Genomic DNA, 61502 nt, shown 5'->3' on the forward strand with positions numbered 1-61502 from the left:
TGCTCTACAATCTGTTAGAGTTTTGTTGTTCAACTATACAATTTCACATCCTGAACAAGGTGATTGTCAAAAATGTGAAATCTTTGGCAGAAGAAACAACTATCTGAAATATGGCACTTCATTATAATAGCATAGAAAAGAGATCTTTATTGTCCACTTATACATTCAAAACTATTGCAGTTACTGCGGTTTAGCACTGTTTGGGTATATAATTATACAGCATTGATTGCAGTTTTAGCTGTACATCTGCAAATGTCCACCTGATAGTTAAACTACAAATTGCTTGAAATTAACTGAATTCTCATCTAAACAATCATACACTTGGTTGTCAAATATAATTTGATGCTTACAATTGACAAGAGAAAAACACAAAAGGCTGTTTTTCTCAGTTTCGCATGTTTGTAGATACTGAGCTTGGGCAAAGTTGTTGAGGTCACTATTTGGATGAGGATATAGTAAACCCTCTGTATATTTCAAGAAAAGACCAAAGTCAACTACAAATTGATCCTACAAAGTATTATCTATGTGCCAAATCCTGATATAGTTTATTCTTCTCTACAGCTGTCCAGACTGCTTTTCATAGCTCAACATACGTACAGCTGGAAACAGTCCCTGAAAAAGTTAAATTTGTATTGTCAATGTTTTAGATTTACATCCTTATCGAGGACAAATTAACTTGGGACTGGGCACCAAAAACAGGGTTGGAATGCATTGTGCAATGGACTTTGTTTGGACATTGGTTTTCTCATAGACTTTTCTGATAAAAGAACCATGTACAATATATCCAGCCTAATCCTTTAATTTATCTGTCCACGTGCCAAAGTTGTTGTTAGTTCAGTTATGAAAGAAGTTACAGCATCCACAAAAAAATTAGGGAAAGATTACAATAACGTCTCCACTGTCTACCACCCATTGTCACCTTTCTGTTGTTGTTCTGCCGGCGTCCTTATCTGTCTGCATCCAAACAAACCTGCCGTACTGTCTCTCACCTTTCTGTGTGCATACCAGCCTGTCTGCTACTGTGTGCCTTTTTACCTCTCAGTCTGTTTGTCTGCCAGCTAGCAAAAGGTCAGTACTAAATTGGTTGAGTGTAAACAATGCCCTCGGTACGCAGGACAGGGACGGCCGGTGTCCCAAAGCGGACATCCCGCCACCACCGCATGTGATGTGTGGCCAGCCCTCCCTTTTCATCTTCACCTTCCACCTCTTCCTCCTCTCTGCACTTGCTTGCCTGGCTTTCTGTTTTTGTCGCCATTATCTACTCTTATCCTTCTTTTTTTTTGTTCTGCTCTTGGCCAGTCCTCACTTTCCTCTCCACCACTCTACTTTTTCCCTCCCGCCCTCTATTTACCTGTTCTTCCCTTCCTCTCCTCCCCTCCTCTCCCCATAAGTCCCCATCAGGAGGAACCCAATAGGAAATCAAAGTTTCTGGTGGAAGAATGGAGTAGGGCTTAGCGTTACCATCCCCTGGGTCCTCCCTGGTGAAAGAGGAGTGCAGAAAAGACTCTGTACTGGCACTGTGGAAGGGAAGGTTAATGCAGCAGATAGTCTCTCCGTTACTCTCTTTCCATGTCTCTTTGTATATTCTTTCTCTCTCAAAAATGCATCTATCTCTCTTTTTTCCATTGTTTTAGCTATTTTCCCTTCTTGCTGCCTTTCAGTCTTGCACCCCCACACATTCAGTGCACATGCTCTCTTTTTCTTTCTTCTCAAAAGATTGAATAGCAAAGCAGGTGAACTCCGCTGACCCTGGCCGGATGGTGTTTGGTGAGCACGTATTTGCAGCCCGCCACAGCACCATGCATCCTTTGGGATATGGCTGTGGAATGGATCTTATGTGTGTGTGCCACCCCCAACCCGGCAAGGCACACACCACTGCCCTTCAAAGCACTGCCTATGTGTAGCAATTGACTCCATGGCCCCTGTGAGCTCAGGTACTGCTGCCTTGTCGAGCCCCTGTGAGCTCAGGTACTGCTGCCTTGTCGAGCATGTCAAGAAACATTCACAAGGACTGTCACTGTGCATTTCATCATATGAAAGCCCATTTAAACAAATCAGATTATAGAATATAAATCATCACTACACAGACAAAGTATTGCATCTTTAAAAAGCAAATTGTTTTGCACAAATGAAAATTTAAGACATGTTTTCAAAACCCTTAATCCTAGATAATGAATGTTGAAAAAAAACTCATGGTCAGACTATAGAGTGTGTGATAGAATAAATACCTCTCCGGGAACCATCAGCTTATTGTGGTGGAGAGGTTTGTGTGTCCCTATAAACATGAGGGCTGTGTTGCTGGAACATAGTGCTCCTGGTATGGTGTCTCATGGCAAATTGTTCTCAGTCGAGGGGCAAAACTAAGAATGGTTCACAAAAACTCCATGGAACAACAAGGAAGCACAGGAAAGACCCTGCCCGGAGGAAACCCGGGTTGCAGGCCTGCAAATACCTAGTGGCCAGGTCTGCCACAGGGCCCAGCCGGGCTCAGCCCAAAAAAGCAATGTGGCACCCCTCCCCTCTCCATCCGATGGGCCCACCACTCATTTGAGGACCCGCTGGGGTCGAGTGCTATGCCAAACGAGTGGCAGTGAAGGTCATTGGCCTCGACTAACGAGACCCTGGCGGCAGAGCCTGGCTCTGGGGATGTATAACGTCACGTCTCTGTGGAGGAGGGAGCAGGAACTTGTGCAGGTGGATTGCTAATAATTAGATCTGGTGGGCCTTAATTCCATATACAGTCTTTGCTCTGGAACCGTACTCTCTATTCTTCTCTGTTTTTGCTCAAGGTGTTGGGTAGGTGTGGGGATACTCAATCTGTGATCGTATCATCTGATCTGTGGTTGCATTTTTTGGATACTCGGGTGAAGAGAAGGGTTGAAGTGTTAACTGATCACCATCTGGTGGGGAATTGGGTCCAAGGGTGGGGGAAGACTATAGATAGATCTGGTAAGCCCAAACGGGTAGTGAGGGTGAACTGGGAACGTCTGGAGGAGGCCCCTGTCTGAAAGATCTTTAACTCACACCTCCAGCAGAGCTTTTTTCGCATCCCTGGGAAGGTTGGGGGCATTGAACACAAGTAGTCTATGTTCAAAGCGTCCATTGCTGAAGCTGCGACGGGGAGCTGTGGACTCAGGGTCTTAGGTGCCTCAAGGAGCGGTAACCCTCGAACCACGGTGGTGGACACCGGTGATCAGGGACTGTTGAGGCGGACGGTTGCAAGACACCGACAGGCCTGAATGGTTGCAACATCTTACATGAAAGAGGCAAAGCAGCGGGTGTGGGAGAAGTCCGAAGGAACAATGGATGAAGACTTTCGGTCGGCACCAAAGTGTTTCTGGAAAACCGTTAAGCACCTCAGGTGGGGGAAACGGGCTATCTCACTTCTTGACCAGGTGCTGGAAAGGAGGGTTTAGCCGATAGTCGAACCTCAGTTTGAAGAGGGACAGTGCGGATGCAGTCCTTTCAGTTGGAAAAAAGGACCAGCTTCTCTCTCTTGGAGGATTCTGGAGGGGGCTTGGGAGTATGCCCATGCCCATTTACATGTGTTTTGTGGATCTGGAGAAGCGTGGGAGATACTGTGGGAAGTACTGGGGTAGTATGAGGTGAGGGGGTCCCATCTCAGGGCCATCCCATTTCTGTACGCTCAAAGTGTGACCTGTGTCCTGGTACTCGCTAAGTTGGACTCAGTTCCGGTGGGGGTTGGCCCACGCCATGGATGCGCTTCATCACCAGTCCTGTTTGTCATATTCATGGACAGGATACCGAGGCAAAGTCATGGTGTAGAGAGGTTGCAGTTTGGTTGGCTGAGGATCTCATCGCTGCTTTTTGCAGATGATGCTGTCCTGATGGCATCATCGGGCTGTAACCTTCAGCTCTCACTGGATCGGTTCGTAGCCAAATGTGAAGTGGCTAGGGTGAGGATCAGCACCTCTAAAACTGAGGTCATGGTTCTCAGCAGGAAACAATGGAGTGCCTACTCTGGCTGGGGAATGAGTCCTTATTCCAAGTGAAGGAGTTCAAGTACTTCTGGGTCTTCTTCTAGAGTGAGGGGACAATAGAGCCTTGCGGAATTGGAGCAGTTGGGGGCAGTATTGCACTCGCCCTGCCGCATCGTTGTGACGAAAAGAGAGTTGGGCCGGAATAAAAAGCTCTGGATCTACCGGTTAATCTTCGTTCCTACCCTCAACAATGGTTATGAAGGCTGGGTCATGACGTTATGAATTATCAACAAAGGGGCTGAAATGTTTTTTCTCAGGAGGGTTGCTGGTGTCTCCCTTTATAAATAGAAATGTGCGTAGAAAGGAGCCGGTTGAGGTGGTTTGGGCATTTGTTATAGATGCCCCTGTACACCACACTACCGAGGAGTTTCAGGCACATTTAGCTGGGAGGAGGCCTTGGGGAAGACCCAGACTAGATTAAATCTCCACACTGGCCTGGGAATGCCTGATCCCCCCAGTCAGCTGGTTGATGTGGCCCGGGAAAGGGAAGTTTGGGGTTCTGCTGCCCCCACAACCTGACCCTGGGTAAGTGGTTGAAGATGAGTGATGAGTGAGAATGTACACTGTAAGCAAATTAGTTGTGACATAATTTATATCTATCTTGAAAATACTAAAAAAAAATATTCTTCTTTTAGAAGAACTACAGTCAGCCAGGACCCATAACGTTTCAAATACAGTTTGTGGCATCTCTTTCTTCTTGGTTTACTATCATGTCTTTACTGTGACTGTACTGTATAATGGCATAAAATGGCCGAAACAATTAAATTAAATAGATAAATAAATACATTTGGGGAAGTTAACAAGACCAATGTTTTGGTCTTGAAGAAGGGGGTTTAAAATGTGTAGGTGCACACCTATGTGAAGAGTATGCTCTCTTATTGGTGTCTTTCATGCACATGCTCGTACATGTAAGGCATCAAACGTCTCAATAGACTGGCAGAAAGTGCCATGTAAAAGTGAGGGCTGAGCCTAGAATTAGTCCTGTATTAGCTGTCAGGCATCAGCCTAGCCAAGGCTGAGCAGTCCAGAGCCTGCTGTGTTAAGCTTCTTAAACACTCAGAGTTGGAAAAGATTAAACAGTGCGAATGCCCGGGGGCACAAGGGAGAGCAGGGAGTGCTGGACGAGAAGTTTGGTTGGGGCACAGCAGGTAGTGGCATAAGTTAAAACACATGATTAAGTACAGTCAGGATAGAAAACTATGAAGACAGAGAAAGACCACAAAAGCCACATTTGGTAGGACAGAAAGATGATGATGTAGCCGAATCCAGATTCCCAGGACTAAATTCCAACCTCCCAAAATGTGCTCCTGTCTGGTCCCTTTTTGAAACCTCCCCTCCACTACCTCTTCACCTCTCCTCCCCCACTTACGCCACACCACCCACCTGCCCTCTGTACTCCCCCACAGAAGAGTTCGGATTCTTGGAAGGTGTTGGGTGTCTACAGTGTCACAACTAAACAAAACCATTTGAAAACAAAGTGGGCCCGTGAATGCGCCAGCGCAATCCGACCCGTCGTCCTTTGTGGCCAAAGAGAAAAACTGCCTCTCAGAATCAAGGGGATGGAGGGTGGGCAGGGGAAGCACACCATTTCAATCCACGGGTTATCCACCCACCCGGACCTGCTTTTACCGCCTCCTCTCCACCCCACACACACCCAGACTTTTAAGTGCACCCTTCAAAGGTGAACATGCTATCTGAAACAGAGCTGTCCGTGTTACAGTACCTCCAAGAAAAAGATACTCCCTCTCTTTCCCTCTTATTGTTTCTTTCCACTCTCATTTGCACACATTTTTGAAAATGTCATTTTCTTGTAATAATGATGGCAACGGGTTATAGTCACATGAAACGTTGACCAAAATAGGAAATAAAAGAGACTTTATTGGACTTGTAATTTAAGAATGTACACGCCTTTTTAAAGGTGATTATACATAATAAATCATGAATGAGATATGAAATGTGACAGTTCTACATATAAATACCACAAGAATAAGTGGGATGAAAATGAATGCCTCCCAGAAAGATATGAGTAAGTGACCACATGTGACATTTGTGTAACAGGGTGATGAAGAGGTTTTGAGTCATTTAATTGCTTTCTATGAAATATGAGAACTTTTGAGAACAACAAAAAAGGCCTAACATGGAAGTGCTTACAGTCATATACCTAAACAATGCATGTACAGTATTGTTTGATTACACAAATGCATATGATGTTCTATGCTGGAGCCATATAGATGCTGGCAACAGCAAGATTAATATATAGTCTGACAATGCAGACATTCATCTACATCATTGTTATCCTACAATCATATTACTAGCTATATACTATTCTACCAAGTTAAGCAATTTTTTTAAACAGGGAAGTACACTGGTCATGAGTCTGATCTTCGCTGCTGACGATGGGAAAGTAATGCCCCCTGTTTGTGTGAGTGTATGTGTTTGTGTCAGTGTGATGAACTGTCTGTCAATCATAGTCAGAGTTAATTATTTCGTAACCCCACTGGGTGTGAGTGTGTGTCAGGAACTCTGACCCACAGACTTGGGGTTGGGTCACACACACACACACACACACACACACACACACACACACACACACACACACACACACACACACACACACACACACACACACACACACATTCTTCCCCCAGAGAGATCCTTCCATGGCTTTCCAGGACCGGTCCATTGGCCACCTGACTTACCACTTTGCTGACCAGGAACAGGCTTGGTGCATGCGTGTGTTTCGCATTTTATACCTTTATATTCTAACAGTTGTTTGTAGATGTTATTTGTATCCCTACACCGTATGTGTGTAAATGTTTAGCATTGATTAAAAGAGTAAACAGTAGCAACCTAACATTAATATATCCTGATATGTATTGAAAAAAGAAAATAAACTTAAATGTCCTATATTCATGGTTCTTTGTGCATTTGCGTGCATGTGTAGGTGTGCACATGTACTGTAGGTGTATGTGTGTGTGTGTGTGTGTGTGTGTGTGTGTGTGTGTGTGTGTGTGTGTGTGTGTGTGTGTGTGTGTGCATGTGTGTGTGTGTGTGTGTGTGTGTGTGTGTGTGTGTGTGTGTGTGTGTGTGTGTGTGTGTGTGTGTGTGTGTGTGTGTGTGTGTGCGCGCGCGCGCGTGTGTGTGTGTGCGTGTGCGTGTGTGTTGGATAGTCAGGAGTCGGAGAGGAGCAGCACCCCTGGGAGATCAAGTAATACTGCAGGCAGCACAATAGACACCCCTGGCTTGGGCCCGTTATGTCAGACCTTTGGAGGTAGGCGCAGAAAATAACACACTACCACGTATCAGTGGGTGTTTAAGTGTTTGTAACTTGTCTGGCTGAGTCTTTCTGACTTCCAGGATTGATTGCCATGGGAACTTTGAAGAATCAAGCAAACAAGATAAAGGATAGGTTTCCAAGTAAACACTTTAATTGCCTGTTCTGTTGTTCCAAACCAGTCCTGAATGTTTTTTTATTACTGTATTGTTCCTCAACTGTTATGTGTAAATGTATCATGAAGAAAAGTAAAGAAGATCACATGTTGAAAATTCCCTCCACCTACAGAGACCATATGCTCACAATGTCCAGGTGACACTCCTTGCCTGGTTAGCATTGTTTACATGCATCTTCTTATTGTAAATGATACATGTTATGCTTTGTTTTTTCTATAGTTGATAATAATATTCCTCACTGTGTTTATTGCTCTCTGTGTCTCGTTCCACCAGATACCAGAGTCCAATTATTTTTCCCACCACAACTGGTGGTTAGGTCTTTGCTTTCAGAAACTCATTTATTGAACACTGACCCTACTGACCGACATCAATTACCGAAGCCAAATAATCAGCACCAACCCGCCAGGCTTGAACAAATCTTACCACTATGATCCAATAGACACTGACTCTGTGAATAAACAATAAAAGATAGCTCCTATTTTAATCACATTCAAACCAAAAAGCCCTGCTCTTCATTTTCCCACAGGATAAAAATAAAAGCTTGTACAATAACCAGCACCTACATGTGTCTCGCTCCATAAGGCTCCACCTCATACTGTGAGCTAAATCGATGGAGAGTAACCCGAGAATGAGAATTAAAAGGCTGTCACCTTGTTTTAGCAGATGAAAAATGCCGAGTAGAGAAAAGTGTGTTGAGCTTTATTGGATTTGCAGCCGACACAATCGCATCGGTGAAGATTTGCCTCTGCGCTGTAAATGCGATTTTGGGCAATAACATGTCGATTAAGGGGCCATGGCTGGACTATTGTACAGGCTTTGTGTGAGTCTGTAAAGGAGGTGATTAGATTAGTGAGGGCCGGAGTCGGAAGCCTAAGCGAGTGGAATTGAATACTGATGTGAAGGTCCAGAAGTATCCACTGGGGAAAGTAACACGTTTTTTGAACATACTAACTTTGCACTAAATTGGTTTAGTTTTCACTTCTCTTCTTAAAAATCAGTAGGCACAATCTAGTGTTTTGTGTTGTTTGAGTTTTTTGTGTGTGGTCTGAATAAGAATGGACTTCTGTTTTTAGTTCATACTAGTTTGACTGTTTTCCTTTGGCATCTAGCGCCATACTGAAGAAGGTACAATTTTGGGAAGAGATCCCGATTGGTCTGAAATATTGCTTGAGACCTGCAGAAAGTTATATTACCAACGCTTTGGGAACTAAAACCACGCACATACATATTGTCTTTGGCGGGGTGAGTAATAATAATCTTTTGTTTTAACTATTTGACAAAGCAGACATCCTTCACAAGCTAACTGCTAGATCCTGGTCTGCAATTAGGTTACGACAGCGACAGCACATAGATGTGTAGAAACTGCACTGTTTGAAGTTAAGATTAAAAATCCAGATTTCCCATCCGATTTAAAATAAAAAAGAATGAATTGGATTTCTAGTATGCTGACACTTGCCCTGGTTGTAATGCATTGGTACCACTGTAGTGTGAGTATGGTGAGTAAGCTAGTTAGCTAAATGTTGCTGCTTCAATTAAAGCAGACAGACCCACTTTTAAATCCATTCCTTATGCGTTTGTCTTGTCTTTTTGTTTGAAAATAAAATAAAACTACTTACACAACCCTATTTCTGTACCTTAAACTTGCTAAAATATGGTTGCATTGATCAGTTTTCAGTAAAAAAGAAAAAAAGGCCTCAGGTGTTGGCATCAACATCTTTTTCATGGCAGTGATAAAAACATAAACATTTCTGTTCTACATGCCATACCTCTTCCTCACCTCATGTTACATCTTCCATGTATCCACCTCTCTCCATCTCTCCCAGACAGTCGAGAAAGGGCCTCTCTGATTTCCACCTGACAAATTGTCTTATCGGTCCGCGAGCCGATTGGGGCGAATGAAAACATGACCTTTCCCAGGCGGGGTCTCTGACAGAGGACTGTGGGGTACACTGATCAGGGCTGATAAAAAGCTTCAAGGAAGAGGATACTGCACACTCACACAGGGACGTATCTCCGGGTACACTGATCGGCAATGATAAAGCCGTAGTAGGATAAGAGAGAGCAGTGGAGTGGCAAACAAGCACCATTAGGGTTATTCTATTCATACCTAGAAAGAGACGGCATACAAAGACAGAGCAAGGTAGGCAGTTAAGTGGCTAACAAGACCCATTAGTACTATTCAGTCCCTTCGGAGTGATGGTTTGCAAGAAGACAGACTAGCTACTGACTGACTGACCTGCTGATTGACAGGGCTGGACGGGGCTATGGGGCATGCAAGGGAGGGGGAGAAAAAAAGGGAAATACTTGGAAATGGAGCAAGCGAGAATCATTTCACAACACCTAGTCAAATTTAATTAAGGTGTTAATACCCTTAAGACTTGTGTTGTCCTAATGGTAAAGAATGACAGAGAGCAGAGAAAACTATGAATCTTTTTCAACTTGAAATTTGATGACTCTTCTGAAAAAGTGATAACTCTCTATTGTTCAAATTTCCACGAGAGCTGTACAACACCTGCATGACCCTTAACATGACTGAAGTTCAGAGACAAAATAAACATATCTTGATATCTTTTCAAATGCTATGAATGTTTTGCAGGTGACAATAGTTGTCTCTTTGATTAGAAAGTTCACCTTTCACTCAGGATGACCAGGAAGACCCCAGGGCCCACAAGAAATGCAGTTGGCCATGCAAAAAAATACACACAAACATTCTACATGTCATATATTAAATGACACAACACAAAAATCATTCTGAATATGACACATTTTGAGGGTTTCCATAAATAAGTAGACCGGAAACCTGAAAAATTATGATAATATAATATTTTGACACAACGTTTGATCTGAACCTGAAAGAAAATCTTGGTAGGTTTCGTTTGTTAATGAATCTATGCCATAATCAAAATGCAATCATGATATGTAGATATCTCTCTTGCAAGCTCAAGTTGGCTACATTCCTCTTGTGCTGAAACTTAACATAACCTCTGACCAAAAAATAAGGAGAAATACCAAATGAAAAGGTTTAATGTACAAGAGTTGGATTAAGGAGTTGGGTGGTGAAGAACTGCAGGTGTAGGTAACGTTGGGAAGAAAGAGAAGGATCAATGGAGGGAGGAGAGCGCAAAGAGACACAGTGCAAGGGGCTGGCTAACCTTTCAGATACTGTATGTCCTATTGTCATTAAAAGCATGAAAATTCATTGTGAGGGCACGGCCACAACGTCTCTAAGCTAACAAGCCAACCGACCGCCAACACCCCCACCCTCCCAAAAAGACTGAGTAAGGAAGAAAGTAGAAAAAATTACGAGGATGTGACCAGAGCATAAATCGAGTGGAAACAAAAAGTTTGACGGGTAGAACGCGAGGAAAGAAGAGGGGGTTGAAGGTAAAACAAGTTGGGGTTTGCGCGCCCCTCCTCTTCACCTCACGCTTGGCTGCTCTCAGACGGAGGGAGAAGAAGAGGGAAAGAGGGGATGGTGGGGAAGAATAGAGGGCCACACTAGACAGTGGGGGCTTTGTGGGCACTTATCAGGGACTGATGGCAAAGCAGTGGACCCAGTCAGGAGACACTGTGAATAGAAAGGTGATGTAGGAGTGTGTGTGTGTGTGTGTGTGTGTGTGTGTGTGTGTGTGTGTGTGTGTGTGTGTGTGTGTGTGTGTGTGTGTGTGTGTGTGTGTGTGTGTGTGTGTGTGTGTGTGTGTGTGTGTGTGTGTGTGTGTGTGTGTGTGTGTAAAACTAGGGATGTGGAAGAGAATGAGGAATGAGAGAACAGAGGGATGGCGATGCAAACAGAGATGAGTCGAGAAACTATGAAGGGCAACAAAATTTGTTGAAAAAAGGTGTGAAAGAGAATTGTAAGGACAACAAGCAGCCTCATTGGCCCCTGTAGATGACTTTACCAACCCGAATGCACCTTCAGGAGAGACTGAGAAAGAGAGAGGGGGGTGGGGAGAGTGCAAAGGGACACCAACAAAGAGCGAGAAGGTCAAGGAGAGGTATATGATATGGAGGGAGAGAAAATGAAAGGTGGAGGTAGGAAAAGGAGATTGGGTTACAGAGCAGGAGAAGTTCAGTGTCCTTTCCATCACGGTGGTGTTTCGCAGAGAGTTATTCTGTGTTGTGAGTGTCAGAGAAATCAAGATTTGTGGTGAAAATGTAGGGGGGATGCCAAAAGAAAAGTGTATTTATTTTTCTTTTTGTTGCTCACGTTCGAACTCCATCTCTCTCCTTCACTTCCCCACTTACACTCACCACAGACACACAAACACACTCAGTCAGCGGCAGCTCCCAGCTCCCCGTGGTGCGCCCGCTGAGAGGGGTCATGTCAGACATCAACTCCCGTCGCGTCAGCCCTTTTTCTCCCACAATTCAACACAGCTGAGGCTGTCACCATGCTAACCTCCCTTCCCCCCTTCCCCCCAAAAAATAGGCCCAGACACTGGCCCCTAACATTCAAAGAGGCACACACATATTTATGATGTACCCACATAAGTCAAATTGCGCACACACTCATTCACACGCCTTATCAAATACACACATTTAGATGCAGCCGCAAACCACAGGGGACGGACCCCCAACTGGTGTCCACCAGCAGGGTTGCTGATCCTGTGCTGACATTCCCATCTCAGTCGTCTCAACCTCCCTGTCAGTTTACAGAATAGAGCAACCAGGACACACACAAACACACACACACACACACACACACACACACACACACACATACAGGCACACACATAGGCACACACAGTCACAGCAGTCCCAGCCAGTCTGCCAGCTACAAGAACAGCTTAACGAGTTTTTCATTCTCTTCCTGTCCAGCCTCTTTTGTCTTCATCTCCTCTGATGTGCTAACTTTATCAGTTAGTTCAACAGTGTGCTAAACGTCCTAGATGCATGTTTGGGTTTGTTTGGGGTTATTACACTAGATGTGAACTCTTTAAAAATGTGTTATCCATCATGATTGCAAAGTCTAATGATACGAACAGATTGATTTCAGATATCTTTTGCACTGGATTCCCAAAAGGAAAAGCTTTTGAAGTACGGTAGTGAAAGGGGAATAAGACAAACAGCCAAAAACACGGCAAACACCAAATGTTGCAAACGTTTACAGAAAAGCTGTGACATTTTGGAATTAGGTTTGGCTGGTCAGCTTGCACACACTGCACAGATCAAGGCCATTTTCTCCAACACTCAAAACTCAAATTGAGGTTTGATCAAGTCTGCTGGTGAAATTTAAAGTATCGATTGACTTCATGTCTGTCAGAGAAGGCCTTAAGGCCAATCTTAACTCAAATAAAAACAATTAAAAAAGGCTAAAGCAAGTGAAATGTGTTAGATATCTTATCCATATACATATTTTGAGCGTGATTAAGCTACACAAAACAATCTAGGTAGACATCCGCTGCTTGGCAATGTGAACAATTTTTTAGACCCAAACCACTTAAGTCCCTGACAAAGTAATATCATACGTCTAAATGACAGAGACATAATTTGCATCATTTGATTCAAACAATCGCAGACAGGAGGACAATGCAAGGACCTGCAGCGCCAACAAAGCTCCGTCTGAACGAGTTTCTGTAAGACAGCCTGGGGATCAGTCATTGTCCCCCTGTCTTTCTGCACGTCTCCTTCTGTTTAATTAAAACACTGTGATAATGTGACAGACCCAACCACATTGACTGCGGATTTCTGCTGCGATAGAAAAGATTGAAAAACAAAGGGCAGGCACTTAGTTATACCTCAACTGAGGCCAATGCAAACTTTGTTTTATGGTTCAGCTGTGATTGTAAATAATTTTAATGATACACAATCATAGCTAAGGATGCATTATAAAAACAAATGCAAAGTCTGCAGAATCAAAATATTAATACATGACACAAATGGATGGTGTCATGTTAATGATTCAAACCAAATTTTTATTGTTTGATTAAGGGGTGCACACCAGAGGACAATGCAGAGGAATGCAGTGCTAACAAAGCTCAGTTTGACTGATGTTCTGTAAAGCAGCCAAGAGGATCCGTCATTGTCTCTCTGTGATTGGTGGGTTGTCTCGGCTGCTCCGCAGCATCACCTCCAACATGGGAATTCTCCCCTGCTGCTGTTTCTCTTTGCCTGCAGAGAGTGCTTAGATGAGTGATGACTAAACAATAGCAGTACAAAAGGAGTCAAATGAGTGGCTGATAAGTTATCTGACAGCAGATATCCAAGAGGATTTGATTTTTTTTAAATATAAACATGCAAATGTACAAATTATGGAGTTTTCCAAAGGAAATGTTTCTATAAACTTTATGTACAGTATATCACTGTGTGCCCCAAAACTCTCAGTTAAACTGGAATACAGCAGTGGTTTATTCAGCAGAACAAAGACTCACTATACAATAAAAAAAAATGTCACACAGCTCCTGCAGAACTTCTCCGCTGTTCACCTGTATGCTCAGTATGTCCAAACTACCTACATTTGTGTTCATATGTGCTGCTTCTCTTTTTAGCAGCTACGTATGATCCAATGTAGTTGCAAGCAACACATGTACTCCCTGCTTTAATCTACTGGATCAAAACATAAGCAAAGCCTGCGGCGAGGCAGCAGAGGGTTGGCACTCTACACTCCTGGATCAACCAGCTCTTGCATTATTAAAGATAAACATACTACTTTGTTTGTCTTTTTGTTCTCTGTGCAGGTTCAGTGACAGACCAGACCTGAGCTGAGCTGCTCAACAAGCAGTGACTCTTCAGGCCAGATGAGGTCCAGCAGCATACAGCTTTTGAATAATGGTACTCCTCTACGCTGTCCTAGCTTGCTTCCATGTATTTTGAACTTTCAGTGTTCTATCTATCTATCTATCTATCTATCTATCTATCTATCTATCTATCTATCTATCTATCTATCTATCTATCTATCTATCTATCTATCTATCTATCTATCTATCTATCTATCTATCTGTCTATCTATCTATCTATCTATCTATCTATCTATCTATCTATCTATCTATCTATCTATCTATCTATCTATCTATCTATCTATCTATCTATCTATCTATCCATCTATCCATCTATCTCAGCCTTTCTCTCACGTCATACTCAGCCATGTCGGTCAGGGTCGATGGCTATTATTTTTAATATCAAATGTATACTGCTCTTAGAAATAGCCTTCTTTTGGGCATGGAGTGTACGCCTCTCTCTGTATTACTTGGGGGCAGGGGCGGGTTACATCCCAGACTTGTTACCACGGTGACAAGGTGCTCCCTGCCGCCGTCGGGTCTCGGCCAAGTTTGGCGCCATGGTGACTGGGTGGTGACAGACTTTGTGACGAGACCGCTGGGACACCGTGGTTGGGTCAACCTTTAAAACGCACACATACGCAGACACATGCACTTGACACCAATTTAAAAAAAAGTTGACGCATACAATAAAACACTTAAGTAGATGCAAGCTTTTTACATGTTGCATGCAAACATGTACACTGTGTAATCCCACTTACAGTATGCATTCTCAACTCCAACCTCCTGAAACAATGTATGTGCTTGTGTGTGTGTGTGTGTGCGTGTGTGTGTGTGCCTGAGTGTGGGTGTGCATACAGACATGTGCGCATGCATTTTGTGCGACTTTTGATAATGACTTGAACATTTGTTTTCAAAAACCAGTCGAACAACATATAAACTACTTCGCTATTGGAATGTGAACGACTCCATGCTTTTATCTCAAGAATAGCCTCTGGCCAAAAAATCCATTACAATTACAACTATTAAAGTCACCATTACAATCGTAACAGCCTAAATGTGTGTGTGTGTGTGTGTGTGTGTGTGTGTGTGTGTGTGTGTGTGTGTGTGTGTGTGTGTGTGTGTGTGTGTGTGCATGTGCGTGTGTGTGTGTGTGTGTGTGCGTGTGTGTGTGTGTGTGCATGTGTTGTGTTGTTAGTGGCCTGGTGATTAATGTTCCTGTGTTGTTGCATGTGTGCCTGCTTGTCTCTGTGTGTGGGTGTGTGCGTTTTCGCTACACAGACAAAATAATGGCACAAAAAAACATACAAATGTCTATCTTAATGCAGAAAAACCTTGACCAAGAAGACAGGAGAAGGCAAGGAGCCACAGTTTGAGTTTCATGCTGTGAGGGGTCATGACCCCTATCAGACTCTGTGTCAGTCTGCCTATTGTGCCTGTAGAGCACAAACACACACACACACACACACACACACACACACACGCATTAACTTACATGGTCTCCATGACGATGGCTGGGGCGACAGTAAGGCGGCAGGATGGCGCTGGTTTTCTGATGAGCGAACTCCGCCTAATCATCATAATATATTCACTGTATCTGAGCAAAATCTACAGGTGTTACGTTCATTAGTGGGGGGAGGGAGAAAAGTGGGTGAGGACAACATAGGGCACTCATGCATAGTAATAGTGTGATATTATGTAAATGATATACTGTAGGCCTATATATGTTGATTCTGTATTTTAGATCAGATGTAAATAAAGGCTTAAAAGTCAGTGACCAAAAGAAAAACGAAAAGACTAGTTTTATTGAATATTTTTCAAAATCTTGTGAAATGCTGATGAGACTGAAAGATAAATTCTTCAAGGCAGTCAAACTATGTGGCAGGGAAGAAAGGGGGAGTGTTTGCCAATGACTTTGACCGTCAGACAAAAAGCCTTTACTTTGCAATTGGGACACGAACCTAGCACACAAGTGTAATTCTAGAGCACATTATAAGTGTAATAGTGTAGGACACAGACGGATTTTAGCATTATAGTAATTAGCCTATTTATTTGTCTTCGATTGTCGTCAATGAGAACAAATAACCTACACACAGATAAAGAAGTTAGACAGGGAAAGTATTCGCAACCTGGCATTTAATACCTGCAGGTAGATCATCATCAACCCGAACACGCACTCAGATAAGCACCGAGACAATGTGTATGTGCTGCCCCCCATTGATCAGTAAATGTATAGGACAGTCTCTGTATGGTCAGACGGTCACTTCTCATCTGAGTGTAGCATCTAGTGGACAGCAAACAGAGATGCGTGAATTTGACCTAAATAACAAGGACGAGGAGGTCCAGAAGTTATTTAAATATATTTTAACTATAGGCTACTCATAAAACAGACGAGTGAAACTGAGGTAGAACTCGTTAATGGTTGCATTCTGTTCAGGTGTGGTATTGATGTTTAGGTTTCGACACACCTACATAGAATAGAGCCATTGTTGATGTTTTTAGTTACGCATTTGCCTTTTACAATTTTACAAGTCAATCTCTCGGGACAGCAGAGATAGATTTAGATACTTTTGTAAAAAAAAAAAAAAAAGGGTGACACTTAGCCTAAGTGTTGATATAAAATGGTATTACACTTTGATGTACATTTTTTCAGCTTCCGAGGACAAACTATAGGATGCAACTGACTTGTGTTCCCCTGACAAAACTAGCCAAGGCTGCCCACATACTTGTTTTCTTCCAGGAATGTGACTTTACAAAGGACAAATTCAGAAACCTTTACAACCCCAATCTATAACTTTTAAAAATTATGTGCATTCCTGTAGAACACCAATCTTCTTGTTGCTGACATTGGCTAAAATGTACACTATATGGTTGAAAAAATAAATAAAAAGGCCTACATAAAAAAACAACAGAATGATTCTCAACTCATTTTCAGCTAGTAAACACATTACATAATAAATTATGTTATTTACATAAGTTAACAAGTTTGCATTGTTAAAAAAGACCTAGGCCAAGGTCCTAGACATCTAGAAACAACATCCCAAAATGAGGCCCCACACCCTGAAAAGGGCATCTTACAGGAATCAATGTAGGGATAGAGTGTGGAAGATACCGTGTTATGTGAACCATAGACTGCATAACCAGTTCGATTTGGTATGTTTGGCTTATAGGCCTATCACAACATCAAAGATTTAATTAGCGGTGTTTGACAGACCGGCAGGATAGTTCTCCTCCTTGTATTATTTTCCCACAAGTGGAATTCAACTTTTATCTCAAAGTTACACCCTGAGACCATAACATTTATAAGTAAATCAGACAAACATTTGGGGAAACTGCAAGGAATTAGAAATCCGTCTGTAATACAGAATTTGAGCAAAAACGGAAGTAGTGCACAGCGTATTCTCTTGAACCGGCAGTGAGTTTCCGGCCTCTAACCAATGAGTGCAGCCGGCATCGATCCACCGGGGCCGCTGGAGTTCGCGGGAAAACAGCTGTAGTTAGGACTCTGCGAGCGAAATTGGGCTTGGAATTAAACAGCAATTATTGATGACGAATTCTGTTTTATTAACCAACCAGTTTTAAACTATTACGGGTACACTTGGAGCAGTGACATAGTTTAAATTCGCATTCTTTGACTGCTGACCTAGCTGCTCTGCTAACAGCCGGCGCTAGTTAGCTCGCTAGCCTGTCAAAGCAGCTACATGCGACAGGACCGTAGACTGTATATAACTGCCGACTAGAAAGAGACAAAGGGCTGCTGTTGTCAGTCACGAAACGGGCTTGTTAAAAAATGAGCCTGTTCAATTTGGACCGTTTTCGTTTTGACAAGAAAGCGCCGTCGACAACAAACAAAAGCCAGGAGAGCGGGTCTAATAGTCCCGAGTCTGAGAAGGAGAACAAGCCAGGTAACTAGCTGATGCTAGAGCTAGCTCACAATGCTGGTATGTGTGTAGTTAAGTAAGAGGGTTTTTACTACAAGTACTGTCTTTTGCTGAAGGTCGGCATTACGTCCAGTGAACCAAAACTGACAGTTCCAGGTTAAGACATTTTTTTTATTATAGTGAGGATATGTGCCTGTGTTGGTTTTATTGACCAGCTCATTCATCACGGTATTTTAAAGTCGCTGTGTCAGTAGCAATGATGTAAAGGTATTTTAGAAATTGCTGTTGGAGCTTTAAGACAATACATCCTTGTAAGTCCATTAAAAGAGTATTCTCATTGTACATAACATTAGTATGGTGGGATCTCACTTTTTATATACTATTTATGGATCTCACATGTCATTATGTCACCCAACCTTAGTCCAAGTATCTCCAAAAGAGAACTTATAATGTCGTTTTGTAATGTGGTAATTATGTCATTACTGTGGATGTGTATAGTCACTGACTTGTGTGGTCATGGCCTTTATTCTCAAGAGTAACTCTTCTGGCTGTTTTCACCCAAGCTGCAATGTAAACAGTCACATCACATCGAGATAATTGGGAAGCCTATAAGCCTGCCGTATCTGTATATTGAGATGGAAGCAAACCATTACACATGAACAAGACCAAAAACTTAACAAACTATTTTTATCAAGTGCATCTATTATTGCTTCGAGTGCGCCTATGGATGAATTTGTACCATGTTGCTTCCCAGCTAAGATGAAACCTGCCAAAGCCACATCAAAGTCCCACACCCGAGGAGTGGTTTTTGAGGAAGTCATTACTATTGACTTGGATGAGGATGAGGATGAACACCTCTCGGAAAAAAGGACCAAGGTATCGATTCCGAGGAAAAACAAGTAAGTGTAGTTCAAAATTGCCACATTTCATGTTCCCATTCTTTACAGATTCATGCTTTTCTTACAGCTGTGTGTTCTTTTTCCTTCATAGGAGTCCCACAAAGAAAACCTACATAAACGTGGAATCAGATCAAACAGATGACGAGGACACAGAAATGGAGGAGAAGCTGAACAAACTACTGGAGATGTTTCCTCAGCTGACAAGGACAGTTCTACTGGAGGTGAGGCAGAAGACTGATTTTTAATTGCAGTGTTACTCGCTGTCAAATATATAATGTTTGCTCTTACTGACTTAACTGTCAACCAACTTTTAGGCTGAATGTCTTTTCCAGATACAATATTAAATGTTAATTCTTCCAGCCAGCTAATTAGGAGACTGTTCTTAAGACACAATTACTTGAATATATTGATTGTTCCTTGTTCATAGAACGTTGTTCTGTTTTCGTTTTCAGGTCATTGGGAGCACAAGCACATTGGAAGGGGCTATAGCTGCATGCCTTTTACAGTATGGTGATAAAGGAGGTAAACACTGACTTTTTCAAAAGCACACTATAAAAGTCCATACAAATTATAAATAAAAAACATATCTGCCTAACTGCCAACTTTTTTCATTAGTACTTTTGAGACTGAACACCTTTTGGCTGTTTTACCTTCTCAGCCCTAGACCAAGGAAAGAAGAGAAAGCAGGATGGATCGGGCAGTTCTCAGGACAGTGCTGAGATTCAACCCAGCAAGAAGAGGAGGCAATCAGTGGTAAGATTACTAATACTAACATAACATGTACACTTACTTACGATGTCTGTCATTTTAACCTAAAGTATAACTGAAGCCATTTTTAATGTTTGTACTGCTGTGCAGCACAAATAGTACTGTTTTTCTGCTCTTAACTGTGTGCCCAAAAGGCTTGTTGAAAAATTATGATGTTCCACATCATATCAGTCATGTGTTGATGTAAACGATCTGTAAGAAGGTTTTGGCTTTCCCTTCACTGCCAAATACAGATCTCCAGTAGCATTTTCTTTTAATATAATTGAAGTTGTAAGCCCTCGCAGCTTTGAATTGACCTTTTCTTCTATTTAAACCAAAAGACTTCTGATGAAGAAGATGATGAAGGAAAAGAGCCCAGCTGGGAGAAGCAGGAGTCCATGGTCAAAAGGCTGCAGAAAAAGTTCCCTGACCAGGACAAAGAGGTGACCACACTTTGTCCCTGTCTTAAACATATTAAGGCATGTTTCATTGATGTAAATTATAGTCCATTATGATTCTACCCTCTCAAACTGTATATACTGTACATGGCCTGATTTATGTTCACCGTGTGTGACTGTGGGGTGGTGACAAAGAAATGTCCAGAGGAAAAGTAGGCTCTTTTTTACATTATTCCTGTAGCAGTTTAGTAGCAGTTCCCTTACATCTTTAAAAATTCTGAACGTTGAGTTATCTGTAGTTTTATGACAGCTTACACAGTGGTGTTCCATTTAATAGTGTAAGCAAGATGTATGACTCCAAATCTATGAAATGTCCGGAACATTTTTTGTAATGTAAAGGAAAACCAGTTTCCTAAATTCAACTGAATTGCCGTGAGGAGGAAAGTGAAAAGTGTTTAGTTGTGTGCCGTGTGTACATTGCCAATGTCGTTCTAACTGTTTTTCGAGGTGGATCTTGTGTTTTAGCTGCGACTCATTCTCATGTCTGTATTCTTGTAGGAGCTGCGGATGGTGCTGAAGGAGCACGAGTGGAATTTTGAGGATGCTCTTCAGGTTCTACAAATGTTCTCAGACCCAGGTGCGAACCCAACAGCTGTCGGCTAAAGCTAGCCCTCTTTTCACTGACCTCAAACCATATGTGTCCTTTTTAACCTTCACCTAAGTGATTCAAGCTCAAGTTGTTGTTGTTTTTTCTCTGCTGTCAGATAACAACGGCAACAGCTCGTCCGAGACAGACAAAAAGAAATCCAGTAAATCCAAGAGCAGAGACAAGTCGAGCGGGGAGCACAGAAAGCGCCATAAAGATCACGAAGAAAGCAAAAGCAGGCGGGATCGTAAGGACTCAAAAGATCACAGACATATTAGTAAGACCGCATACAGTGAAGATGACACAGACGTTACAAAGGACAGTGACGACGGATCACTCTCGGAAGACAGCGATGGCTCCAAAAACAGAAGTAGCACTTCCAATTTGTCTTCATGGCTTACAAAGGGTTCAAATTCAGTATCCTCCTCCTCTGTTAAGAAAACAACTACCTCTTCGTCACTGAAGCCGTCCTCCTCATCCTCCGCTGCTCAGATGCTTTCCAGGTTTACCAGTGGGACCAATATAGCCAAGAAGCAGGCAGCGGAGAGAAAGCAGAAGGCGCACGCACACAATGAATCCGTCAGTTCTGAGGGGGAAAATGACGATGATGAAGGCAGCGTTAGCTCTGAGTTTGAAGACTCTGATGTCGAGCTGGACTCTAAAGGTGGCATGACCGACCTGAAGAAAGAGATGTTCAACTTCTTTCAGGATGCGTCCATAGACGAGCTGTCGCTCATCAATGGCTGCTCGCTTAAGAAGGCCCAGAAGATCTTGGAACTGAGACCCTTTGATAGCTGGCAAAGCATGGTAAAGAACCGTGTGTGTGTATGCGTGTGTGTGTGTATTTCTGAACAAATGAGACGCGTAACTTTTAAAAAGACAAGCAGGTGATTCCTTAATGTCAAATAAAAGAGTTTGCACAAGTTATCATTTGGAAAACTCTTATTCAGTCAGTCTGAAGTCGTCTTACAGAACACCTGGAAAATGACTTTCACCCATTTCATTCACACAGTATTTACTTGATGAGCACACTACTCCAAAGTCTTCTGTGTTGTTGAGGCATGCCATTCCATACAACCTTTTGAAAAGCAGAACTCCTCACCCCCTCACAAATCCCCTGGTTCTCTTTGATCAGATTTTCAACTGTTTCTGGGTTTTTCTTTGTGTCAATTTCCATACATTTATCTGTCAACAGAGTACATATCAACAGGAATGGGGCACATATTTATAGATGGATGTCATGTTGCATACATATGGCAGTGACATATTTTATATCTTTGTAAAGACTGAACTTCATTTTGTTGGCACCTTTTTAATGCCTGTTTGCTAGATTTTTTTAAAGGTGTTCCTGAAAGGCATTTAGTGACACACTTCAGGTTCAGTTTGGCCTGAGCTTAGATATACCATCTCTGTACTTTTAAATGTAATGGCACCATTGAAGTAGTCCTGTTATTAACTGTGTCCGGTTATCTAATGATTTATACAAGTATTTGCTCATGTTGTGTAGTAGTAGTCCTCAGTCAATGGAACCTTTTTATATACTTGACAACATATTGTGTGAATTGTAATAGTATTCTCTTTCTTCAGACTGATGCCTTCCAATATCGCAATGGACTGTCAGAGGATGTACTGCAGGGCAGCAGAATGGTCCTCAAAGAGCGGAAGGTTGTCCAGGGGCTCATGTCCAAATGTGAGACCATTTCCTCTAAGATGGTCAAACGTGTCTCTGGGGTGATGGAGAAGGGTCCTGGGGCAATGAAACAACCCAGCATACTCAACAGCCAGTGAGTAAAATCATGATGATTATGTTGTAATGAATGAATGAATAGTATATCAAATGGTTCAGCCATTCCTTAGTTGCAAAACCTGGTTACCTGTTTTTTTTTTTTTGCTGGGACAGTAATATAGTGACATAATGGTGAAATATGATGTTGACAAACATGTTTACCTTTTCCCAGTTATGGAGGCTTTTCTGACATCTTTGTAATGCACAGAACAAACAAAAGCTTCATGAGAAACGGTAGCCTAGTAACTGAGCCTAGGGCGAAAAGATTTCAAACAGGAGAGGAGATGTCAATCCAAAAGTTATCCTCTCAGGTTACAGGTTGATAAGATATCCTTCAGGGCAGCCGCAGGCGTCTGCAAGAAGAAAACACCTCCAGCTCTTCCTGCAAACATGTCACCTAGTGATCCATGAGATAAAAGCTTCATTTAATGTGCTGATTCGTGCATGCTAACAGTACAGGCAGTTCTCCAAGTGATTAATGCCTAAAATAAGTTTCTGTGAGGGAGCGTCACTGCCTTAGATTGTCCACACACCAACACACACACATTCTCCATTCCACTATGCTGGTATTCAACTTACTAGTGGAGTAGATCATCAAGTCTGCCCATTTGGTTATTCTGACTCACTCTTACGTAAGCATTACTGTCGTATATTTTCCATCAGATTAGAAAGTGTAATGTTAAAAATGTGTACTTATTGTCATACCTGCAAACTCGTCGCTTTTCGGCGAAAATCGCCGTTTAGAATCAAAATATATGACCCACGTGAATCGTATAGATCCGAAGAGTTTTTGTTTTTGGGAGGGGGGGGGGGTAGCGGCAGCTGCCAGAGAAGTCAGCCAGCGCTTCCCAGACTGGACTGTGTGGGCGAGTTACCGTAGTGTGAGACAAGGGAATATCGTTATCTTGGCAATAAAACATCTTTGGTAGACGTCATGAGTATTGTCCAATCAGCGTTAAGATCGGGCACAGTAAAGCATCACTGCTGCCGCTGTGTGTTCAGACTTTAGAATTGGCTAAAAGTCTCGATCAAAGCCCTTTTGATAATAAAAAATTAGAGGCTTTGATTAAACACTGTCAATGCTTCAGAGGTTAATGTAACAGCCTACTGAAACAGAAACTATACGGAGGGACGCAGCTCACTGTATTTAGTCGCGCTGTCAGTTTGCCGACATGGCTCTCTGTTAGACTCGAGACATAGAAAAAGATCGCGGAAGCCGTTCCCGTAGACAAAGTTAACGGGCAGGATATCCCCGACTGATTTCATCCATCAAACCACAGAGTTTTTTCTGAGCGGCGTCTCACTCGCTCACTGGGTCTCCCGGGTCCCGGTGATTTTCACCGTCACAGCGATCGACTCGCTGCTTTGCTGGGGCGGAGACTTTGTGTGAAGGTGATTTAACATCACGGTCGTAGACGAATGTTATAACTTTATGCTGCATAGTTTGCACTGCACTGTTGACCCACACAGGACTCTTAAGTGAAGCTGACAGTTTAATGAGTGCACATTGCAGAAATGAAGTGTCTGCAGTGCGCTCACAATCAGAGCCGACCGACAGGCCCCCCCCCCCCCCCCCCCAATTTATTTTTATTTTTATTTTTTAGTTTGTGTGTTTGATATTAACATCATATTATTATATCATACAAAAAAATTAATACAATGTTTTGATCTAGATAGCCTAGTTAATAGCCCAATAATTTAATCAGTTCATCTGGGAGGTAATCCAAGTTTAACTGATCACGTCACGTTCACGTCCAGTGTGTTGAGTTTATTTAAAAACATTTGGAAATGGGGCTCAGATGCCCATGCACTGTATAATCTATTTCAGCCTCGTCTGTGGAAAAAAAGATAGCTGGACAACAGAGTTCTTCTGCTTCATTCCTCTCACTGCATTTAAATGTATTCATTATATTACAGAGAAATATGTCCCATAAAAGAAAAAGAGCACCAAGCCCAACCCAGAGGACCCTGCATAATATTTTATTTTAAATGAACATTTTAATGGAAAATCCAAGAAGCTTCTAATTCATCCGACCCAGTGTCTCCAAATTATTTGTTCACACAAAATTCCTCAGATTTAGCCTCTTAATTTCCCTCTCAAAGTGCTCCAGATTCATGCATTTCACTTTAAAAAGTTTTAAAAAAATCTCCCGGGGGGGCGTACCCCCGGACCCCCCTAGGAGGGTCAGGATCTCAGCTGGCTATTATTTTCACCCAGCTGGACATTGGAGGCAATAGTGGATAACTCTGGTTGTGTGAATGATATTTAACAATAGCCAATCGTTTGGACAGCGAAAAACACCCGACCCCCCTAGAAGGGACGGGTGTTTGTCACCTTTTTCACCTCCTATGAGTTTGCAGGTCTGTATTGTATATGCATACATTTTGTGTATTAGGAGAGCAATTAAATACACATATCATGTCGGTCTGTTATGTAATCAGTTAGCCTGATGGGAAAGGTGTTTTTAAAGGGTGAGGAGAACTTTGGGAAGCCATCACATTCATCGATATTATATCTGTGACTACGCCTGGTTTGACCCCTTTTTTATAGGGTCAATTTATAAACCACATTAAGGTTTTAATGTCACAAGGGCAACCATTTATACTTCTATTTCCATACATGATGCATTGGGACTTATGCCATGGCTTTATGTATGCATTGTTGTTAAATTGAGGGATTCAGTTCTTGTTCTAACTCTGTTATTGATTGTATTTCAGGATGCAGCTGAAACCCTACCAGCTGATTGGTCTAAAATGGCTGCTGCTTCTGCATGAGCACAAACTGAGTGGCATCCTTGCTGATGAAATGGTAAGACAACTCGCCTAGCACCTGTGAGACATATAGTCCAAAGTGAACATCCAAGCAGAACAGCAGACGCCTACATTTTGCTTAAGGTTACAACATGATGGGTGTAACTGTGTCCCTATCAAAGAGTGTTTTGCTTGGATATGCACCCACTGTGCAGGTGAATAAACAATCGAAAAGCGCAGGGCAGAAGAAACAGCTGAGAATGTGTTGTTTTAGCCGCAAGACGGTGAGAGAAGGGATAACTTTGATTTGTATAGTTTAGTAAAGCTGTAGTGTCAGCTGTTTAAGTCTGTCAGTTGCATTTTGCACTGATGGTGCGTCATCTTGAAAGCAGATGTTCAAATATTTTTTTCTGTCTGTCCACCTGGCTCTTTTTTTTTGTATCATTGTGATTGATGTTTGACTGACTCTGTATTTCTCCATTTTATCTTACCGTTTCACTCTCTACTTGACTTCTTCTCTCAGGGTTTGGGGAAAACCATCCAGGCTATAGCTTTTATGGCCCAGCTTTACCAGGAGGGAATTGAAGGTCCTCACCTTATCACTGTGCCATCCTCCACACTGGGTAATATTATGTTATTTTGCATTGCATAACAGCATGTAGACTCTTGCCTAAGGGTGTAGTTTCCGTAAAAGTAACCTGTCGTTCCTGGTGTATGTAAATTCAATTTAACATATGCTTAAATTTGGCATAGATTCTACGTTATGTTTTTGTCATTTCACATGGCAGCATTTAAGTTTGTTTATTTAACTTGTCAGAGCTTCTTCCCTTCTTTAGCTTTTATAAAATTTGCATTTGAAAAAACAATTGTAATTCATTGCGATGTCCTTATCTCTCTAGATAACTGGGTCAGAGAGTTCAAGCTGTGGTGTCCAAGACTCAAAATTCTAGTCTATTATGGTAAGACTCCTCTTTCATCTTATCACATTAATATCTACTATTAATAGTATTGTTTTATGTGAAACCTGCAATGCATCTGGCGACCTTAAGTGTTAAATGTGATCAAGCTTAGCTGAAAAGAACTCGCCGTCTTGTTTGTGTAGAACAATGTATATCAGGCTTTACTGCCAGATGTTTGCATTTGCACATTTTTCATTGTGGGATCCCTCTGATTCAATGAAATGATCTCTGAAGTGTGGCCTTATTCGGGGTCTTTTCACAGAGTGTACTCATATGTTCTATGCAGGTTCTATTGAGGACCGTCGCTACCTCAGACATGACATCCTCAATCAAGATGTTGAGTTCAATGTCATTGTGACCACGTAAGAAAACACACACTCATTGTATTATACACATTATAACACTTAAGTTGTACTGTGACAAAAGTAACTTGTCATTCACACCTTAAACCAAAGTGAATGAGAAATTGGTTTTGTTATGTTTTTTAAATTTTATTTGTGGCACAGGTATAACTTGGCCATAGGAAACGAAAACGACCGCAGCCTCTTCCGTAAACTGCATCTCAAGTATGCGGTGTTTGACGAAGGTCACATGCTGAAGAACATGAACAGCCTGCGCTACCGCCACCTTATGGCTATTAATGTAAGTTCACCCATCTTTTCTACTCCACCCTCCCCCTATTACCATTTTATGCCATTTTTATTGATTTTCAATGATACTTAGCATTAGCTCATACTGAGAGTGAAAGATACCTATATCTGTGGTCTCATCACATATGTCTCATTTGCCCTTCAATTCTTTACATCAAGAAATGTTGCATATAATGGCTTAGGATGTCTCTTTCTCCCTCCTTTCCCTGTAGGCTGACCATCGCTTGCTGCTAACAGGAACTCCTTTACAGAACAACCTCTTAGAGCTAATGTCTCTACTGAACTTCATCATGCCTTCTTACTTCTCCAGCTCCACTTCTCAGCTCTCCAAAATGTTTTCAATGGTCAGTGTATGAGTGTGTTGCACTGTAAGCTCTGTATGTTTGGACAGATAGTAGCTATGCCATTTAAAGCTGGATGGCACCAATTAACTGCATCCACACCGATTGTAATTTAGTTCTTTGTAATTTTTGGAACCCCTGTGAATGAAGTGTTTCTCTTGTGACTCAGAAATCCCATGAGGAGCAGAGTCGCTTTGAGAGGGATCGTATTTCTCAGGCCAAACTCATCATGAAACCTTTTATCCTCCGAAGAATCAAGAGCGAGGTGAGTTGATCGGGCAAGATTTTAAATTTGTATTGTGTAAATAGGGTTAGGGGTATGGATGTCAGTGTGAAGCGTCTTCTTTGGCATAAGAAGGATTTTCTCAGACTCCCAGTTTGACATTTCTAACACTTCCAGTTTTATATTTGTAGGGTATATTTCCTGCAGTGAAAATTTGAAGCAAAAGTATTGCTTATTGTGTGTGTGTGTGTGTGTGTGTGTGTGTGTGTGTGTGTGTGTGTGTGTGTGTGTGTGTGTGTGTGTTTTAATTGGTTCCCCTGCATTTAACTGTAAGAAATATGTGATGGTAAAAGAATAAGGGAGTCTTCATGAGCAACATAACATTTTCAGCATTAGGTACTTGTTTAAATATTCTGCCAAAGCCCACTTAGGTCGTCACCATTTGCAAAATACTGGTCATAAAGAGAGAAATCCTAGTTCAAAAACACTGTCTTTCCTTTTTCCAGGTCCTCAAGCAGCTGCCAGCAAAGGAAGAGAAGTTAGAGTTCTGTCCAATGAGTGAGAAACAGCAGGTCCTCTACCAGAACCTCTTTAAAACACTCAAGAAGGCTACCGTCGAGGGCGAGAGTAAGCCCGATTTACTGCTCAATGTAGTGCACAATGTGGTATTACTCATAACACATAACATAAATTAATGTGTGGTTAACAACCTCCCTCGTGCCTTTTTCTTTTTGCAGAGCGTGAGCTGAACAATGTGATGATGCAGTTGAGGAAGATGGCCAACCACCCTATGCTTCATAGACAGTATTACACCACAGAAAAACTGCAAGCCATGAGCAAACTCATGCTCAAGGTCAGTGGTACTCCCAGTCTTGCCTGTGGTTTGTCTTTTCTGCTGTTTTTTAAGTGGTTAGGTGCATTTATTAAAGCTATATTCCCCCTGCCTCCACAGGAGCCCACTCACTTTGATGCAGAAGCCGCTCTGATCCAGGAGGACATGGAAGTGATGTCAGACTTTGAGCTGCATCGTCTGTGCAAGCAGTACTCGTCCATCGGCTCCTACCAGCTTGAACAGAGTCTCCTGATTGACTCTGGGAAGTTCAACCACCTCACAGAGCTGCTGGCCTCATTTAAAAACAAGGTGAATACAACTTCTCAAACTATGTCTGTTGTACGTGCAAGATGATGTTCACATTTTTGCAAGAATAAGATAACTTTTCTTTGAATCCTTCAGGGAGACCGAGTGGTATTATTCAGTCAGTTCACCATGATGCTGGACATTTTGGAAGTGCTGATGAGACATCTCAAGCATCGCTACGTGCGGCTGGATGGATCCACGCCCATAGCCGACAGGTCAGATTTTGTATGGTGCATTTAAAGTCAGATCAGCTGTTGCCAACAAGGACGAGTCATTGAGCATTTAATCTTATTTCTCTACTGGAAGCAGTATTGTTTTATCTATTAGACTGCCACCTTTGCACCTAAAACTATATATCGTTTGTTCTTCAACTAATTCAATGATTGTAGCGCATCTGTTTCTCTAACTAGTTATATCAGATTCAAACATTATCTCGACTTGAGGGAAAAAAATATATGTTTGTGATTTTACTTTGTCAACATACTATACATGTATACTGTGTCACATGTTAATTGTTAAATTTGTTTTTTTGTGTTTTTTAATTATTTGCACAATTTAAATTGTACAGAATGACAAAGATAGTAAACAAATACAGTAGAGGGAGAGGCAAAAAATAAACGGTAGGCTTTTTTGAAGCCTCCACTTAAATAATTGTATCCAATTTCCTAACCTTAAATTATTTCTTTGTCCTACAGGATTGTGTTGATTGATGAGTACAACACGGATACTGACATATTTGTGTTCCTGTTGTCAACACGGGCTGGTGGCCTGGGCATCAACCTCACCTCAGCTAACGTTGTCATCCTACATGACATCGACTGCAATCCCTACAACGACAAACAGGCGGAGGACAGGTGTCACCGTGTAGGCCAGACCAAGTAAGATGGAATCTCTAAATAATACTCCATTCTTACAAGATGACTTTTATACAATGATGTCTTGTGATGGGCATTCCCTCTTACTATGTCAGAAAGTGGACGGATAACAATTCTAATTTCATTGAAAAATCTAGGTATTAATGAAATACAAGTGAAAATGAACTATGCTGAATGTATTGATCTATTGTAACATCTGACGTAACTCTGTGTGTGTCAGGACTGTACAGGTGTTTAAGCTGATCAGTAAGGACACAATAGAGGACTCCATGCTGCAGGTGGGCCAGAGGAAACTAAAGCTGGAGCAGGACATGACGTCTACTGAACAGGGTAAGGAGATGTGTACACGTGCATGCGCTATGATATTGACAAAGCAGTCTAAATACTTAAAATAACAACACCAAATAGCAATTACTTCTATATTTAGCACTAGCAATTTATACCCAGGCCAATATAGGCCAATAATATGAGGACTACACAAATAATGTCAGGAAGAGCCAGAATGGAATACACAGAAATAAAGATTGTAAATTATAGTGTGGAGAAACTATATACGCTATTAAGAAAGAAAATGTACAGATATACAGTATATTAAGAGTAAGTCGTATCGTATGGGCAGCCAGTTAGTTGGCTATTTCGGGGCACACAATGTTTGAAACGGTTGCCCTGTGTTAATTTTATTATAATAAAGATAGAAAGAAATTAAAATAAAGCATAATTTGTTCTTTAGGTGAAGAGGGAACCATTCCTGAAGATATGGCATCTTTGCTCAAAGCCTCACTGGGACTGTGATGCGCCAACACTTACTTTTATGGGATTCCTTTGTTTCTGGGTAGACTTGAGTGTTTTGACACGTTTTGTGTCTATACTAGAAAACTACTGAGAACCATAAGCTGCCAAAAACCTGATGCTGAGATCTGGTTGACTGTGTAGCATGGTAGAACACCTTTTTTTACACGCACAGAGCATTTGCTCCTACTACATGACCAGTACATGAAGGCAAAGCAAACATTTTACCGTTTTAGTGCTGTGCACATGTAACACAGGGGTCTCAAGCTGTATACACTTGAAAGAACATGGTGAGACTAAACTGCTGGTAATGCAGCATGTTTAAACTTCTTTGACTGAACAAAAGTGTCATAATATAGGTTCACATAACCCATGCAGTCTTACGTTGTTTGCATTCGGATAAAGGTACTCATAACAGACAGTATGGTATATTGGCTGTTCTACCTGCCAGTTCTTATAAAACTGTTTTTACAACAAAACACTTTTTCTGCTGTGACCCACAATAACATTTAAGTGGAATTAGAACAACTCTTGTGGTTTCTTCAGAAAGTCAGTGAAGTATCCGGAAAAGTATATTCTCCGTTACTAAGTGTAACATGTTGAGTTCCATCCTGATGTCATATTCAAAAACGGTGTTACAGAAAAGGTAGAGTCAGACTGATTAACCTTTTTTGACTAAAGGATACATGGTTTTGTGGGTGTAGTCGATGCATTTAGTACACAATAATTCTAGTTTTTCTGGTTTGTAAAACTAGAAAAACTAGAACCAAAGTATAAAATACGATGTCTTTCATAAATATGGTGCTTGAATTTGTATCTTCTACTCCATTAAATATCTTAAGCCAAGTGATAGAAAATAACGATTTTAGGGGGCAGCTGCGGCCTTCATCTCTTATATTAGTGTGTTGTAACTGTATAAGTGTGACTGTAAAAGCTTTTATGAGGTCATTTGTATGTTTTTATGGTTCTTGTTGGAAGTTAATAAAAAATAAATAAATATTTGTGTGGTCATGTCTACAATGATTCAGCAGCAGTATGCTGTCAAATAAATTATCTTTTAAACATTTTACAAGTTATTTGCATCCTCTGAATTATTCAAAGGACCAAAACACTGACAACATCTGATTTAAGACAACTGAAGGTGAAATACACCTGAAAACATCCTTAATTAAAATAACTTTTGTTATGTACAGTGGATGCACAAGGACTTTCCCTTGGTGAGTTGATAAGTGTAAGTTACTAGATATTAACATGGAAGACAGATGACAACATTGTATGTGAGACTAGGATTTTTTTAAAGGTGTTTTGTGGTCTATTTTCACCTTTTTTATTGGATAATGGGAAAGTTGAGGGGAACACAGGAAACATGGGAAGAGGGTGGAGCACATGCAACAAATGTTGCCAGTTTGAATCGAAACTGTAATTTTGCCATTACGTGGCTAGTATGATAACAACTTACTAATTAAATGGAAACAAACAAGCTCTAAAAACCAACTAGCTCTTGTTGTATAAGCTGAAAGTTTACCATTATGTTTCGAAAAAATGCTAAAATCAAAACATTGTCATCCAATAATTACTATGCATTGGGAGAGTATCGTCCACATCTGAAGCCTGTCAAGTGAGCATCACATTTAATGGTGTAGGTGAAATAGAGAACTCCTTTCTTCAGCTGACAGCTTAGCGAACGAGTCCCTCGCTCAGGGAAGACGAGACATCTGCCCACTACGTCATTGTAAAGCACATCTCTATCCCAGACTTCAAACCTCAACTCCTGACCCAGTTCCACTGATCCAAAGTCATAGGTAGCATTCCACACTGGGTCGTTGTTGTCCATCACCGTCTCGGTCTCCTCGTACACGCCGTTGTAGAAGATCTTGATGAAGGCATCCGTCTTGGTGAAGGTGTCTGCCCTCAGACCGGCAGCTCTGTGGATCTCCAGTCTGAGAGATCCTCTGCCAGCCCGTAGAGGACAGCAGTTATGGTCCAGGTTAGAGGTCGGGGAGCAGTTCTTGAGACCGGGCTGGTCCTCCTTTAGCTGGTTCTCTTCAATATACTCCGTGACGATGTGTTTTAGATTAGCACTGGTCTGTGAGTCCTCCACCAGCTGATGTAGAGGGAAGATGGCGTAGGAAATCACATCGGGGTTGTTGTGCAGGCTGTTCATCCAGCTTTGATATGCTTCAGATGGATCCTGCTGGTAGAGGATCTCTGGGAAGTACCTTTCCCCTCCGATGACCTCGATCTTGTGGGTCATGAAGCCTTGGTAGAAGCCCATGCTCATGTTGCCCTTCAGCAGGTGGTCACACTTGTTGGAGAAGGATACGTTTCCAGGGACAAAGCCAAGAGCCATTCGGAGTTCAACAGACAGGCAGGTTTTGATGTCTGTCTCGGAGAAGCCCTTCAGGGTAGCCAGGCAAGTCCTGAAGGCAGTGATACGCCTCACCTTACCACCAAGCTGGATCTAATGTGACATGAACAAACGATTAAATGAAGCCCATCACTATCTCCAGCATTATTTTGAACGTGTTACACAGAAACTGCATTGGATGAGGCCCCCTGACCTGGTGTATGTAGTGTGTTCCATAGGTGTCTATCAGCCGTCTATACAGGGCTCTTTCCTGGCTTGTATTCATGCTCTGTGGGAGTCTCTTCAGATGCTTTGTGAACTCTGCACTCAGCTGGGGATGATCGGACAGCCTGTAGCTAAAATTAGCAAAAGGCATGTAGAGTTGAACCATAACACATTGAGAACATATTTGTGACTCTTATGTGGCAACTGGCAAACAATAAATGGTCAAGTTCATCGTCAAGTCACCTTCATGTTTATTGTGTATTTATTACCAGTTGAATTTCAAACCTTTTTTGTAAATGGCAATTTTTTTTTAAAGTCTGTCGCATACAACCTAGATTAGTACCTGCCAAGCTACCCCCTTGAGTTATCTTTGAAATTATAAAATATGTTTAGGTGTGACTTATATATGTCAGGAAAAAAATAAGACCTGATATAACAAAATCTCCCTCCTCCACATTTGTATTTTGAACCTATCATGGTGGTTCTCTGCCTGAACATTCTACAAAAACAATGAATGTTTCCATGGAGATCATGTGACCCACACAGTCCTGTCAAACTGTTTTTGGACAGTGAAAAAACCTATTTTGACTAAGATTTATATTATTTCTGAACATTGATTTTCAAATTGATATTGTAAAAGCTTATTAAGAAACCCAACTTTGATATCATGTATTGGTTTTTACTATTTTAGACCGGGTTTCCAGAGGCTTTAATATGACTAATATAACCTCAATATTATCCTAACATCTATATAATTATCCAATTAATCTAACATGTTGTAAACCAAACCAGTATTTCTTTGTATACAGGTGAAACAATGTTTCATGGCTAAATCATTACAGCATACTTTGTCTAATTGAATAATTGCAGGTACACTACATCAGTCAGCAAATTACAAATAATACAAATCATCATCTTCACCAGCCCCACTCCTCTTTACCTGTAATAGGTGCACTTTATCTCGTGGGTGGCAAAAGTGGCCTTGTCCACACTGTGCTGCGAACGAGCAAACTTTGCCAAGTCTGAGCGGCTTCCTCCCAGCACTGCCTTGCCAATATTGTCCAAACTCAAACCAAGGCCCCAGTTGTTGTTAACTATGGAGTTGGAGCTGCGCAAAAGGGAGTCTACTGAGTGGTGAAGGGCACTAGAAAGCTGCTTACTGCAACGGCTAAAGGGACGCCAGTCTATAACCGCTGCTGGGAGCTTCTGAATCTGAGGAGCAGAGAAAAGGCAGGAAGAATGAAAATAGTTAAATAAAGAGCAGAACAGTACAGAAATAGGAAAAACACAAGGCAGGAGGAGCAAAAAAAAAGTGGTTTGAATAGAATTTGTGAAGACTGATTTGAAAACACTGTTTTACAGTCTTCACCTGTCCTTGTTGGAAGCGGTTTGGACACAGTGTACAGGTGTGGTTGTCAGCAGGATGACCTTTGACATTGATGACATATGCCCCAGTCCGAAGCATCCGGACCACATCAAAACCCTCCCCTGCCAGGTTGTGGCCCGGGACAAAAGGGGCTTTCTCACACTCTGACCCTGAGCCAGTCCGACAGCCCTGGACCCTGCACACCTCCAACTTGACCAGTAAAGCCAATAGGAACAGAACAAAGTGTCCCTGTCGGTTTCCTCCAGCTTCCATGGTTACCTATATGTAAGAACATTCGGGAGGTGAGGAAATAGTGTGTTCTGTGTTTTAATGATAATGTTTTGGGATGAAATACTCCTTTCACATGAAATTGTATGCAATCATTGCACCAGAAACCTTATTTGCCTTATAGATTAACACATTTCCACGGGTTTACCAGTAAAAAAAACTATCTAATCTAAATGACTGAAAATGAACTGTTACACAGTAAATGTAGATGAGCTTCTAATCCTCTCTGCTTCATAAACAAGTAATCCTGTCACAGATGTTCTGTCAACTCAAAAACATGAACAACAGGCAGATGCATTACAATAGGACATGCACTCTTACCTTGGACTGTATGTTGTTTATGGTCCTTTAAATTGTGTCTTTGCCCCTTTGCCTTCCTTCTAAAATTCCTCTGCAGACTTTAACCGCCAAGAAGAATACATCTGCTGTGCCTTCCTCTCTATGCTAACCCCATCGATGGCACAGCTCACTGTAAACGTTGAGCTGCTGGAAATATCATCCCGGTTGAGAGAGCTTCGGCTTTACTGGCAGGCTGTGTTGAGAGCCTGCTGGGTGCACTCTTTTGTCTGTCCTCCGCCTTTTGCAAAAAAACAAGCAGGGAGTTCCCTCGCTTCATGGCTATGAATCTGTCCCTCTCTCTCTTCTTCTCTTTCTTTTTCTCTGTCTCTCTCTCCCCCTCCCTCTCTCCTTCCCCTTAGGCCTTATTTCCTCAGCATGAGTGGGTTTGTTTTCATCTACATGACCCAGCTGCATGAATCCCTCACATCTGTGTGTGCGTACACGTGCATGTGTGGGGGAGGGCGATTTAGTTTTTACTCATGAGCCCTCTTTATGGGAAATGTGTGTGTGTGTGTGTGTGTGTGTGTTTAAGAGCATGTGAGTGCACAGTGTGTGTGTGTCGGAGTGGCTGTGTGTTATTGTCTATACAGTATAATGTCTGAGCCAGCCTGTCTGTGCTGATAACCGTACCAAAACCATGAGGTCAGCTTTGCCATTGTCTATTAATGGATGTGGTTTGAATGTTGGTGGTTTTCTCAGAATGTTCAGGGAGGATAAAAGTGCTCTGCGCAAGAGTTTTTATTAAACATCAGACTTAAACCAGGCTGGTTTATTTAGAGAACCAGCCTGCACTGTGTTACCAGGTTTACAGACGTATACATGCTTACCCACAAGTTCAGTTCAACAGTGACTTCTCATGTTTCCACTATCCTCAGCACACTACGGTATAAATATAATATCTTTCATGGAAAGTGAAAAACTAAATTGGTTTGGGTAGAGCACAAAGGTTAAATTCCATTTGGTTTTAAAGATAAAAATAAAAATCATACACATCACATAGACCTGCTACAAGGCCAATTACGTTAACTGACAAAAGTATTTTTGGAGGATTAAGGGCATTTCCAAAGTCTTGCATGAACAGACGCATACCATGCACAAGTACAATCAAAATGAAGACATTATTTTATTCAGTTGTCAAGCGCAGTGTGGAAAAGTTAAATTGACATACACGTATAAATCCTGTCAATTTCTGTTGCATGATACAAAAAGCAAAGTACAAGAAATATAAATCCTTAATCTAATGCTTCTTTTATTCAAATATTTAAAAAGGGTTGGTTCACAAAATGTGTAAAAAAAAAATATATATAAAAAATATTTACAAAAAAAATCAATTAATGGCACATTTCAACAGTTATTAAACTGGACATAACATTTCCTATATAGTTTATGCAGTTGTTCATCTTGGCCTTATAGGGGCAGTATTGGTTCATTATGGCCTTTTGAAAATCAGTTCTGCTTTTTGCGGTGTGCTATTTGGAGATTTTAAAATCGGATTGTTTCCAAGTTCCAACATAATATGATATAATAAGTGCAAAATACAGTTTACCTATGCTGCATAACAACTTAATGTCCACACCATGTTACCAGAAAAAAAATCACCCTTTAAATGTATTGTTTAAACAATGAAATATACTTTGTGCGATTTACTGATTGGTTTCATTGACATTTCAATACGATAATAATTCATGCATTTCTTACACATGGGAATATTGGGAATTTCCCATTCCTGTAAAAAGCATGACACTGATTTCTGAGCTGATAATCAACAAGGAAGTGTAAAAGAAAATCTGTCAGACCAGATAAACACATCTGGTGCCAAGCCTCTCAGCAGTGTGTTGTATTAAGCCTCATCTGGCTGTGTTTCCCTGTCTGCTTCACGGTCAACCTCTCCACGTATTTCCTCATAGCCTCTGGTTGTCCTAAACCCAGACATCCCCCTCCTCCTCCCTCGTCTCACCAGGACTACTGCAACTACCACCAGTACCATCATGCCCATCACCCCGAATGCTACCCCTGCCTTTTCTCCACTAGACATCTGATACAATTGTGGATTAAGCTCACGTAGCATTTCCTTGATTTCCTCTGGTTTGGCCAGTTTCCACGCCTTGGTCTGCCCCACTCTGACCCAGCTCTTATCTCCTTCAGTCATCACCATTACCGTGTTTGTGGCCTGCATGCTTACAAGTGGAGGTTTGGTGAAAGGAGGGAGATGGATTGGAAGCAGCTGCCCACCTGTGAAAAGTCCTGACTGAACACAATACAGAATTTCACAGCCGTCGCTCACTGCGGCCAGGTGCTGACTGAACTTGGGAGGGCAGCGACGTTGGGACCCTGCCAGGGGGTTGCCTGACTGACAGCTAAAGAGGCCTCCAAATGGGACAGAGTATCTTGTGGCAGTTTCATAGTCGTTACTCACACAGATCACTTGGTGATCCGAAAGAAATGTAAGCGGAATGAAGTTTGGGGGGCAGCTTTTGGAATTAGTGAGGGGGTTCAGGAAAGAGGGGCTGTACATTCCACCAAACAGATACCCTGAGTTATCTGGGGCCTTTCCGTTTACAAAACACCAGTAGGTGTTGATGCGAGCAGAGCGAACATGGTAGTTGTCCTGACACACTTGACGATGGCAATGAGAAAGGCCTAAAAACCCACAACGATATCTCTCGTCATGGCAGTCGTAAGAAGTGTAACCCTGCTGTCTCTCTTCTGATCGCAATAAAGTGCTGGAGTAAGGTGAACGACACGTAAAGTCACCCGTGTCTGGGTTTCTCTGGGACAGGGTGGCACACAGTGGACCTGCATCTGAGCTGAGTTGAATACACTCCTGGTAGACTCCACCAAAACTGAGGTTGGTAGCGGGCCCCTCACAGGATGCGTCATCGAGGTTGGCTTGGAAGTTAAAGTTCTTGGAGTCTACGTCGACACACCCTGGCCGTGTGTTGACCTTGTAGTATCGCTCTATAGCCTGACTCACTGCAAGAGCCACTTTGCCCACTGTCGGCTGTGGCAGATCGGGGAAGGTGTTGATGTTTATGAAACTGTACAGGGGAAATCCAGACCGATCAATGGCAACCAGGTTATTCTTGGTACTTTCCTGCCACTTCTGCAGAGTAATGCCAGGATAGAACGGTGTGCCACCACCATGGCTATGGATGACAGAGTAGGTCATATTGGACTGATATGTTTTAAGGGACGAGCTCTGTTGGGTGCTTTGACTGCTAATGTCAAACTTGAGTTTGTCAAAGAAGTTGAAGCCTGCCTGTGCTTTGACCGTGGAACTATCTGACACCTTGTCCGACACGTAGGAAGAACGGAGGTAGTCTTCCTGCACCAAAGTGGCCCCGGCATCGACGCTGGAGATAACATGGGTTCCATAGTCCAGCACCATCTTCTCTGAGAGGTAGTCAGCGTTCCTTGTTTGGTTGTTTTCGATTGCGTCTGCTATGTCTTTGACTTGCTGAGCAAAGCGTGCGTCAAGATTGAAGTCTGGATAAGCCTTAACTGTGTAGATGAAGTTACGAACCTTTGAGGAAAAAAATGATATGTCATTATTTAAAATTGTATCTGCTTTCTAAATTTGCATCTGTAACACCAGGAACTACTTATGAAGAAATGATCTTCATGCTCACACTGGCATATTTACAGCAAGGTTGTTTAACTGACACAAATAGACACATACATACATCAAACATTTAAGGGCAGTAAACATTAACCAGATTGATAAGGAATACTTTTCTCATACATTAGCATACACATGGGCAGGTTATTTGATCCATAATTGCTACCTAAACTATTCATGCTTTTAAATGTATTTACCCAACCTATGGACAAAAAAGAAACGTACTTGCACTCTGGCTGTAGTTGAAGAGTCTTTGACCTGGTGGGTTTTCATTCTCTGGTTCTCTGTAGAAAATTTTCCATTTAGCACTTTGAGGAACGATACATCCGCATTTATGGAGTGAGATGTGGAACTTGTCTGCTCCAGCCAGGAGCTGATTATCTCGGCTGTTGTCTCCACACCTGTCTCCTTGTGGGGGATGACAAACACCTCATCCGGGATGAGGTAGATCCCGTCCTCAGTGGTCTGGCACGTGAAGTAGCTGAGGTTCATGACGCGACCCATGTCAATGTTCCGGAGGTTATCCCACCCGCCGCCTGGCAGCACCTCCAGCGCTGTAATGGACGTGTTGGTGGACGCCCGACATTGTCTCAGCCAGTTGGTGGGCCGGCTGACAGGGACTGAAGAGCAGACATGAAGGAGAGAGAGAGCCACCAGGGTCACTGCTGCCTTCATGATGGCTGTGCAGAAGAGGGCTAATATGACTGATTATAATGTTACTTTCTTTTATGCAGTTCATCACATGACAAACAACTGGTGGGAGTGGATATGGTTTTGCTTTCCTTGTTAGTCTGCATTTTTGTTTAGCCCAAAGTAAATATGCTTCTGGCTACTTTTTAACAGGAACTCAATAATCCTCTTCCGCATTTATCTTCCTTTCCATCACAGATAACTTCACAGTATAATGATACCACAAAAGAAAGTAGCATGATTAAAAAGTGTTGTAAAAAGCAATATGCAGAAGTCCTGAGAACCTGCCCAAACATGTACAGTTGAAAAGTAAATGAGAAACCATACAGTCTGATAAACATACACCTGGAAGGGTTAGGGCACTTGCCTGTCGTCCACATGTTACCCAACACGCAAACTGCAATACTTTGAAAGTAAGGTGATGGAGAAATAAAAGACTCGACAAAGATGGAACGAGAGAGGGAGTGCAGACAGGAGGAGGGTTGAGAAATGGGGTTAATAAAACTTAATCTTAACATAAAGCCATCAGTCCACAGCTTTAACACTGCTTCAGTTGACAAATTCTGTATTTCTACTTTTAAAGATGAAGGTCAAATTGTTAACTGACATCCTCTTTTCAAAGGGAACCGAAAGCAGATAGTAGCTCTGTTCTTCAAATCTTGGTGAACTGTCACATGAGTGTGCGTCACTGGGAAAGTCCTGGACATTTTCTGACTGGGTCCATACCCAACAATCATGTCTAGCGTAAATGTTTGGCATACAACAAAAGATGAGTAAAACAATAGGCTACATGTTGGAATATACTTTAGAATTAGAATACATGCAATATAAAGTTAAAGCATACAAGGGACAATGTCAATCCTTTTTCTTTTCTTCAAACGTATGGCGGATTTAACTTTTTTTAAACGTTTACTTTGGATGATTTTATGCTTAAACAATTACATTACACGTCATTACATAATTCAACGTATCCGAGAATAGTTTAATTGAATAAGCCAAATTAAATCGGGGTTATAAACAAAACATTTGTTTTACAAACGCAACCACTCCGCGGCTGCTAAAACAAGTTGAACCTCTCCTGCCAACTTTCATTTCTGATCAGCTGCTTCTCTGGGGAAATTAATTGAAACTAAACTAAACTAAGTCCGGCCAGCAGGTGGCAACATGAAACCGTACTGCTGATTAAATTATCGCGCTATGGGAGTTACGTTCAAATTGCCTTCACTTCACGGATTCAATACCTCACTTCCGCATACAGTACCCACACCACACGCTCTCAAAGATGTGTGGATTAAAGCTTTTCCCATGCATTTTCTCTGAGTAAACTCATTAGGCTACTTCCCACCTTTACACTCGTGTCATTCCAATCAAGCTCAAAGAAACCACTATTTTATCGGCTGTCTAAATTCCATCATGATCTTTGGATGAGGATGGTATGCCCTCATCGGCCCGGCATGACCCGCGCTGAACCCTCTCATGTGTTTTATGTTCTGCTGCAGATAAGAGGAACCCCAACGAACACTGCTCGCCCCTGAAGCCTCACTGTTGCCAGTGATGATTAGCTCCGTTTCGCAAACAGCTGGCAAGTGTCACCAACAGCTGTTTTATGTCACACCCATCATCCCACCAAATTGGCGCAAACAAAACAGACTAAAAGCCTGCTTAACAAACCGTGGCAAAGGTTTTCAAATCCAGGTTTATTTTCAACAACATTCTACCTGTCAGCAACATGTGTTTGTCAGATATGTAGCCGTTTCTATAGATTAGGCTTCTTATATGAAGTCAGGAGCTTATAGAAACGACTTTTTCAGACTAATTTGTGACCACAATAGCCGTGTGTGTCCGCCATTTTACAACAAATACTGTGTTATGTTGAAATGCGTGTGAATGGACGCCTTGGGCCCCGTGCGTAAAAGTGCGTAAAAGCGCAACTCCAAAACGTTCCGCGCACTGTCGAGCGCTCTCCTGCCTCACTGTGAAAAAAGAAAGAAAGAAAAGACTCTTAGAAATCATATTTCTGCATCATCACTGGCAGAAAAGAGAAAAGGCGGTAATTTCCACGTCTATAAAATCTATACCTATTGTAGGGTTATTATTGGCACAAATAGCGAAGTGGGCACTATTTTTGTGCCATTGAAGAATGTATGAGGGCACTGTATAAAGTATTATATTCATGTACTGAGAATTCAGACACGCGAGTAAAATGGGTTACAGTGTAGCTACAAAATACGCACACTTTTTGTGAGTAACGAACATTTTGTCCGTTCAGAGATACATTTAATGAAGCTGAATGACTAGCTAGAATATTAGAACAATAAAATAATCATAGAACCGCCCCCACCACAAAAAAAAAACAGAAATCACTCGACATGCTGAATAAATTAAAAAAAGCTTTATTATTTCCAACAATCGCAATTCAGGTCTTAACAGACCATGGCAGATGGTGGCAGGGAAAGGGGTGTAAGGAAACAGCAGGTTCAGTATTTTCAATTATAGAAAAACTTTAAAATTGCTCAAGCAAACTCAAGTTCTTGGAATAAATACAAAAGTTTAGTCCATCATTCATGAGTTAAGCACCACCAAAAAAAAAGGACGTCAGCAGTCAGTGTCCATTGGAATAGTTTTCACTTTTTTGCAGCAGCCCTGGTACTGATCCTGGTAGTAGACTTGGAGACCCTGCGTTTGGCCTTCTTAGGACTCTTTGCCTTCTTGGTCTTCTTGGCTGCAGCGGGCCTTTTTGCTTTCTTGGGACTCTTGGCCTTGCTCTTCCTCTTCTTCTTCGGTGACTTCTTTGCTGCAGGACTGGCGCCTCCGGCGGCTTTCTTGACGCTGGTCCGCTTGACCCTTTTCGCCTTTGGCTTCTTCTTTTTCACCACCTTCTTCTTCTTGGGTGTGGGGGGCTTCTTGTTCAGCTTGAAGGAACCAGAGGCCCCGGTGCCCTTGGTTTGGACTAGAGACTTTTTAAGCACCAAGCGTTTAACGGCGGTAAGGATTCTGGTTTTGTTCTTCACCACATCGTATCCTCCGGCCTTCAAAGCTTTCTTCAGGGCAGCCAAGGACACGCTCCCGCGCTCGTTGGATATGGCCTTAATAATCAGATCAGACACCGTGAGACCCGGCTTCTTCCCCGCAGACCTAGCTCTCTTCTTTTTGGGAGATTTGGCCGGAGCCACCGAGGGCACAGCCGTCACAGCAGAAGACATTGTAATAATAGCGACAATGCCAGGATCAAGTGAGTGAGATTGACAGGGAAGGACAGTGCAATAACCCTGCTTGCCCTCTTGACCAGTTGAGGCTTTATAACGCCCCGATGAGAACCGTGTAGAGTGAGCCTCGCCTCCACAGTGCGCCTCTTTTCTCCCTCTCAAACTTGATACTGTTTGTGTTTTCTTCAGCAGCATTATTCTGTAATATTCCTGCGTAAAATGTTTATAACCCACATGACAAGCACACCATAAGAATCGGCACAACCTAAACTTTCAAGACATGTGGTTTTTATTTAGGAATGTAATTACATATAGTAAAGTTTGTGGTGTAATAACAAGCAATTAGTTGTTACATGTCATTTTTGATGAGAGTTTTGAACATTTCAACTAAGTTTCACTCTCCTTACCATTAACTACAGACTATTCTTATTAATAGGGATTAAATAGTAATGTTGCAAATACACTTGGCCCAAAACCTAGTCTTATTTAAGCCGTTTTGACCTATTAAAATCATTTAGACATGACCAAACAAACACAGTCTCCTTGCAGACCCACCATAAAGCGACCTCAACATACAGTATATTTGAATTCTTACAACATATAATCTGGACGGTTTTAGTTGAAGTGCTAAGTGGAAAAAAAAACAGACATTGAAGTTGTATGTCATCATATGTTCATATGAAAAGTATTATTGTATTCAACAGTATGTCTACTCTGTGTGGAGGGAGATGGAACTCGGCCAGAATAAAGCGTTATCAGCCTGTAAGGAGGGGCGGCCAGAGAAACGAATTTTAAGATTAATTTCCCGGTCATTTTTTGTGAAATTACAAGTGAAGGATTCATTCACATCAATTTAGATATATTCAAAACCAAATTCTCTTAAAGCGCCATACTATGGTTTGAAATAAAACACTTTTATAATTTTACAAGGACATGCCATACAAAACACTTTATATTTCTGTTATGAGCTTGTTACTCTGCTTATAAGCAGATAAATCAATGAAGCAATTGCATCATAGTGCACTTAATATTAGGTTTTTCAGGCTGTATAGCTTTTGGTAAATTAACAACACAAAATACTTAATGTACAGTGTTGTAGGTTAGAAAACAATTTGGTTTAAAAAAATAAATAGTATTTAACTGATATTGTGTTCTTTCTTCTGTTTGTGCACAATCAGTAACTTTATTTGACCAAATTAACGGTATTCACTTAATGAAAATAATCCTCTCCTTTTTCACATTGTACTCATTGCAGATGGATCTTTTTTCTGATGTGTTTACTGACAGTATTGAGGAGGACACATCTTGAATAACAGTACTACTCACAGTATTAAATGTCATTAAACGTGTTAGTCGTCCTCAAATGTCCACAGATGTGCCTTTTAAGACCACTGAATTGCATGTCATGGAACATTAAACTCGAGAAAAATTAACTTAAAACATATTGGAATTAAACAGTGACCCAGCATCTATACCCTTTGACACCTCTTGTTGTAAACTGGAGATGATGAGTGGTCATACGGATTGAAATATCAATCTTAATATAGCCTATGCTCCTTCAAAAATGTCTCAGACCATAGATGATTTATTTGTCTCCCTTTTGCACTTTCTCCCTCAATTTTCTTCTTTTGATTAGCATGAGATAAAGTATGTGGGTAAGTTTGGCAAATTAAGTCCTGCCTTCTGCAGTGCACTGATAGCGCCTCCTCCTGTTCCACACTATACAAACAAACACTGTAGGCCTGCGTATGACATCAGAGTGAGTAAAGTGGTGGGCCTGTCAGTGACATTTCTGTGCTCTATTGCAGTAATTATATAATTCTTTATTTCAGACCCAGGGGGATCCATATCAACACAAACAACATAAACAAATACACAAACACAGAGTAAAAAATACACAGCCTTTCACAATATTCAGTGCCAAGCATACAGACATGATCGCCAATGGTTCCACAGTCTGGAAGAAAATCTGACCGAACTGCATAGAGGGTTGGCCAAAACTGCAATTAAGTTATTTTCAGACTCAGATGCCCTACACATAAATCCATGCATCAGGCCACGTAACACAGCAGAGCAGGTAGGGACCCCAACACTTACAAACATTTGGCTTGCACTGGAGCTTCTTGGAGCTCTCAGCAGTAGCCTCATGCTATCATTATAGGCCACTGTAAGCTTTCTAATGCTGCCTTGTTTATAACGACACCACAGGTGGGCAGTATACAGCGGCGTACAATACGCTCTAAAGAGTGAGATTTTGACAGGTACAGAGCACATACTAAACTTACGGCAGAGCATGTTCGCTTGTGCATACAGCTTCCGACGCTGCCAGTAAGTTGGCTTAGTTGTCATAGTGTCCACTGACGATGAAAGACATGCATATTTGACATGTTTTCGCCGTAGATGAGGAGTGTATTAACCTTTAGATCCAACCTTACATCATGTTTTTTTTTTACTTTTTTTAACACTACACTCTGTAAATATAGGCCAACATCATTGATTACATTTTGTTAATGTGACTGATGTGTGTCTTCCCCATAACTAAACCGAAACTTTAACTTCCTTAATGGAAGAGTTACTGAATCTGTTTTAAGAGGGTTTCTCCGTTTGTCTTCTCGTCTACTGGGACTTTTAATGAAGACGTAAGGAATTCATTAGGCTACTCATGAGTGGCTCCTTTTAAGTTGTTTAATACTGTTTTTCTCTCTTGATCTGTCATGGTCTGAAGAACAGCTGTTGCTTCATGTCCGGCTCCCTCAAACAAACTTTCATAGTGGACAACTTAAACTAAATCCCCAATGTTCAGCCTGTAGGCTTGCACACCAGCAGATGACCAGCCTCCACCGCTGAAGCAGTGTTAATAAAGCCATTGTTTTGCTGCAGCAAATACTGTCATTACTGTCAGTGCTATTAACTATCGAGCAGGGACTATTATGGTCATCTAATCAATTACTTTTTTATGGACTGATTCATGACAGCTTCACAATTCCCTGCAAAGGTAATGACCAATGCCAATTCCTGTCTCAATCATGTATGGTACGATTGCAATGCCATTAACAACTTCAAGAAACTAAATGATCATTATATATATATGTGTGTGTATATATATATATATATGTGTGTGTGTGTGTGTGTGTGTGTGTGTGTGTGTGTGTGTGTGTGTGTGTGTGTGTGTGTGTGTGTGTGTGTGTGTGTGTGTGTGTGTGTGTGTGTGTGTGTGTGTGTGTGTGTGTGTGTGTGTGTGTGTGTGTGTGTGTGTGTGTGTGTGTGTGTGTGTGTATATATATTATACTTTGTTTTATTTTGTCTTAACTGGCAAAATAAATGTATTTTCAAACCAAATGTACGTTTACTCTAAGGCATAAATCAAGATACAACTTTCGTTGGATTTGTTGTCAAAGGTTGTTGTGTCCTTTTGGAAAAGTAAAATGAAAATAAATAAAAAAATATATAGGGGAGAATGGGGTAATCTGAGCCACTTTTTACATTTGCTCCCCTCTAAGCGAGCTAAACTGATTTATCACTCAAATTTACACATTTCCCATTAATTCAGGATGTTTCCTAGAAATGGGCATTAGCAGAATTTTTTCAAGACAAAGGACAGTGAAAATATGATTGCTTTAAAAAAAGTTGTCATGTGGCTCACTTTACCCCAGCTGTGAGGTAAACTGATCCACTTACTTTTTCCACTCTGAAACAACCATAACAACACATATTGTAACAGTAAGAATCCTGAAAGCTAGCCACACATTCCAGAACTAATGTCGGACTAGTAAAAGAATGATGGGGTTTGGTCAATTAAGCAAAGCACATTTTCTAAATACTTGAAAGTAACTCTGAACAAAATCAAATGCAAAATATTATAATTCAAAAGGTTTTAATAGGATTAAAATGAAAGATAGAACCAGTTAGATTAGAACACAGTCTGGGGGTCAGAACACAGGACCCTTAGAGCCAGCTAGTGTCTGGGGGTCAAAGCATAGGAAAATCAGAACCAGCGAGAACAGCCTGGGACTCAGAACACAGGAGAAGACCCAACTGGATTATAACATCAGCCTGTCATACTATGCCTAGGAAAGATGAGAAGGTGCTCTTTCTGTGTGGTTGCCCCAAGTCGTCTTCCTGGTGTATTTCCTTGGCATGATGGCTTTTCTACAATGTGTATGACATTAAAATAAAACATATGTCATGTAATATTACATTAAAATATGTTTAAGACTAAACTTAACTTGTGCCTCATGGTGGGGGAAAGTGAGACAGTGGCTCACTTTCCCCCACAGCATTTGGCTCACTTTCCCCCACCACCACAATTTGAGAAAAAACTACCTCTCTTAGCATTTCAGGCTAATCTTCAGTTATCAGCATCACATGGTTTCATATGTTGGTAGTTCATCAACACGTATGATAGAAGTTTTTCTACGTGAATACATTTGCTTTGGCACAACAGTTGATTAAGTTGACAGCAAGAAAATTTACTTTTACATGCAAAATACCTATTTTGGTGAACAAAACATGCTTACGACAGCACCATGAGGTCCTCTCTTTCAGGGCCATGGGGAAATGAGAGGGGCTTGAAAACATATATCTCACATGACCACAAATGTTTTCCGTTGCCTAGATACAGGGGGTGGCTCACATTACCCGATGCCTCAGATTCCCCCGTTCTCCCCTATATTTGTAGGCTTTTTAATTTAAAAAAACTACAAACATTTTACTTAACTAACATTAACAAACAATAAAATTAAAAAAGTTAAATTTCCTTTTAAAGTGCTCAAAACAGAATTAAATATCTGAAGAATGGCATTCTTTAAATTGAAATCGTTTGTATTGTCTTTTATGTTCCCCTCTCTCTCTGTCTCCTCTGAGGTAGAAATCTGCAACCCTGTCTCTGATATGATTTGAAATGAAGTGGCTTCCACTAGAGGGGGTGAGGTGAGCTGGAGGGCTGTTCTGTAAACACACACACACACACTCACACACACACACACACGCACGCACGCACGCACGCACGCACGCACACACACACACACACACACACACACACACACACACACACACACACACACACACACACACACACACACACACACACACACACACACACACACACACACACACACACACACACACACACACACACACACACACACACACACACACACACACACCGACCGCTCTCCTCCCCAAAGCATGTGACTGTGAGATCACAGCCGCTGCAGCCAGACACGGTGAGGAGGAAAACTTGTGACCGGAGCGAGAGGCAGCTAGCGGCAGGCAGCATCACGAACAAGCGGCTCGGCGCTCTGAGACATTAAAAACCTGGAAAGACCACTAGTCCTCACTCGGGCTCTTCACCTCCGTGAGACAACATGGATTGCGGAATTTTCACGTCCAAAACCATCCTCCTCTTCCTCAGCTTGGTATTTTGGGTAAGTCGCGGTGTTGTTTTTCTACCTGCAGAGATTTGAATTCATACTGACGTTTTTATTTGTTAATTCCCATCGCTATTTTTTGAGTATTTTGTCAATCCTTTTGTAGTCCTGTGTGTGCTTACATTATGTGAAATAAGTTATCCTGGTATAGCTTGAGCCCTGTTTTCTGGCCAGCACAGTCGTCATCATTCTACACTTCCTTATTTATTTTTTCCACTGTACTTTAATACACCTCAAAATCTGTATAGTTCTTATTTCTTTTTCCTTTTTTTATGTTTCGCGTGAGAAAGTCTATGAGCCTACATTTGTCAATAATGTGACTTCAGTCTAACAGCACAGAGGAGTTAGTAATGTTGTTAGTCAGCCAGCCAGTTTGAGCTTTGACTCAATCAAAGTTGGACCGCGGTTCTTATCTGGCTTGGTTAAAGTAAACTTTGGACATTAGCCAATGCACCTTATCTCTGGCCTGCTATCAACTGATGTCTGTGTAATCTGATTACTGTACCAAAACACAGGCACGATTTTTCTCCTTTAATTCCACTGTTTACTTCCTGTTGCTCCACCTTGTTCCCTAAACATTTTGTCTTTCTCTTTGTTTTACATTTCTCATTTCTAACCGGTGTATGAGTTTGATTGATAAGTCTAACCTGAATGAGTTTGAGTCTGTTTTGGGTCAATTTTGCATTACACACAACATATCCTTGTCATACTGCCATCTGTCACATCCATATCCTTATCTAGGTGCAAATGAGGGAAAATACAATCACATTCTGATTTGTGAAAAAAGAACATAAAGATATAGGCTATCTTTCCTACCTGGATTCGCCCTCTCAACGTTTTTTTATTATTCTCTGATTGGTCAAGGTCGTAACAAATCATGCAGATAAATAATGTGCAGCTAACAACAATAAGTTAATTTAAGAGGACAAACTGTTTTGAAATGTTTATTACATTATCCTCTTAACAATTACAAATGTTTCTATTGGATGTCACAGTGGTTAACAAACAAGGCATCTTTGTATTATACAAATTAATCTGTGAAGGGATCTGGCTGTCTGTCTGAAATGGCCTTTTTTTTCCCCGAAAACAAAGGGGATTAAAGGGGGAAAATCAAAAGTTTAAAAGGTTAATGTGTTCTGAATGTTTGGAAGCACATGAGCAGAAACAGTCATGGGTGCCCTCTCTCTCCCGGTCTGCAACACGTAGACCGTGCTAGTACATTTTGCCGTGCAGGGACTAAAGTCATCCCCACAGATAAAAAAAGAAAAGAAACATAGCCTCAGAGGTCTCTCACATTCCAGAGAGGTGGCGACGCGCAGGGGCACTATATGTTTTGTAAGCCTCTTTGTGCTGCTTCTTAGGCACAAGATCAGAATTTCTGGAAAGATTACGTGTGGGGGGGTAGAATACCTACCCCACAGGGAATCTCGTGACTATGGGGTGATTAAGCGAAGTGAGTCATGAGGCTGAAGTGGAGGATCAATGAGATGTTGGGCCAGTGAAAATATGTGAAACCCACACTCACACACACACACGCACACACACACTAACTCACCTCAATACAGGGGAAGTTATACTGAAAATGGCACAGAAACACAAAGGGGGATTTCTGGGTTTTTTTCTTGTCATGAACAGAGGCAACGTCATTTTGCCACACATTCTCAATATATCATGAAAAGAGAAATTAAGCTGATCACGTCTTCTTTCATTTTAATATTCCCAGTTGTACCACCGGCATACGAATAAAAGCAGATACACAACAAACAGCTATATTTGAGTTTATAATCTTGTTTACAGATTAAATTATGCAATGTTATTCATGCCGCTTCCAGCACTCACTCACACAAACACATACCCTATTGGGCTTCTTTGATCAAAGACCAGAGTTTAAATCAATTATGTGACTAAGTTTGAAATGGCAAAGGGAATGAAATAGTGCAATTGATTACTTAGATATTATATTGATATATTGTAACAGTATATGCTCCCAAAGTTTCTAAAGATTTGATCCACTAAACCTTTAGACCAGAGTGTGTATACAATGTGAAAGAACAACGCTTAATACAGTCACTGGGATTCCAATATGTACCTTGTGGGCACAGCATTGTCCCTCAAGCAGGCAGTCTTGTGATTGATGAGCTCATCACTCCTGAAGCATGACTGGTAGAGAAGTCATGATGATGGTGTAAATAATAAAAAGCCTAATCCACCGGGAAGGACCCCCCTGTGATAATCACATGAGATCACAGCAGAAAATAAAAAGGAGAACCAATGTCTTTGTGCTTTATGTAAGAGTTCTTGGGATGATACTCGTGACTTCTACCTTAGGATACCATCGCCCCTATATTTTGTTGCCTACGTGTTGTAGTTATGTCATGTTGACATAACAAGACCAAACGGACTGACTCGGATCTTATTTCAGTATGTGTGAATTGTGGTTGAAATCGAAAACAGTTCTTTGCTCTCCGTTTTTGGCTATTCGGTGTCATAGAATATGATTATGACGCTTTCAACTACAGCTCAGAGAGAAAAAAATACAATAGATCAGGTGACAAGTCCCTTGTATTGTATGTGTTCTTGTTTCTACAGACAGAACCTTGCTATGACAGATGCTAAGTCTATATGCTGAGGTTTTAAAAGCCTTTCCGTCCATGATTTAGCTCTCTGCTCTTTACAATTGGCTTGGTCTAGTAAGTTCTGTTATAAAAACATTTTGGAAAATTAAATAAAAATATTTCTGCAGGATACTTATTTCACTTGTAGTTTTTACCATGGATCTATTATAAGAAGGTTTTTGCACGCCACTACTGATTACACAGAATGATGGCTTTCTGATCTGTGTGCAGACACGTCAAATGTGTTATCGTTGCATAACCATGTAGCTAATTTGTCCATTTGTGTATGCCTGCTTTGGTGTGTAACATACTCATACTGTACTTTATTGTTTGTTTGTTTTCTCCCTCCTGCAGGCTGCCGGAGCGGCATTAGCCTACGTGGGCGCCTACTTGATCAGGAGCTATGACAACTTTGACAACTTCATTCAGGACAAGTACACCTTGATCCCAGCAGCCATCATCATCGGCATCGCCGTGGTGATGTTCATTTTCGGTCTGGTGGGATGCTGCGCCACAATCCGGGAGTCCAAAATCGGCCTTAGCTTTGTAAGTGTGTGTGTGTTTGCTTTCCCCCCTAGCTTTTCTTTATGATTTGACTATATTTAACTCATTTTTTTCGCACACTCAATTCATTCACAAACTCTCTAACTTCCCCCCTTCCCCCTTATCCAGTTCTTTCTGATCATCATGGGGATCTTCGCAGCTGAAGTGGCAGCTCTGGTATTTAGCTTCATCTACCAAGGCAAGGTGAGTGACCGATGAGTGTCCCCTGTCACACAGTGTTTGCTGCTGAAAAGTAAACTGCATTAGCAATTTCAATCTCAATCATTTAACATCTGCTATGGCACATTTCTGTAATATTTAAGCTAATTAGTAAAGCACATTGTGATGTTTTTCCTCTGTGTGTCCGTGCAGATAAGCGGAGACCTGGAGCGCTCCATGAATGATGTCTACAACAAGTATGATGGAGAGGATGCAGAGACCAAAGCTGTGGACTACCTGCAGACTCAGGTGGATGTTATGTTCAGCTGTATAGAAATAGTTTGGTTTCCTCACTGCTTTGTTCCTCTTTAACCTCTTCTGCTTTGCCTATTCTCTCTCGCTTGCCTACTTTCATTTCCCTCTCTAGATCTTTAAAATATAATCTTCAGTCTGTCTCTCTCTCTCTCTCTCTCTCTCTCTCTCTCTCTCTCTCTCTCTCTCTCTCTCTCTCTCTCTCTCTCTCACCTGCCTTTAGTAGATACATCTATGACACAGCATGCTGTATCATTTGTTGGTTATGATGTATTTTCATAATCCATGATGATGACCATCATAGGATACTGAATAAAGCAGATATAATTCATATCATTGTGATTTTAAGTACATGTGTGTGCCATTAGCCTTTCATTTGTTAAAATAAGACTTTGTCATTTGTTAAAATATGACTTACGTTGTTTTTGTATAACACATGTATTTCTGTTGAATGCTTAAATTGTTTTGTTAAATATATTTTACATCAATGGCAAGGTACATTGTCAAAATAATATAATTTCATGCAGAGCTGGCTATTTGAACTACTTGAAGCACAACAAAAGTTAACTATGTTGCCCCACCTTCACACCTCTGAGTCTGTCTAAAGTAATTCTTGGAATGCAGGCAATTGCTCACCTAAGCAGGTTAATGGAGGATTTGCAAATCAAAACCTAAACAAGACTGTACACATCCCTTTGACCTCTGCACTGTGACTCATGATTGAGATAAGAAGGTCCATTTTCCAACGCAGCTCCTTCACATGTAGTGTCACTCTTTCCTTTTCTCTCTTCCACTAGTGTATATATATATTTATCATATCTCTTGGTCACTGTCATGTATGTTTCTGGGCTCTTCTTGATTTCCATTATTATTATTAACTCTAGTATCTTGTCTCTTTGCCTCTGTGCAGTTGCAGTGCTGTGGTGTCAGAAATTACACCAGCTGGTCCAACACTACCTGGTACGCCAGCCACAACAACTCAGTTCCTCTGTCCTGCTGTAAAAACACCACTGACATACAGTGCACTGGCCGGATGGACCAGCCAGACCTGCTTAACGTTGAGGTAAATGACACAGATGTACACATTCCGCTATCGACTTTAACACTGCATTTGTGTAGGAGTGGTTCCCTGTGTGTATGTCAGTGTTTTTCTTGGGATTGTAAGCTGTTCATGTTGCTTTATAAGGGTGTTTAACTGCTTCTAAAACTGTAAGGAAACTTTTATCTCACACTGAATTCTTTTTAATGACATGTAATCCTTGTATAATGAAGAACACATTTCAGGCAGGCAGTTTGTTGATGAGCATGGGAACTCACTGTGCTTGTTTTCTGTACCTTAGGGCTGTGAGGCCAAGCTGGAGCGCCTCCTTCAGGATGTGTTGGGTTATGCCATGCTGGTCATCCTGGGCTTTGCCATCGTCAAGGTAACGACGGGCGCATACAGTTTGTTCGGCAGCTTTAGGAGTCAGCATACATTGTACATTTCGCTCTCTAGTGTAACAATGCAATAGTAGTCAGCCATGAATTATACTCCCCTCTGTGCCATGTTGTACCAAATACATGGATTTATGTAGCCTAGCTTTACCATTACTGTTGAATGAAATTTCGGTAACACTTTACTATAAGGGTACATTAATGAACTGTTACTATTATGCTTAGATAATGTTAGATACGCTTAATGCTTATCAAGCATTAACTAACTGTTAATGCTTACTTGTTATCAACAGTTAAGCAATGCTTGGTTAGTGATTAACTATGCTTACTAAGCTAATGCCTTACCTAATAGTTACATAACGTACCCTTATTGTAAAGTGTTACCGACATTTCTTTAATATAAGACTACCTGTCTTCAACTGCACTCATGTAACACTACAATGATAGCTCTGTTGAGTGCCAATCATTCAAACAAAGAGAGGCCCAGACAGCCATCTCAGAAATAATACGCACAATAACTTAATCTTACACCTGGCAATGAATTTTAAGGGCCTGTCTCTGATAACCTTCGTCTTTCCTGTTGCAGTTCTTTGGGATGCTGAGTGTCTGTGTGATCACCTGTAAATCTGGAGGCCGGAGGACTGGCTACCAGCCTCTGTACGCCTGAAGCGCTTCCTGCAACCACCTACCACCACCTCCGCAATTATCTTGACTCGGTTTGCAGCAGTGTACAGAAGCATCCAGGCCAATCCTTGTACAAATCTAAGTAAAAGAAAAGTAATGTTGGCATAGCAAGTACAACCGTGGAAAACCTTGTCTCGGTCTAAAAGGGGGTCACACCAGACCATTCCCCTCCACCGATGAAATCAACATAAATGTTCCCAATGACTTTGAGTTATTGTCTAAATTTCCATCGTTTTTTATGATGAAGCTTATGTGTGATTGAGCAGTCCGACGTGGCTCTACTGTCTCAGCCCAACTGTGGCCTTCCTTTGGGATAATGCACGCGACATTAGCTAAATACACCATTTTAGGAACTGATTTAAATATCAGCAAATGTTTATACCTATTTAAGTATGTTTGCTTAAAAGCCTTACTCTCTTAAGTATCCTTTAGTTTTTAATGCCGACTGTAAATGTAGTGCCGCTGCCATGGGACGGCAGGAGAGAAAAGGTGAAAAGAAAAAGATAACTATTAAGGACACAAAGGAAATCCTTCTCATTCTGGTGCATCATGTAGATATTATTTTACATAAACGTTGTTGCTTAATTAAAATGACAGACTTAAAACTATATTTAAATGCCTTATTTGTGTGTTTATGCACACAAACATACATATACTATTTTATGGTCAGTTAATTGTATTGAATTAACTTACAGTTCTAAATAGTTGACCTTGGTTGTGTTGTATTATGATTCTAAATTAAACAGGTGAAACTGTGGTGCAGGTATAGCACGTTATTTTATTGCCTTGTCTTCCGTGTTTTTTGTGTGTTTTTAACATCTTGTCATTCACGTTGTGTTTTGGTCTTGAGAGATGGGACATTCTGACAGTTCCACATACAGTATGTGTCATGAAAGTAGGAGGGAACAGCAAACCGTTATGCCTCATCCTGTGGCCAGCTTCTATTCAATAAAGCCGGGTTGTTTTTTTCTGCAGGCTATCCAGTGTTGCAGAGTATACATTACATTCAGAGCATCACTTTGAACGAGACCCACACTGCTTATCTCTCTCTTTTTAACCTCCTGACTCTGCTGATAAAGAGGCCCTTGGTGCTGTACGTGCAGCAGATAGGCAGTCTTCAAATGTGAGCCTTGTCAGTGTTCAAAAAGATATAAAGAACATATGACCTCTTGTCCAGGGACATGATAGGCATCCATCATCACAGAGCACAGGATCGGAGCAGAGGGTCACTCATTGAGGAAACTGCAGATGGTCAACCGTAGAGTTTAATAAAAACATGAATTATTCCTTGGCCTTTTTCATTCAAGAGGCATTCAATCTTTCTATGCATCGATCAAACTTTTTCCCTTTTTGCCAGTCCCATTTCCTGTAAAAAAAAAGAAAGAAAATATATATATATACACACAAACACACATAAGAAAACACTTTATTATGCAATTATTACCTCTTTTATATACAGTCTTTGGTTATCACGTTTGTTGCTGGGGAATGTTTATGTGCAGGAGCAGTATGTCCTACAGGTGGCGACATAGTTTCAGCCAGCAGTTAGGGTGGTAAAGAGGCCCAAACACAGCTAATATATATATATATAAATACACAATGCATGAATGCAAGAAGGCTGTTATCATAATAATGTTATAAATATGATAATCACATGTTTTCGAGCTTGAATAGAGACTTTGGAAGCCAAATCAACAATTATTGATCTACTTTATGCTGACGAAACTTTCTCTTAACCTGTATTGGAGTAATCAATTATTCACTTTTCTTTGACTAACATCTCCCTGTGTGTGTGCTGCTGTATTAATGTCATCCAGCAGTATGATGTAGCTGACCCTGCTGTCCTGTCTTAGTCTGCGTCCCTGTCATATCTCTTGACTGCATATGTTATGCAGGGCAGATCCTCACCGCTCCAGGCTGTGTTGACATTCAGACAAGCCGGCCCTTTTCAGAGAGAATTGTTGGCGCGCACACGACTAGATAACCTTGTCAGCTCTGAGACCTGCTACCTTCCTTTCTGCTTCTCTTTTGCTCCTTCGCCTGTTTATCTATTATGTGTGAGTTTCTCAGCTCTCCCCTTTCTCTCTCTTTCCATGCTTCTTTTTCTCTCTATCTGTCCCTGTTTACATTTGAGGTGTATGTACATCTTTATCCCCTACCGATACCGCACCCAGCCATGTTTGGCTCTGTGGTGTTTTCTCTACTCTCCCCTCACTCTGTAGTATCTCTCAAGTGTTCACCCTTGATATCAGGCTGTGCAGTAGAGGCAGATAGATAGTGCTCTACCACAGTAAAGCAGCGTTCTGTGAATAATACAAATCACTCAGAAGCAGAAGCAGCTGTCTTTTGAAGCGGATCGACGGTAAATCATTTTCCATGAGAAGAAGTGTGTGTGTGTGTGTGTGTGTGTGTGTGTGTGTGTGTGTGTGTGTGTGTGTGTGTGTGTGTGTGTGTGTGTGTGTGTGTGTGTGTGTGTGTGTGTGTGTGTGTGTGTGTGTGTGTGTGTGTGTGTGTGTGTGTGTGTGTGTGTGTGTGTGTGTGTGTGTGTGTGTGTGTGTGTGTGTGTTCTTAAACAACTTGCATTAGACAGGTGAGTTTGAACAATACATTGAGCCTTTCAACCATTAACATGACAGTAGGCAACTTGTCCTACCTTTTTTTTTGCTCCATGTTTTTTAATTACTTATGCAGATGTATTTGCATTTTAAATTAGTTTTGTCCTTACAAGTGTAGTTCTGTGTGGGTATAGATGTTGGGATGTAGGGTGATGTTTGGAAAGTAAACCAAGCTTGTTATCCCCTCCACCTTGCTGACCTCTTCCCCTTCAATTAAAGGGGTATTCTAGGGATTGAGTATAGCACCTCCATATAAAGTAAGGGGACTCGTAAGTCACTGGTATGATCTCACTGGATCCTTGTGTTCCCATAAATAAACTGGTCGAACATAGTCTGATTGATTGCGGTAGTGTTCAGCCTTAACTCACTGTCACCTTACATGTTAGGAACTGAAAAGAGTTGTATTCTGTCAGAGTTGCTTGTGCATGTGATGTGTCACTGCAGCAGCGTTGTATATTCCCTCATGAGTCATCTTCGCACACTTACAGATGTGTCCTCAGATGTCTGTCTTACTCTCGCCTCCTTGGGCCATCGCCTCTCTTGAAAAGAAAAAAAACTCAAAAACACACGAAGCAAGTCGACAAAGACAGAAATTTCCTCATGGTTCAAATTCAAAAATATATAAATGTAGGATAATTTTTTTGGCATTTTTACTTTATTAGACAGATTTGGAGAGACAGAGTTGAAATGGGGCAAATAAGACTAACCCGGGTTGGATTTGAACCCAGGCCTGCTGCGAGGCCTGAGCCTCAGGGGGGATGCTCTAATCACTACGTGCGACCCCCCCACCCACCCCCCCCAAATACAATTTTTAATCAGAAATGTATCTCCTGGATTTTACTTTGTTTTCTTACGTCTGCACAGCTTTTACATCAAACAAGTAACAAAGCACCCTGCTTTCCACAAACTGTTCGCTTTTGAACTGTTTTCGCTCATGGGGATAGTTAGCTGCTTTCTAATCTACGTATATGAAAACAAATTAAAAGGGACGTAGTCTCATAGGGAACCAGTAGGGTGTCAATATTATTTCTGAATTTCCCACCTTCACCTCTCTTCAAGGAACAGACCCATACATAGTGACTTCAACTTGCAAAGCCCAGGAGCAGGTGCTGCAACACGTGTGTGTGTGTGTGTGTGTGTGTGTGTGTGTGTGTGTTTGGGTGTGTGTGCGTGTGTGTGCGTGCATGCATGCGTGTGTGAGTGTGTGTGTGTGTGTGTGTGTGTGTGTGTTTGCGCCTTGCATGTGTGTCTGTAAATATAGCCCACAACGACACTCTCTCCATTTGTCAGGTGCTATGTTAATTAGACGCCGCGGAAATAATACAAAAGAGTTACGGATACAGAAGCAGAGATCAAAGAAACAAAAACAGCAGCAGCACTACCATAATCCGCATTGTCTGTACTTTTCTAATCCTCATATTCACGTCATTAGTTATTGTAAGAGATGTTCAAATTTCTTCTCCTTCTCTCTTTCTCAACTATCTATTCTGTACCTTCTTCTTTCCTCCTTTTTTTCAGGTTTACATTCTTGGTCTTTCTTGTGAGCAGCGTTATTCAAAAGAAGCCAAGGATTTGATCTGGTGTTTGGCTAACCTCCAGTGACTAATTACTTCCCCTCTTCCTCCAGCTACTGTTGCACCTGAAGTACTGATAAAATAACCTTTGTTGCACCTCCCCTGGAGATAGCTTCATGCATTTAATAATTCCAGGTGTCCTAAAAGGCCATGCACAGTTCTTATTTTGTGCCATCTCATCTTTTTTGTTGTGAATAAATGCAAGGTTGCAATGTTGCATTGTCAGCACAGTCAAATGAAGTACACACAGGAGACTGGGGAGTGTTGTGCATAAAGCCTTTGTGATTGCAGATGCACGTTTGAACCTCATATAAGCCTAAACTATCTATGGTTTGAACTGACAGATATTCCGGAAGCAATATGAATATGCTGACACATTGATTAATGGTCATGAAAATAGCTTCAAGCCAGTGGTGTGTCATAAAAAAAAACACAAAAAAAAAGATTTGATCTTTTATCGCAAAATAGTTTTCAATGCATTTTTGACAGCTGCTCAGATTACCAACATCTGGAAAAAGAATCGTACTCTCTCTGACGCAATAGCAACCAAAAGTTATTTGACAATTTCCTCTTCACTGCATTCCATTTCTAACCCCGTCTTATCTTGTCAACACACAGGAGAAGAGAGCAGATACACACCTGGAAGAGGTGAAGCTGAAAGTCTCTTTCAACACATTCAGGGTGTTACGGGACTTATAGGGAAGGGATCAGCATTTCACTTTTATTTTTCCAACAACTCCAGTTCCCTGACTGCAACCTTCACTTTTTATTTACAAAGGAACCACTGACCCATCATCTCATGGCCTTCATTTAGTGTACATATAACCCTGATTTCTACATCACGCTTTTTAAAACTTAACTAAAAAAGGTCCTATGAAATAACAAAAAGCCCTGTGAGGTCTCCGGTTTGTGAAGGGTGTCAGAGACCTATTTCACATTGCTGGGATGGGTTCCATTTGATGTCCCCCGCTATGCCTCTATTCACACTTATGTATGTCACTTCATAAAGCAAAAAACATAGCAAACCAAAATCCAGAACTATAATTCTCCTCTCACTGATGGAGCCATAAGATCACTGTGTCAAGTTACACCGGATCCATTACATTATAACTCCTGGGTGTCTGTACCCTCTACGGCCTCTCTGTTAATCCTGGAGCACCTCTGCATAATCGTTATTCCTTTCATTATGGCCTCTGCCTTCTCCTTTTTTCTTTTTATCTCACTGTGCAGGCACTCATAAGAACCTTGACTCTGAATACTATACCTCAAATCATCTCCTCGGATGCAACTATTTGTTGACTGTTCTATGTTGTATGTACGGCTGGAAAAGGCTACAACTGAATTGCCCTTTTGGGAATAGGTAATAAAGTTTTCTGAATATGAATCTCCCATGGGAGAGGGCTGGGATCACTCAATTATTCTCAAGCCCATTTGAAGAGTGTTTTATTTAATTGTACTTGTCCTGTGCACCATAACCTTACAACCTTTAGAATGTAGTTTGGCCATAACCAAACATATCCACTGATAAAGAACTGTGTAAGTCAACAGAATATTAGACAATACAACCATAAGACAAGGCTAATATCGGACCAACATGTTTTCATTATGTTCTCTCCATCTGCATGGGGGACCCACTAAAATATGGATCTAACTTTCATATTCTTCTATAAATATTTAATTGCAGCATTCATACAAAACCGAACCAGTAAACTGACGTCAGGGTGCTGCTGCTGGGAGTCCCAGAGAGACAGAGAGAGAGAGAGAGAGAGAGAGAGAGAGAGAGAGAGAGAGAGAGAGATGGATACTTAATCATCAATGGTGCAGTGTGTGTGTGTGTGTGTGTGTGTGTGTGTGTGTGTGTGTGTGTGTGTGTGTGTGTGTGTGTGTGTGTGTGTGTGTGTGTGTGTGTGTGTGTGTGTGTGTGTGTGTGTGTGGCTCCACACACACACACACACACACACACACACACACACACACACACACACACACACACACACACACACACACACACACACACAGGTATTGGTAGATGTATCTGTATCGGGGGTGGTGATCCCTCCTCTCCTCCCTCGCTCCTCTGAAGCGCGGACAAGTCGCTCACAATACCCGGCATTATCAGCTAGGCGAATCGCTCCCCGGTGCCGACCCGAACCGACTGTCCACCCGAGTCTCTCTCTCTCACACACACACACACACACACTCAAGAGAGAGAGAAGGGGGTAGAGAGATGCGTTCGTGTTTCACTTTCTTTGCTTCGAAGGAGGACCCGTATCTCTCTCATCTTCTCGCATCCCGGACCTTTGTTTGTGGACGGCGGGCTGCGGCTGCGTGAGTATTGATCCTGATGGTCGCTGCTGCTGCTGCTGCTGCTGCTGTTATCTTTGTGTGCATTTCTTTCTTCTTCCTCTTTTTATTGCACACCGAGCAGATACCGGCCACAGACACAGATAACGTGAAGCTGGGGGGGGGGGGGGGGGGGGGGGGGTAAGAGCAGCACAGGCTACTTTTTTTTTTACTGTTTGGAAACGGGACTTTTTTTTATTTAGCCTATTTTATCTATCTCACTGTTTTTGTTCTGTCAGATGGGCGTCACTGAACTGGAGTCTGTATGTGGAATGACACAAAGGCAGCTTCATGGAGCCGGTGTGCAGGGAGGATGCATGCAGCAGCTTTACCATCTCAACTAAAACTGCCATACAGCCTGTTGGGAAGTTAATAGAGTTAAATCAAAAAAATTGAAAAAGAACAAGAAGCAGAGAGAGAGAGAGACACACGCACACACACACACACACACACACACACACACACACACACACACACACACACACACACAGGCAGGGACACAGAAGCAGCTGCACAAAGAGTATAGCCTAACAGGATGTTCCCATCACCGTTCTCTGTTCAGTTGGATGTGTTATCAGGCTTTTTTCTATGACTGTTGACAATGGGCTTCACAATTCCAAATGTAGACTTGTTTTGCTGCACTGCATCAGTGAAATGCAAATGATCCCTTTGTTGGGAAAAAAAATAACTCGTTGCATAACCAGAAGAAATAAGGAAAGAAGAGGGAAACCAAGCGCCATCTCTAGTGGTTATGCATTATATATTAAGTTAGCCCAGTTGCTGCACCTCCCACCCAGCACCACCGTCAGCGCTCCCTCTCCCTCACAGTCTCATGGTCTCATCTTACACTCACACAGCCTCTGTTAGTCAGACCTGACAATAGCTAACAGCAGAGCATGGCGTGTGTTTTCAAGGCTGTTAAAAGAGCAGTTGTGGTCCAGTCATTGAAAGGAACAGAGAAAGGGAGAGGCAGAGAGTTAATGCCTATACCCACAGACGGTTGACAGCAGAGGGATTTGTTTAATGGATTGATGGGTTGTTTGAGTGCTTACCAGAAAGTCCAATGCTTTTGTTTTCTACCGCCACGTGACCTTTCCGGGTTTGCAAATAGAACTAAAATGTCAGGTGGATTGCACCCTTTTGAATCTGCTTCACTTTGAATTAGAAAAAAAAAACACAGCTACAGGCTACTGTGGGATCCATTCAGAAAATACAACAAGGAAAGTAGGTCTTTTGATTGAGAGCAAATGCTGCTGCTGCCATGGTAATCCATTCCATCCTGTCAAATTGTCTCTCTGCTCTGAAAGGTCAGCGGGATCATGTAGCAGACACTAAAGCATCATTGAATTGATGTGATTAGCGTCTCCAAGAACCTTAAACTGCTGGTGTAGATTAGGTTACAATGCCATTTAGCGTTATGTAATGGTGACTCAGTTGCCACACACACACACACACACACACACA

At 41.6% G+C, this 61502-nt stretch overlaps 5 protein-coding genes across 5 annotated transcripts; 2 read left to right on the plus strand and 3 right to left on the minus strand.

Annotated features, from left to right (window-relative positions):
• The first annotated feature begins 17628 nt into the window (after positions 1-17628).
• On the plus strand, positions 17629-31227 carry smarcad1a (SNF2 related chromatin remodeling ATPase with DExD box 1a). The gene is made up of 23 exons (XM_080040611.1): positions 17629-18072; positions 18803-18947; positions 19039-19168; positions 19400-19469; positions 19606-19700; positions 20036-20137; positions 20651-20729; positions 20857-21545; positions 22326-22522; positions 25243-25333; positions 25799-25898; positions 26175-26234; positions 26521-26596; positions 26741-26876; positions 27097-27228; positions 27395-27490; positions 27955-28075; positions 28186-28301; positions 28401-28589; positions 28683-28801; positions 29282-29464; positions 29682-29791; positions 30192-31227. The coding sequence occupies exons 1-23, from the start codon at positions 17958-17960 to the stop codon at positions 30251-30253; spliced, it is 3213 nt and encodes a 1070-aa protein (XP_079896737.1). The 5' UTR covers positions 17629-17957; the 3' UTR covers positions 30254-31227.
• A 337-nt stretch (positions 31228-31564) lies between these two features.
• On the minus strand, positions 31565-35147 carry prf1.5 (perforin 1.5). Its single transcript, XM_080050182.1, has 5 exons — positions 34798-35147; positions 34192-34467; positions 33763-34034; positions 32812-32953; positions 31565-32711 (listed from the first exon to the last, which is right to left on the minus strand). The coding sequence occupies exons 2-5, from the start codon at positions 34459-34461 to the stop codon at positions 31827-31829; spliced, it is 1569 nt and encodes a 522-aa protein (XP_079906308.1). The 5' UTR covers positions 34462-34467; positions 34798-35147; the 3' UTR covers positions 31565-31826.
• A 982-nt stretch (positions 35148-36129) lies between these two features.
• Positions 36130-39113, minus strand: mpeg1.1 (macrophage expressed 1, tandem duplicate 1). The gene is made up of 2 exons (XM_080050078.1): positions 38660-39113; positions 36130-38338 (listed from the first exon to the last, which is right to left on the minus strand). Exons 1-2 carry the CDS (start codon positions 39107-39109, stop codon positions 36656-36658), a joined length of 2133 nt encoding a protein of 710 aa, XP_079906204.1. The 5' UTR covers positions 39110-39113; the 3' UTR covers positions 36130-36655.
• Positions 39114-41748: 2635 nt separating this feature from the next.
• Positions 41749-42327, minus strand: LOC307256361 (histone H1.4; the record flags this gene model as incomplete). Its single annotated transcript, XM_080035291.1, has 1 exon — positions 41749-42327. The coding sequence occupies one exon, from the start codon at positions 42325-42327 to the stop codon at positions 41749-41751; it is 579 nt and encodes a 192-aa protein (XP_079891417.1).
• Positions 42328-47549: 5222 nt separating this feature from the next.
• Positions 47550-54282, plus strand: tspan36 (tetraspanin 36). The gene is made up of 7 exons (XM_080038892.1): positions 47550-47756; positions 50729-50920; positions 51047-51121; positions 51290-51385; positions 52299-52451; positions 52729-52812; positions 53409-54282. Exons 1-7 carry the CDS (start codon positions 47697-47699, stop codon positions 53487-53489), a joined length of 741 nt encoding a protein of 246 aa, XP_079895018.1. The 5' UTR covers positions 47550-47696; the 3' UTR covers positions 53490-54282.
• Positions 54283-61502: the final 7220 nt, after the last annotated feature.

This window comes from Ammodytes marinus, assembly GCF_949987685.1.
Source record: "Ammodytes marinus genome assembly, chromosome: 2".
Lineage (NCBI taxonomy): Eukaryota > Metazoa > Chordata > Actinopteri > Uranoscopiformes > Ammodytidae > Ammodytes > Ammodytes marinus.

Coding starts and splice junctions, on each gene's coding strand:
- smarcad1a (XM_080040611.1), top strand. CDS start 17,958: ATGAGCCTGTTCAATTTGGACCGTTTTCGTTTTGACAAGAAAGCGCCG. Junction 22,523..25,242: donor CCCAGCATACTCAACAGCCA/GTGAGTAAAATC, acceptor ATTGTATTTCAG/GATGCAGCTGAAACCCTACC. Junction 25,899..26,174: donor TGTGCCATCCTCCACACTGG/GTAATATTATGT, acceptor TTATCTCTCTAG/ATAACTGGGTCAGAGAGTTC.
- prf1.5 (XM_080050182.1), bottom strand. CDS start 34,461: ATGGAAGCTGGAGGAAACCGACAGGGACACTTTGTTCTGTTCCTATTG. Junction 34,035..34,191: donor ACCGCTTCCAACAAGGACAG/GTGAAGACTGTA, acceptor TCTGCTCCTCAG/ATTCAGAAGCTCCCAGCAGC. Junction 32,712..32,811: donor GAACACACTACATACACCAG/GTCAGGGGGCCT, acceptor ATGTCACATTAG/ATCCAGCTTGGTGGTAAGGT.
- mpeg1.1 (XM_080050078.1), bottom strand. CDS start 39,109: ATGAAGGCAGCAGTGACCCTGGTGGCTCTCTCTCTCCTTCATGTCTGC. Junction 38,339..38,659: donor CAACTACAGCCAGAGTGCAA/GTACGTTTCTTT, acceptor TTTTCCTCAAAG/GTTCGTAACTTCATCTACAC.
- tspan36 (XM_080038892.1), top strand. CDS start 47,697: ATGGATTGCGGAATTTTCACGTCCAAAACCATCCTCCTCTTCCTCAGC. Junction 50,921..51,046: donor CCAAAATCGGCCTTAGCTTT/GTAAGTGTGTGT, acceptor CCCCTTATCCAG/TTCTTTCTGATCATCATGGG. Junction 51,122..51,289: donor GCTTCATCTACCAAGGCAAG/GTGAGTGACCGA, acceptor GTGTCCGTGCAG/ATAAGCGGAGACCTGGAGCG.